Here is a 67,372-nt window from a genome sequence, read left to right on the forward strand (position 1 = left end):
TCCAGATTTTTGCACTTTTTTGTTACCTGTCGATTGCATTTTTTCACGCGAACGATTAATCAATCATTTATTTCATCAATTGAAAGTAAAAAACAGAAAAATTTCTCACTTAAAGTAAATTTTAATAGCGCAAATAATAATATATTATAATTATAATTATGTGTAATATAATTTGTTTGTATGTATAATAAATTTTTAACGTATAATAAATTGGCATAATAGCACAATTTAATAATTGTACTATTATTTCAGTTTTGTTCCTTGTCATTTATTTAACTGAATATCAATCTTTATTAAATAAACATTTCTCAGCGATGGAAGGTGTTTAATGTTTTATTAAGTGTCATTTATTTATCCATAAACCTGGTTTTGGGTTTAAATAAAAGCCTTTTCATTCTTATAATAAAATTCATAGAAAATTATGAAATCGAACTCGAAGGTTATATAACTTTCAATTAAAAAAAAATATTCGACCTCACTGCGATTCGATCTAGCGCTCTTGTAGTGATTGCAATGCCCCTGGTGGTAACATTTGTCTCTAGTTGATTTTAGCTACTAGCGAAGATAGGTAGTCGAAAGACCAGTTAATCTACCGACTCTGGTGGGAGGATGGCCGCTACTGTAATCGACAAAGGCGAATCGAAACCAGATAATATAAGATATATATTTGACACGATGAATTATACATCAGCCTCCGATTCGGATGAAATTGTTAAGGTTTTTGATTCTTTTTTATTATTATTTTAAAATCGAAACTAGGGGGCGTTACCGTTTCGATACACGTGCTATCGATACAGCATGTGATGAATAATTAATTGTAAATAACCAATTTGCATTGAATACAGGAATATAATTTGGTGATAGATATTTTATAAAAGTATATTCAGGATTTGTTAACCAAATGGGTTAATGTTACCTATGGTTCCAAGATGGCGGCTCATCTCTGATTCCAGCAAATAGAAGGGAAACAGTGGGGACACACGTTCTAACCTAACCTAACCTAACCTAATAAATTACCACAATTATTACCAACAAAATTATTAGAATAGGTTAGGTTAGAACGTGCGTCTCCACTGTTTCCTTGCTGGAATCAGACGAGCTGTCATCTTGGAACCATAGGTAACATTAACCAATAAAGGTTCTTTTAAACAAAACCACATATAAAGCAAAATCATATAAACCAATAAATACATTAAAGGATTACGCGAAGAAAAGAACTGGATTCTTGAGACAACTTACATAAAACTCTGTTTGTAAAGAACTCATATCATCTATTATTTCCTATACTGACAAGACAAAGAAACAAAATTTCATATATATACACAGCTTTTTGATTTTTTAATGTAAATTGTAGAATCATAATACTGTATTGTACAAATTGTGCTTGAAAAGTAACTTCATATATCATAGGTAAATAAGTTAAATGAATAAAAACAACAAAACAGATTGTGTGAGCCTTTATTTTTTCTATATTTTCTCTTAAAACTTTAATAAATCCTGTTTAGTTAATGCAATTACAAGCACAATATATTTTAAGAAAAATCTATTTTGTAATGCTTTTTAATTTATATTCTCAGCAAATATTAAGTCTTTAAATGAATAAATATGAAAAAAGTTTTCCTAATAAAAATTTAGTTCCTCATAATTGAACTTTACTGTTGTTTACATGTATTTTTTAAACTTGATCTGTATGTATTAGAAAAGAAATTCATATAGTTTTTAAGAAATTTCATTTATTTTTAAATTCAAACAATTTTTTATTTATAAGAAAATATGAAATATATTCTTTAGTGAAATGTATAAAAATTATTAATATAGTAATGTTGTTAGAATATTATAATATACCAGAATAATTTAAAAAAAAATATAGGCAAATGAATAGAATATTCAGATTTTTATAATAAGGATTGGAGGATTTTGAGTGACAATTAGTTTTTATCAGTTGTAAATGTGAAAGAATTTAATAAGTGTAAAAATATTTTAAATGTTTATGGTATATGTTTGTTTCAATATTATAACTATTCTACTTTCAAAATTCAGTAAATAATGTGAGAAAATTTAGGTGTTGCATGTGTTTTACAAACTGTTTCTCCAAAATTATTGAATTTATGTTAGTGTGAAATTCAAAAACAGTGTTTTATTTCATTGTGATATTGAAAAAAAATTATACAGGCAACATAATAAAAAATATATTTACTTATTTTTATTAATTCATCATACAAATGTGATTTAGTACAAAGTTTGATTATCTTATTTTATACATTTTAATTATTTATTGTTGTGGAAGTTATATATTAAAAGCATCACCAAAATTTGATACATAAATTTGAACAAATTAATTTATTATTCAGTAAAAAAATTGAAAATTTTGGTTTAATTCATAGTTTTTGATGAAAATTATTACTGTTAGTATTAGTAGGCTATTATTATTATTTTAAAATTAATATCTGTTAGTTCTAGTAATTTCTGTTCCAATTGATAAAAATAAGACTATAAAAATGATCATAATGTTAATCATAAAGAAATGATACCATTTCAAAGATTCTGGAAAAAATAAAAGATCAAAATTTAATTATAAAAGATTAAATCTACCTAGTTTTTTATTCCATTGTGTTCAATAATTACTTAATTTTTCTATTAGTATAAAATTAAGCAAATAATAATGTCCATTCTAGAAGTTGTTTTTTTATTTAATGAAGTATTTCATAAGATTTAATAAGAAGTATTCTTATCCATTTAAGAAATGTTTAAGAATTTACTGAAAAAGTGTTTCTTTGAAAAAAAAAGCGATCCATTTTTCAGTGATCTTCAACAGAAGAAATTAATAGCTCTATACTTCAACAATATGATGTTATTTCCTATTGTTGAAAATTACCTTTAGGGCAACCATTAGATCAGCATTAAGGTTTTGCTTGAAGCTGATTTGACTGACTTTGATGATGATGTGGCATTCTACAATGTTTTTATTAGTGAAATTATGATATAATGTATAGGATACTTACGTTTGAGGTTAATAATGCTTCATTAATACTGTTACATTGTATATACATATATACATTGCTGTGCTGCATCATTATATGCATACAGTAATTGGCTCTATAATGATGAAAACTGAATTTTGTTTATTTTTTATTTTTCTACAGGATTGGCTTTCAAGTCACAAAAATACACTTGGATTTTTTATTGATGGCAAGTCACAAGTTCTACATAAACAACAAACTATAAAAATACCACAGCTTTCTGTTAAAGTTCCTGTAAATGTAATCATTCAATGTGAAGAGGATGTTGAAAATGCAATAAACTCATCCCATTTAGCATTTTCTGTATGGAGTAAACTTCCAGGATATACCAGAGCTCATTATCTGAACAAGTATCTATATATTTTCATTTTCATATTAGTTTCATATATTAATTAAGTTTAAATAATAAAATATTAACTTTACAGTTAATAAAATGGTTTATATAACTGTTATTAACTATACATTTAATAAAACAGTTATAAACTTTACAGTTAATAACTTTATTAACACTTATGAATACACTTCTAATAAGGCAACCAAAATATCTATTCTATAAAGGTTTTTTGACTTTCTTGAAGCCGTCCTCAGCTTCTGCAATACATGTTTTAAAATAGAATACAGTAATTTGAAAATTATGACAGTTACACATACTAAATTAGAATACATCTTTGAAATTAAATTTTTAAAATAGAGCCTTAGTTTGGTTCCTTAAATAAACTTTATTTCAGTTGCCTTAAATAAGCAATTTATGAGATTATCAGTAAAACATATGTGAATGAGAGTAAAATGTTGCTATTGGAGGTTGAGTGGGAAAGCAAATGTCAGCTGACATTTGAGTTCTCAAAATAGAAAACTAGTAAAGTTACAGGCGAAAGCCATACATCTATATTCATTACGCCAAATATGTAACACCGAAAAATGAAAAAGCTGACAGATGAGGGGCAAATGCTCAAAATTCATCTCTGCAAATAAAAAAGAAGTTTAAAGAAGGATGTAAAGAAAATCCTTGTGTTTATTATACTACACTTCATTGTGTGATATAAACCAAAGCAGTTCATTAATAAGTGTTGAGATGTTTGTGGTATTGAGTTTAATGGAATTTACAGTCTTTAATAATTTTTTACTTTGAAATTTTTTTGTAGTATGATGTAAGAACTTTATTGAATGTTTTTAGAAGTTATGTCATAATTTCAATAATTTTAAATGAGTCTTTACTCTCTCAAGAAACTTAAAGTGGTTCTCACACTTTGGGATAGGCCTCCTGAATTAGGTTCAAGGCCTTTCTAGAGGGACATGAAAAAATCATTATTATTTGTATTCATTTTTGAGTACAGTTCTTGTAAATGCTCTGTATTTTGTCTAATAGTTTAAATGCAATATAGTATTAAATGTACTCTCAACCTGTGTTTATTTCATTCAATAGCATAACTTTTTTATCAGTTTGTGGCATAACTGTAACTGAGGGTTTTTCTGCATATTATTTTATTAAAGACATTATATTGAATTTTTGGATGGTAAATATACTTGTAAAGGTTTTCAATCTAAACATTGGCTCAAACACATGGTAACAACAAATAGATATGTTCTAATAAGTTTTGGTATTAAAACATGTAAGATATTCTACTAGGAAAATATTGAGTGGATTTGTTGATGATCTTTCTTTAGAATATTTGTCCTCTATTTTGAAATCTTATTTATTAATTTTAAAATCGTATAAATAAAGCTTATTTGCTATATTATTTATAATGTATATATTTTTGAATACAGTCAAACCTGTTTTTATGCGGGGGATAGGGACCGCATTAAAAAAAACGCATTAAAAAAATCTCACGAAATTTTACGAATGGCTGTAAATAATAGTTTTCGCAACACAATTAAAAAAATAATTTTTTTATGCGGTCAACAGGGACCGCATAAAAAAAGTCTCACATAGAAAATAACTCAAAACCGTACGAAATAGAATTTATTGACAACAGACGTCAGCACTTGACTGCATCGTCTGGTCTATCGTCTGTTTTACATATTTTTGTCCAGGTGGTGTTTTGTTGACTTAAAAAGTAAATTATTTCATTTTTCGCATATTCATGCAATAATATTACTATAATAAGTGCATTTATGCTATAATAAGTTTATTTAGCTATAATAAGTCAACGTGAGACATGACGAATCGCACGAGACTAGTCCGCCAACTATACCGCACAAATTAAAAATTCGCATTAAAAAAATCGCACAAATAAAAAATCGCACAATAAAAAGAGCGCATAAAAACAGGTTTGACTGTACTGTGTTATAATGTATATATCAAGTTTAGACTTGTGTTATTCAAAAATTTATTTTATGAGTTTCTTGTTTTTTTTTTCAAGATATCTAATTTATGGTTTACATTGATATTTCAGCATAGCTAAAATAATTCAGGACAGTGTACAGCTAATGACAATTTTAGAATCAATAGAATATGAAAAACCAGTTTATCAGGTGAAAGAACATGGTATCCCTTGCTTGATTCAAAGCTTGCGCTATTTTGCAGGATGGGCTGCTCTGCCAGATGAAATGAAAAGAAAACAAATTGGTAAGAAATTAAGTCATTATTTATTTATTTATTTATTTATATGATTACAATGATTTATATAATTTTTGTGATAATAGGTGTTGTAGCTATAGTGATGGATAAATTTGTTAATCCATTAATGGCTTGTTGGGGAATTGTTCCTGCTTTGGCTATGGGAAATTCTGTTTTGTTAATACCTGACAATATGTATTGTGCAGGATTGTTACTATTTGCTGAAATATGTGCAGCAGCTGGGTAAGTCTTATTTGAAAATACATAGTCATATATTCAGACTCTGATATTAACTTCTAAATCATAGAAGATACAGTTGCAAAATATAAACTTGGAGATTTGTCATTGATTTATCTCCTTTATTTTTTTATGAGCTGACATGACAGCAAACAAGTCAGTTTGAGTACTGATAATCTATGTCTTTGTCTGTTTTTAGAAATTTTAATTGCATTATATTATATTTATATTCACTACTAGGTGTATTAAGAGACACAAGGCTTTTTTACATCTTTATTTCTGGTTCTTCCATATGCCATAACCCAATATGGTTCTTCCATATTGGGTTATGGCATATGGAAGAACCAGAAATAAAGATGTAAAAAGCCTTGTGTCTCTTAATACATAGTAGTGAATATAAATACAAATAAAGAGAAGACATGGTCTCGGAATACATATTTATTGCATTATATTAATGCAGATACCATGTTATTCTGTAATCTGGTTTCTTGAGGAATTTTAATCATTTACTTCAATCTCTGTAATTATCAGATTTTTATTCAACTTGTTTTTGAATCATTGATACTAGTTAGTTACTAAGTGCTCTATACAAGGCAAATTGGCAACATGTGTTACCTTACTCTCATTGTTTACACAAATTACATTGTTTGCTTGTTCTTGATAGATTCCAAGAACTTAGTTCTTGGAATTCATTTGATTCTTGAAAGTTCTGTTCTTAAAATTATTTGATTTAGTCCCAGGTTAATTTGAACAAAGAAAAATATTAACAAAATTGTGTTCATATGTTTACTTCTCATGTGACCTTCATCTGACATGATTTGAAATTGTTCTCAGAATAGTTTGTCATGCTCAGTGATGACAAACTATTCTGAAACAATTTTAATTTTTTGTGTACACAAGCAAAATCATAATTTTATGTTTTATTCAGGTTAAGTTATATTCTTCATACCTGAAAACCTCTTCTGTTTCTGCATTGGACAGATTTTCAGTTTATGGTAAAATTTAACAGAAAATTGCTCATTCCAAAAATTTTTTTTCCTTTAATCAGGTTCCATTTTTTTCAGATTCTGTTTTACTATGATTTGATATATGTGTAATAACATACAATTAATCAAATACTTCATAAAAGTATAAAATATGTACCAGTATAAACAGAATAAAAAGATAGATACATATGTTAGTAAAATAAAAAATAATTAAAAGGAAATGCAGGAGATATGACTAATATTACTGCTGCAGTGCATCTTCTCTATATAACTGTTAATATTTTTTTAAGCATCCAGTATAAACTCTAATCAGAAGAATTTTTACAAACTTATATTTAAGACATTGCTAATACCATGCTTCCATAGAATGAATGATTGTGGTCAATTTAATCATATTAAACTCATTACAATTACTGTTTCATTACTACTTCATTTTAAAAATGAATGCCACAGTGACAAAAATTACATATTTAATATCCTTTGCATGGTTAATATTCGCGTTATTAAAAGTAAATTTTTCATATATTTTTTTTTCATATTTATATAATGTTTAGGCTCACTTCATTATAATTAGACATTGATAAAAATTTTAATTTAGATGGTGTTTATGCAATTCAATTTCCACTGGAGAATAAATTAAATCTATAGGTCCTTGTAAAAGTAATTACATAACTTTTCTTTTGATTATTTATTAATTTCTAGATGCTATCCAGATACTACCTTGGATATTAATATTGAGTGCTTCTAATTGGACTATGCTGATAAAGATTTAAACATTTGGAGTAGTAGTAATAATTAAAAATTATCAATAAAATTCCAAATTTTCAATTGAAAATTGTCTTTAAAATCCAAAAAACATTTTGCAGGTTACCACCTGGTGTAATAAATGTGGTGCCTGGTGATTCGAATGTTTCCAATAAAGTTGCCGCAAACCCAAAAGTCAATAAGATACTCTTTCATGGGTATCCAGATGCAATACAAGACAGAATTGTTAACTTTAGAAATGATTTATCTATTGATATCAGTGGAAGACCAACTGTTATAGTTTTAGATACAGCAGATGTAGATAGTGCTGTGGAAGGAATTATTGAAACAGTTTTATGCAAAGACAGAAAGGTAAATATATTAAATTTTGTAATGAGTAGATTTATAAATTAAATGATATTTATATTTAAAGAGTTATTATGGTGGTGTCAGAGTATTAGTTCAAGAGTCAATTCAAGCTTCTGTAATTGATAAAATAGAAAAACGAAGCAGCAAAGTTAGACTTGGAAATTGTCTTGATAGAACTGTAGATATGTGTGATATTATAAATACATCAACAAATTCTTCTATAATACAATACTTGGATGATGCCAAAAAATATGGAGCTCAAGTAAGTATAAATTTTAAGGTTTTCTGCTAACTGTAATTTTTACGATCTTTTTGTATACTTCCAGATTTTTCAAGCCCCTCCTTCAATTAATAACACAAAGACCATACCATTAACTGTAATCAGCAATATACAAACAGCTACAACTATAGTATCATTACCTGTAAGTATACAGTTAGTCTGAAACTCGTAGTTGTTTATAAATATTATAATAATTTTCTTATAGGATTTTTCAGGACCATTTATTTTAATTTTACCATTTCGTACAGCTTCTGAAGCTGTTATTCTAGCAAATAATAGCAAGTATTTTTCAACAGTCAGTATATGGTCTGAAAAACATAGTTTAGCACTTGAGATTGCTTATCAGTTATCATGTAGTACTGTGTGGATTAATAGTCAGAATTTATTGGATCCTGCAATTAGTTATGGATGCACTATGTATTCTGGATGTAGTCAAGCTGGAGGCAAACAGGTATTTTTATTTTCTAAATTTAATAAATTTAATAAATAAATAACATACTAAGTGTCATTTTTTTAAAAATTTTTAAAAAATTACTATTGAATGATTTCATATAGTATCTGGAATTTCATTTGATAATTTGAATTAGCTGAAATCTGTATATATATATACACACAGTCGACACCCAGATAACTCAACACCGTAGGTTAGTTAGTGAGCTTTCTGTGGGCCCGGCCAACTTACATAGGCAATAATGTTATTAATATTAAAAAACTTGGTTTACTCGACATTGTTTAACTCGTCACCACTGGATAAATCAACATACTTTTTCTGTTTCACACTTTTTAGACGTCTGATAAGTCGACTCCCCCCTGAAAAAATGAATTCACACCACACAGCTTACTGTATGGTGTAAACTCATTTTTTCAGGAGGGAGTTGACTTATCAGAATTCTAAAAAGTGTGAAACAGAAAAAGTATGTTGATTTATCCAGTGGTGACGAGTTAAACGATGTTGAGTAAACCGAGTTTTTTAAGGTTAATAGTATTAATGGCTATGTAAGTCGGCTGGGACCACAAAAAATTGACTACGTAACCGACGAGTGACGAGTTATCCAGGTGTCAACTTATGCAGAGTTGACTGTATACTGTATTACTGTATGTCAAAATATGCATGTTAGGCAAAAGGTATTATATCATTTAACATATCTGCACCAAAAACTCATTGACACCTTGGGGGTTCCTCAATCATCCCTAAAGCTCATCTCTTAAATTAAGCCTGAGCAATTTTTTTGTGTTTTGCAAATAAACCATTTTATTTATTTTTTAATTATAATACTGTATACATATTTATTTAGCTGTCTTTGTTATATTATTTGAAAGAAAACATTAGAATTTACAAAAAAATTTTAGATGTAAAACAAATATCTTTCTTATAAACCTGTATAATTTAAATCTGTTGAAACATTGAAGCTTCTTTGAAAATAATAATAATATTTTTTCAGTTTTATACAGATAACCACAACACTACACTCAGCAAAGACTTAATTAATAAATAAACATTTTTCACCAAGCACCTTAATTTGCTGAGATAATTTATTTCGTTACAAACTAATGTTTTTAACTATTCTATAGGCCATCAAGTTTACATAATTTTTGGAACAACAGTTACAAAATGTTTGAAAATAAACGTCTAAAAATTTAAAATGCAAATAAACACAAAATATAATGGGAAAAATACAAAAGAAAAAAACCACCAAGAAATGTAATACATTAACCTTTCAACAGTGGAACAGTCAGGTGTGGGGAAGAAATGTGGAGAAGAAATGTGGGAAATTTTTAAAGTATATTTTCAAGCGTTTTTTCTCATTACCGTTTCGGAAAAAGATTTTGTAAACAGTTCTGTCTAGTAAAGAAAAGTCTTTTTTTATTGTTACATAATTCATTTTTTATGTGAATTTCTTTTTTGTGGTAGTTTTTGGTGATACCCCCAAAAGAATTTAGCGAGTATAATCATCTCTCACCACTGCCACACGATCGCCTTGGACGATTATAATCGTCCTTCAGTGTTAAGAGGTTAATATAACAAGTAACATAAAAGTATAAAATACAATAATAAAACGTAAGTGAGATAAATTATATAAATATATCAGATAGTGCAAGAAATAATAAATTTAAAATGTTTAACAAATTCCATTAAAATTGTATTTAATATTTGAAACATATTAAATAATAAAATCCATTCTGCAGAAATTTACAAATAAATACAGTTGCAAAAGGGCTTTGTAACTTTTTCTAATAAACTATAAAAAACAAGTTAATAATGATGAAAACTCTGGTTTTGTCAGTAGCTTGCAGGGAAAGGTCTGTCTCAAGTTGTTCCTTCATCAATTGTGGAACTACAGTAGACCCCCCTATAACACGGGTTCATATAACACAGATTCATATAACACAGCAAAAAAATTGCGATTGTGTTCGTATAACACGGTAAAACATCGTCGCCAACTCGTGTCGTGACAGGATTGGTCGAATCTGGACCAATAGCGGACATTGCACAAACCATTGAGTTTAAATGAGCAGCGGACCTACTAAAAACCATTTATTATTTAACAGCCATAAAAATTATATTTATATTAATGATGTCTCCAAAGTTCAGCGAATTTTTCGCAGAAAAATAACTTATCAGGAAACACACGCCCGCCGTTCGACAAGCCGCTCTGCGACGAAAACAAGCTTAAGCAATGGTGTTGTCGAACGGTGCACACTCGGTAAGTAATCCTTCAATTTTTTGCTTATAGCATAGTTTATATGGATTATTCCCAAAAAATTATACGTGATTTGGAAATGTTGAGTCAAATTAGTCTAAAATCGATTAATTTTATGGAAGAAAATCTTTCAAACAGTCGTAGCCCCTAAACTGCACAAGTGCCGGGCTGTGATTGGCTCATGTATTTAAGTGACTCGTACAACACAGAATACATATAACACGGAATGTATCTACCATGTTATAGGGGGTCTACTGTATTTCATTATTACAAACTTTGTTTTTTTTAATAGTTTATTGAAATTTTAGAAAATCCATTCAAATTTTTGGTTTGTATTAACAAAAAATTCAAAATTGATTTCACACAAATAACTTTGTTTGTTCTGTTTAAAGTCTATAATTAATTAAAATTGTAATTTATATAAATTTAGCTCTACATTAATCAAAACATAACACGAAGAAATAAAATATGTTATTAATCGAAAATTTATTCTAGTGAGTAGCATTTTTTCAGTTGAGTACTGAGAAACTTTTTTCCAGAATTTGTGTTCAAATACCAAATTCTTCAAGTACCAAGACACCACTGTATTTTGCTCATCATTTTATGAATGATTGCTTACCTACAGTTAAAAAAAAGTTAATAACACTTAGCTAAAAATGTTTAAATAAATTTTACTAAATACAAAGATCTGTAAAAAGAAAACACAATGACTGTCTTAATGGATAAAGTCTGAAGCAACAATGATGACACCCAGTTAATAGGAAAGCTATCAAGTAAACGTGACAAAAGGCACAAAAGAAATTAAAACATTCAATATTCTAAAATCCACAAACTAATTTTAGACAACATGTAATTACTTGAATAAGAAAAAATATCAAATAACGGAGTTTGCACTTAAAAATTGTGAAATTTTGTACAAACAATTTCCCAAATTCTTGAACTGTGTTAGAATTAAACCAGAAACCGTATTGTATGGGGGATATTTCCAGTTACCAACCGTGTTAGAATGAAACCGTGTTGTGTGAGGGATACCTGTAGTGAAGTTTCTTCCCTAAACTCCATCTCGTCGAGTTGGTTTTCCAGATTAAGCATGACTCAAAATTTTTCTGATGTAGGTTCGGTGAAAGCACACCTCCACACTCAAGATAATCAGTATATATAGTTTATTTACAAAAATGAACATAATCCATTCCTAGACTTTGTTCGCTATCCAAATTGTTTGTTAACCGATTATTGATTTACCATAGGTGTTTATGGGAATTTGATTAATTCGTTCTGGAGACTCCAAAGAATAAAAAATACATACTTTCTTACTATGTTTATTTATATGTAATAATAAAAATACATATATACACAGTCTTGCATTTTTATTAGTCATGTTTTTTCTGTTTGGACAGATTCTTTAACCCCCACAATGTCGATTGCTACTCTCTCTACTTCAGATTTTTCAGAAGTAATTGATAACATTGTAATTGTAGGATCCCCAAGCTTATTAACCTCATTCTCATTTGGATGCCATTTGGATGACTGTTGTTCTGACATCCTCTCACTTCTTCAAAAGATTTTTAACTGCTTGAGTCTTCTTCATTATATCTTTCATAGCTAAGATTGTACGGTAGACCTGTTCAAGCCATACTGCCTAGCACCACCAGACATCACTCTCTACCTTGGCTATTATCTCTTGCTTAGTTTCTAAGGTGAGCATGTTTTTTGACACTCCACTTTTTTTATACTTTATAATATTATCAATGTATTTTTTAAATAAAAAGTTCAGAGAAGCACTTACAAAAATTCAGTGAACAGAAATCTACTAGCATGTGAAAGAATTACGTAAATGTGAGGTCTGAACGAAATTTGAAATTTTGATGTTAAACTGTTAACAAATATCCAATAGGACAGTTGAACTCTCATCTTTAGAAAATAAAAATTGACACAAAACTTAACGAGTGCCCAACAGTCTCGCAAAGACTATAAAAAAATTTTGTCAGAAAGGTAAACAAAAAGCTGGAATTACAATGGAAAGCTTCAAAGTTCAGAGGAATAATATCTGATTGGTATCAGGTTGAGTGTCTTCCGCACTTTGAAAGGTTTTGAATTGTTACCAGGAGACAAGGGAAAACCAATCGGTATTCATTATTTTATGTCGCTTCTTTTGTGTTTGTTCTGTGAAGTGTTTGTTGTCCGAACATAAAAATCTTTTGCAAAAGTGTTCGTTATCCATCCGATTTGTTTGCAGTCCCAACTGTTCGTTAACCGATCACCCATTGTATAAACTATACAAGTTGGAAAACACAGTAAACACAGGATACACAAAGCTCCTCACATACTAGTTTGGCTTTTTGGGAACGATTAAATTCTGGAGAGGCCTCTGTCATCCTGTGGATTGGCTCTACTGCACAGTTTGTCCAGTCTTAGCACTTGCTTGTCCCTGAGATATCTTGCAGAGGACTATACTCCCTTTCTCTCTCTAACCTCAGCGGGCTTTCCAAGTGTCTGAGCTTTCCATGTAAGTAGTCTTGAGTGCTTTTTCTTCTTCTCTCCTGCTTACTCTTCAATTTAAGGACTTTTTGGATGGGAACTCCCGACCAATTACAGATCTTTCCTGTGAACAGCTCTCACTCACTTGGATTGAAGCTTACTTTTGTGTCCACCCATCTCCAATGTGCGTGGTCACCTACTTGTTTACTGCCAGGTGTTTATGACCAGACCACCCTTGAAACCAATTAATGAGGTTGGCACTTCTTTCGTTCCCTTTCCATTTACAAGCCAACACTATACACCTGTATTTGTATTTTTTCAAAAAGAAATTTAAAAATATTTTGTATGAAAAATAGTTTGGAGAAATATTCATTTCAAAATAATAAATGCTATAAATTTATTTTAAGTATTAAAATACAAAGAGTAGAACTGTCTTTATGATATATGTCTTTTATTTTTTTCTAATCAAGTGATTTTATACTTCAATTTAAAATTTTGTATTGTTTTCCAGTTTTTGAGTTTCATTATTCAGTTGTTCTATTTTGGAAATGAGGAGTAAACTTTTTATGAACATTGTTTCTAAACTTTAAAAAATAAATCTGTTGCATTCATTAATATTAATATTAGAAACATTGCATTGATTTCGATATAAGTTCAATTTACTTTTATACTAAATAAAGTATAGAATAATTGATAAGTGCTAATATTTAATTGAAATAATTATTTTAATGTTTTTAAATATGGCAATATTATACTCTACACATTCAAAAATTTCATATTATTTATGAAAAGTTTTTTAATATATAATTGTAAGTTTTGTTTTTGAATTTCTAGGACATATTTCTAGCTTATAGATTTTAATAAATATTTCTTTCATAATTTTAACAGTAACAATAATAAAAATAAAACTTATTTATAAGAGAAACCAAAAAATTCAAATAATAAATGAATTATGTCATTTATTATTTCCTTGATGTATGTAGATTATTAATAAATGAATGTTATGTAGAATTTTTTGCTATTAGTTAAAAATGGTTAAGTATGAAATATATAAACACTGCCCTTCCTATTGACATAAAAAAAGTTAAAATTTGCTCAAACTTCAAAATGTTGTTTTTAAAACATTTGTGATGGCAGTACATTTTATTGGACCATATGCATTACAATTGTCTTGCAAGTATTAATAAAAGACACTTATAATTACTCATGTATTTTTAATTTTTCAGTTAATTCCCTTTGGCTTCTGGATCTGCCACTGCAATCCTTGTCTATTGTAAATAATACTTTAAAGATATGCACAGGGTCTTGTTTTATCATATGCCATGAGCAAATTTTTAAGTTATAAAGTAACTTTTGTCTTTAAATTCATTAATTCTATTACTTTTACCACTAGACACTACAAAATTGTAATTTATTTAAAAATTAAAATTATAATTTATGGTTTGTTTTTTTAAATTAATATTTAACTAATAATAAGTAATGGATCATCAGTGTTGGCGACTTTTTCATTGACCTACTTCAGATAACGTATTTTTGTGAAACGTTGAATTTATTATAATAATTTTAAAAAGTTTTTAATGGTATAATAATGACTTTGCCTATCATTAAAACTAATATTATTGCTGTTAATAATGGCTGGAGTCAAAACTAATCCTGGCCCTCTTCAACATCGCCAGTTGATACAGTTAATATGCAAAGAAGAGGGTGTGGAAGACCTAGGAAGGAATACGCACAGAGTTCTGAAGAAACAAGCCAACTAGTGGATCTTATTAGCAAAGAATATACTTCAGAGGAAGAAATTAGAAATAACAGAAGCATTATGGGTAAATCTAGAATTGAAGATTATTTCGCAACATCGGAGCACCTTGACCAGATAAGTGACAGTGATTCAAGATACTCGTTAAAATCCATCTATAATCTAACTCAGGAGAAGTTTGAATTATTAAATCAAGAAATTCATTCAATTAGACATGATATTAGTTGTGTACAGAGAGATAATATGAAAATTAAAGAAGAAATGGATACGATTGTACAAAAAACTCAGCAATGTGAAGATAAAACAAAGCTTTGCATAAACCTAAAAGGCATGTTTGAGTTTGAGTTGGATAAATTAAACAATGAAAATACCAATAGAAATCTGGTTATTACTAATTTCCCATTTAATACTGATGATTAGCTTCAAGAAATTAAAAAATTTATTAAGGCAGATCTTGACCTAAAGGACATAGAAATAGAAAGCTTAATTCAATTAGGAAAGAGTAGTACGGATTATCAAATGATAAAATTAATAACAGAGTCGGTTAAAGATAGAAACTGAATTCTTAAAAGGTTCTGGACTGTGAGACCAAATATAAGACAAGAGATAAGAAAAACTATCATTAGAACAGATCTATGTTCTAGATCTAGAGCTAGGAGAAAACTACTACTCAATAAAATTAAATTAGAATTCTTATCCAATACCAAAGTGAGAATCAGAGATGACTATTTTATAAATGATGATCTTGTATACACGCTGGATATTAACACAAATGAGTTTATAATAATTAATTTTTTTTTAGGTCAAGCTACCAAATATTCACAAAGAAAGTAATAACAATAACAACAACTGTGCTGCCCGATATTCAGGAAAATAATTTAACTGATAATAATAATTGTAAAAAAATCGAAAAGGAACGGTCCTCGGATAAATATAGTTATATTCAAAATAACAATATTAAGTGTAATATAGAATCAAATTATCTTCAGATTAGTTTTTGGAACTGTCAGGGCCTTAAAGGAAGAATTCAAAAACTATCAACAAAAAATTTCATAAATTCTAATACAATTATTGGTTTGATGGAAAAGTGGATAGAAAACTTAAATTTAATTAATAAAAACTATGTAGAATAAGATAATATCTTGATTTCCAGTGACACTCATCGGTTAAGTAAATTTGGTTGCCCTTCAGGAGGCATACTTCTCATCATAAAGCAAAATTTTGGAGAAATCATATATCAAAATATAATAATGTACTATATACTAGTTATAATAAGAATAAATAATCAACTCAAATCCGCGTGGAACGAATCTTACTTAGGAGTTATTGTAATATATCTCCCTCTTTCGGTTAATAAGAAATCAATATTCATGAAAATCCAACACTGTATTGATAGATGGGCTTTTTCGATACATTTCTGGTTGCTCGGAGGAGACTTCAATTCTCAAATTGGCGAGATGTTGGACACAAAGTTATATTTAAATTATGAAAATATAAACAACATTAGACAGTCTAAAGATAAAATCTTAAACAGTGAAGGCAAAACTCTAGTAGAATTTGTTTACAAAAACCAACTTATTATACTTAATGGTAGAATGAGAGGTGATGTTCCAGCAGAATTGCACATTTGAGATATGGACACATACATATCTCAAAATAGGAAATCAATCGTAGATTTCATTATATGTTCCAAGACGTTAATTGAACATTGTCAGATTTTAACAAAAAAAGAAAGATAATAAGTAATAAACATGTTAAAAGTAATGCATACAAATATGTACTGTAATTGATTTGTATTTAGAATTAATTTATATAGTTTATATTTTAATTTCCAGAGTTTAAAAATTCCTAAATTTGTTTAGATTGGTTTACAGAAAATGAATGTATTTAAAATATTTTTTATATGATATGCATATATGATTTTTACTCTTAGGCAGTCTTAGAATTTACTATACCTACATGGCAGACTGGTAAACCATTTCAGGAAGTCAATTTTAATTTGGATTTTGGAAAGAAATCAAATATCAAATCTGAAATGTTTAGTAAAGATCAAACTTCTTCAACAGTTCAACATTCAAAGTAATTTCATGTTTTTACTTGTTATTGTCTAATTATTATGTATTTATTTATATAATACAGTACTAATTTATATAATAGCTAAATTATCAGAATATTGTACTATAATTTTTTTATTTTTTTAAGTATAATGCTATTTCTTAGCGAGTTATTTTGCCAAAGTAATATTTATGTTGGTTAATATGAAATAATTTCTATAGTTTAGGTCTTGGGCATAAGTACCAGCTGTATTATGATGGAAATCAAAAGAAGCCAGCTAAACAGACATATTATGCAGTTTTGAATAAAGATAAGAATATTATTGCATATCTTGCAGAAGCGAATGCAAGTGATGTATGTAATGCCATTCAATCTGCAAATTCTGCATTGTGTGGGTAAGGTATTTTTAGATTGTTTTTCTTAATTCTTTATATTTTTATAACCTTAAAATTTTATTAGGTGGAAAAGCAAAAGTGGGCAAGATAGAGCACACATTATGTATAATATTGCTAAAAATTTAGAATTAAAAAGTGATGAATTTAGTAAATTGATATCAGAAATGACTAGTGGATCATTTGAAGAAAGTTCAAAGGAAGTGCAATTGGCAATTCAAAGACTATTTAATGCAGCTGCACAATCTGTTAAGCACAAAGGTGTTGTTGGCAGTAAGTAGTTTTAACAGAAAATATATTTTATTACATTGTTGAACAAATATATTTTTTAATGGTTTTTCATTTTAATTTTTTTGTTTGTTTTAATGCAGAACACTTTATTTATGGGTACTGTACTACAAATCGCAGAACCATTGGGTGTGATAGTCATTATATGTCCAGATATAAATTATCAATCATTCCTCTCTTTTATTTCATTAATTTCACTTGCCATTGCCATGGGAAATACAATCGTTGCAATTCCAAGCCAGTCTGGTTCATTATCAGCAATTAAAATGCATCAGGTAATAAAATTTTGACATAATACTTATATTGATTTTGAATAATTGATTCCTTTTCTATTTTAGATTTTTAATAACTCGGAAGTACCAAAAGGAGTAATAAATATTTTAACAGGAGATCAAGATCACTTAACACACTGTCTAATTGAACACCGGAATATTCATTCTATTTGGTATCATTCCAGTTCGGCAGAAGGTGCTGCATTTGTTAAACATATATCAGCTACTAGTAATAGGCCTTTCTGGATAGGATATCATCCGAAACGTGATTGGAATAACAAGGAACAAGGACAAGGAAAAGAATTCTTATATCACTGTTTAAAGTATAAATCAATTTGGTTACCTGTTGGAAACACTTTTGAATAGAAATATAAAATATTTTCCTAGAGTATTAAAACAAATTTAAAAATAATTTGATAGAAATTATATATTTTCTGTGAAAATAGAAGTTTTATAAATAATAATATATATTTTTTAAATTGTCAATTAAAACAATTATGAAATGTAATGTTTTATCATTTTGGAATATGTTCAGAATCATACTATTACAAAACTAATATATCAAAGCTAAAATAATGAAGAAAAATGAAATCCTAGAATGGATGGGCAACCATTGCAAACCTGGGGGGTTGGGAGACAATTTTTGCCTTAGATTTGGCGACTGTGATGTAAAAATTGTTTCAAAAACCAAAATGTTGGCAGAATATTATTTGGTGCTTTTTAAATATTGAGATAACCTTTTCAAAAAAAAATCCATATATATGTACACTTTAGAAACCCAATAAATTCTTTACGTAACAAGAAAAAAAGTACGAAAAGATATTAGATATTTATTAAAGTGGATCCTGGGCTACATGGCTGAAAAGAGGTTGGCGTGCCACGTTTGGCACATATGCCAAGGGTTGCCTACCTGTCCTAGAATACATCATAATTCTCTAAATCATACATATATAGAGCATGACAGGTATTTAAACGATTGTATTATATTACAAAATATTTTAAAAGTATTAAAAAAATTATTTAATTCATTAAGTTTAATTATTTACAGACAAATTCGCCCAAGTAGGGATCACCATCCATTAGTTTGTGTGTTCCAGACGATACATTTCGGCGACCGACCTTTCTTTTTAGGCTACGAGCCGTCGAAAAAAGCTAAAAAGTCCTTTTTAAAACATAAAAAAGTTTCCAATTAAAAATAAAATATTTTCTAAAATGGGCGAATTTGTCTGTAAATAATTAAACTTAAAAATAAACATCGGACGAAAAAATATTTAATTCATATTAATAGTACATAAATATTTTAATCAATGTTCCAAAAGCAGAATGGCATAAGAAATCATCCCGAATCCATGGAGTATTTTCAAGATTCAATGGACCAGAAAAAATGGACTCTATTCAGAGTCGTCAGACCATTTTCTATGTATCGAGTGAGTGAAATCTAAAATCTATTGGGAACAGTTTGAAATATTTAGTGGTTTACAAGAATATGAGATTGAAACCGAAATACGGACAATACATTGAATTTGACCGCAACAAAGTTTATTCAGATCATTTCATCGAAGGAACGTTTTCATAATTAAACTTCAGAAAAAAGAGAAATTGACTAGATCCGTCAATGAAATATTCAGAGTCATATTTTTGGACATTTAAGGAATTGACTTTTCAAATAAATGCAATTCTGCACATCGTTTTAATTTAATTTTGCAGAGCTTATCTCTTCAAAAGGAAAGGAAAAGAACTGGAGGATTTAGGAGGAAATAGGTGAAAATAGAAATTAAAACGTTTTACAATTGATGAAAGGCAGTGGCATAGCTACAGTTTGAACCGTCCGGGCGGTCTGTCAATTGTCGCCCTTCCTTTGGGATAAATACATAATACACATAAAACCTATTTAGACAACATTTTTCAATGACAGTCATATAGTGAGATTTATTTATGAAAAAATAGATATACATAGAAATATAAAAATATATATTAGGAACTGTACTGTAGTGTTCTATACATCCTATTTCAATCCTCTTATTTGAACATAAACATGTCAGAAAGTCAGTCAAAATATTATTGTAACATAGAAATTAACTTTAATGTAAGTTAACAGAAAAATTTTCCTTTGTAATAACTTCATTTATTTTCGACTCATTTCTTCGATAAACTCTTTTTCTATAAACATAATTTCGATTTTTAAAATACAGTATAAACATTTTCGGAATAAAAGATTATCATTAATTTTTACACAATTTTAAAAATATTGTCACAGTTGTTTGAAGTTATAGAAACACTTCATATGTAGAGCATATAAAAATATTTGATTTTTTACAAAAACAATACTTTCTGGAAAATGATAACGTGATATTGAATAAATTATTTTCAATTTTAAGTTTTTTATAAGACAGAATTTTTTGTGCGTGATATGCCTTTCACAGATGTCTTTATACGCTTTTGGCATATTTATATCCTAAAATTGTTTTAAAATGTTAGCATTTTAGTCTGCTGGACTGAAAAGGATTAACTTATGCTTAGAAAACTTGCAATTTCTTTGAAATAAAAATAAATTAGAGTTAGTCGTGTAAAGAATTTTATATTGCATTTTCGAACATGATTTTATTGCGTTTATACCTGATATGGAATTAAAGACATTAGCGAGGTTGAGGCCGAAGTTTTAAACGCGAAAACGTGTACGTCGGACGTTGAGCGCCGCTTTCCTGTAAACCTAGAAGTTTGGCAATGGCGTTTGGAAAGTCAGTGGAATCCATGCTCGACATTTCAAACGCCATTGTCAAACTTCTATGCTTACAGGAAAGCGGCGCTGACGTACACGTTTTCGCGTTTAAGACTTCGGTCTCAACCTCGCTATTACATTCAAATTCGAGTAGAAATAATTAGTAATACGTTTGATTATTTAAATAAAACTCATCAAAATTTCGTTTAATTTGTGTTTTGATGGGTAAAATTTACAGAAATATACAGAAACATGTAAACTTTTATTGAAAGTTATTTCGGATGATCTATAATATGACCTAAATATGTGACTCAGATAGAAAATAATTTTCGAAATACTCTAATATTAGAAACGGAAGTTTTTAACTTTTTATTTCTGCCTGAATTAATCTTCGATTTTTTTTTTAAATAACAATTACACTAAAAGATATTAAAAATCGTTTAAAAGAAAAATCTTATTCGAGAAATATTTCTTTAGTTATTAAATATTTAATTAATAATTTAAATTTGGGAATATATTTTTATACGTAAATTCTTTGGATATGTATAATAAAACCAATTAATTGAGGAAACAGAGGATATCTTTGTCTTCACGGATCAGATTTTGTAGATTGTATTCGTGCATCCGTTTATAGATTGTTCGATAAGGAAGGAAATATATTACGCAAAATGTTTATTTTTATTCGAATAATCGACTAAAATTCTGCATCAAAATTATAATAATCGAGATAAAGACATTATAAATGAATAGTTACAAATTTATTATTAAATTTCCTAAGTTTCAATTTCATATTGCAAAAATAAAAAACGAAACCGATAGTAGATCAAATTACATTAATTAGTACAGAATAAAATCTACATACATATAAAGGAATGAGCATCGAAAAATGTTATGCATGGCCAAATAGAGTCAGAGTTTCATCTATGATTAGTAGAATACACATCGTAATCTGTATTCTGTTAAAGTGTCAGCGAAAATAAACAAAAAAATAAATTATAACACAACATTAAAACAGAGAAAAATTACAAAATAAATGAAAAAGTTAAGTTACAATATATTTTACAATAAAAGGGAGTCTTCAAACAAGAGGAGATTAAATATTTATGAATCAATGAATCGAAAAAATTCTAAAACATTTTGCGTATTATTTTACTTTTTTATGGTTTTTAAAATTTTTATAACTGTTGGTAATGTCGAAATGATTATCTGATTTATTTCAGTTGATAAATCAATTGATTAATTGAAGCAGATCATTGTTACATGCTTAATAGCAAGTAGAAGAAAATTATATGACCGTGTGGTGGTTCGTTGAGAAGGGCTTGTAAATCCGCGAATGCACGTTACAAGTATAAACACAGAGACTGATACACAATTAAAAGTCTTTTTATTTCCCTTCCGGAACAAGGTTCTTTCCTTTTCTAATTTTACAAAGGATCCCAACTGGAACAACTTCACTGAGGGAAGGGGGGCGCCAAGTACCAAGAATCACACCCGCACTGGTAACAAAAACTTTTTTTTTTTTTTTTTTTACACCCGACTTAAAAATAAACTTATATTTACCTTAAAACTAAAAAGGAAAGGGGAAACAGATAGATTTAGGAAAGAACGAAAGTGGATAGAATTAGATGGAAGGTACCCGGGTCTACGATGATCGGTGTTTTCGCTGGAGTGTATTTTCGCAATGGCAGTCGCTTTCCTCTCTTTTTCTTGTTCGGCTGTCTGCCCTCGACGTCTTTCGATTACCTCGGTTTTGTGTCTATTTTCCCTTGGCCTCGACGGTCCTGTAGCCTCCTTTCGACTTTTTTCGTTCCTGGTCGATCGCTGGCTCACACTTCAGTCCTTCTTGAGGTCCAGTAGAAAAGTGTCCCTTGATCACCACTTAGCCTTCAGGGCGTCCTCGCCTTCTTTTGTTCTTACTTAGGAGGGGTAATCCTGCCCTCCAGCAATAACGGTCAGGTTATTTAAACAAAGGAGAAAGGAACGGAAATAAGAGAATAGAATGAAGGAAGAAGGAAGATAGAAAATAAATATATATATATATATGTATTTACAACTTATGAATTAAACAAAAATATACAAGAAAACAATATGGCTGACGGCCACAACCGTTTATAGTTATAATGAAACGTCTATAGTATATTTTTAACATATCATTAATGTAAGAATCGTTTCTGCGACGAATAAATAATTTGTAACTGTGCAGCACTACACGTTTTTTAAACAAACTTCGGATGTTACCAATTTTATCATTCATGTATATGAGAGAGACTGGTTGTGTATATTACAACACATATATCTGCCTTATATAATTATTTTGCATAATCAGAAGTCTATTAATCACCATCTCAGGTCCTGTGCGAGAAAATTATGACGCCATAACTTAAGTTTGTGCCGTCTCACATACTGCTCTAAGAGCCGATTATAAAAATTCTCCAAATACTCAAGTTAATGAAGTATTGAATTTCTGAATATTTAGTCAACCGGAATACTATGTTTATCATCGACAAATACGAAAGTTTCAAAACCCAATAACTAATTTTGATTTAAGTAAATGATAATTTTAATCAACTTTTGTATCTTAAATGTTAGTAATTTCGAAGCATGTCGTGTTAGGTGCGGATTTATCCGTAGTTATTTTCAGTCTCGTTGACATAAATACTGAGAAATCTCTGATAAGGTATGCTTTTCATTTAAGTTTTAGAAAGGTTATAATGCTCCTAAGAAAGACATTTTTAACTATTGTTACTTTTTTCACGATTGTGGATCGTAAAAGGGAGAGCGGTAAAACGTTCGAAGATGAATATGACTATATTATCGGTGAGCATTTTGAACTTTCATTGATTATAATTCATAACATCAACTTTAATAGACATAATTTATACTGCATTAGTCGAGAAAGGGGATATGCGATTTCAGATTTGCAATGAAATCAATAGACTACTAAGGTATTCGACTTTTGTATTTTAAAATTCCATATAATGCACAAAATGTCTTTTTAATCGTACTTGATCAATTAAATATGCAGTAAGTTACAACTTAGTCTATAACATACAGGCATACGGTGTTTTCGTATATCGATTAAGTTTAAAAATAGAGGCAAGAAACAATGGAAACACCTGTATGCATTTTACTGTGTGAATTTCAAAATCAGTTTTGCATTATCAGTTTTTGCTCATACAGAGCATTACAATCTTTGCATCCCCAATTGCTACAGCATTATCAGAATTAAATACGTGAGTCGACTGAAGATGAAGTAAGCAAAATCAGCATATAATCCAATTTAATTTATTTTATCTCACCAACTTTATCATTGCATGTATTTGCTTTGGTAGTAGAATGTAGCTCCCAACCGTGTATACTAACGGCCAAAGCCGACTGTGCTGGCAGAAGAATATTTGGGTAACATTTCTCTAAATAGTGTTATTCTCCAGGGTCATCTTAGATACACATTTTTCACTTCATGCTATCACTGCATTGCTCAGTAAAAACCAGTGGCGTGCCGTGACATTTGATGACAGGGAAGCTGTGTTCCTGTAAGAAGCCGACTTCCAGGGGCAATCAGTTAATTGCGCGTCAGTGATGGTCTAGGGCAGTGGTTCTTAACCTTTTTATACTCGCGGTCCACCAAATATTTCATAATTTTTTGTGACCCCCATTTTTTAATAATAATTTATATTTGATAATTTGATAATTTATCTATAATAAATTGATTTTTTTATTATTGCTTTATTTTTTATATAATAAATGTAAATCATAACTTTATTATTTCATTATCTATTTAAATAACATTCAAACTTCACAATTAAACATGAAAACTCATTAATTTTTAACAGAAAATAAAATAAGAAACATGTCGATAAATCGATCCAATGTCCATGCTAAAACTAAACTAAAACTAAAACGCCCACTTGTGGTAAGGATTTTGCATATCTTTTGCAAAAATATTTAAATTTTCAAAGCCTACTATTTTTCTCTAATTATTTTTAAAATTCCAAGCATTAATAGTTTCTTAAAATTGCTTTGGAATAAAAGAAGTAAATACTGCGGTGTAAGTAGCATATTTACATTTATTTCTTCTGTACTAACAAAGTTGTATGTAGGAAGAAATACAAAATAAATAAATAAAAACTAAATAGGAAAACTTTATCTTTCTTATTTCACTTTTCAATACGATATTCGGATTATACATCAATTTTCTTTTTATTATATTCTGAAGGAAATTTTGCATAATTTGGCGGCCCCGGCAAACTTCTTATGGACCCCCAGGGACCGCGGCCCCCTGTTACGAATCACTGGTCTAGGGTCCATCCGTATTCATTTGTTCGATAAGCCAGTAAAAACTGTAGACTTCTCTAAATGTATTTTTAATATCACAATTACATTCTGAATCGCTAGCCACGATATAAGGGCTAAAATTAAAAATAAATTATAAAAACTTACTCGGTGAAATAAAATGTGCGATGGATATATATACCTGGTATCAATGTATTGTTCGATTGTATTAATATACTTTTAAAGAAAATTATAATTAAAATATAGCTTTGTAAAGAAACGTACATAAAAATAACATAAAATATTCTTTACTTTTTAAATCTTAAAACAATCCACTTAGTCAAATATCTTGATACGAGTAGCTAATGGATGGAACTAGTGACTGTCCAGGTAGGTGTGTAGTGAGTGTGTGCGTGCCAAATCCCGAGGGTGCCGATACCGGTCAATGTCAAATGCCTCTTTTGTCGCATCACTAGTATATCTCAAAGGACGCCACAGGGCTGTTGTAAATTTTAAACGTTTCTCACCGTAGCTGTAAAAATCTAACTATGTTAAACTTAATAGTCATTCGTTTTCTAACTAATTCGTTTTAATACCAGGTGTACACGGAAATCAGTTTCCCACTGTACTGAGCGAGTGATTGGTTCTGTTAAGCTTTTGTTGAAGTAAAATTCTGGCTCTTTCAACAGGGTTTTATTTATGTCCCCATTCCCTAATCTCTTAATTATTTAGTCACTTCTTAAGTAGAAATAAGTCGAAACCAGTTACTTTGTACCTGAATATCTGTAGTCTTGGGAAAACAGTGGAAAGACAAATTTTTATGACAACGGATATATAAATCGTAAATTTAAGGAAAATAAATTCTAGAGCTTTTTTTTTGTACCATTGTATGTACTGTACGTCTCATTCATTAAATTTGGTTGTAAATGATGCTGCCAAAGTAACAGTTAATTTTTAACACTGTACTAGAATTGTACACGTTTTTTCTGCATCTCCTTACAGATGGGACATACTAAATCGTAATATCACCGGTTTAACATTGAAATCCGTAAGTAATATAAGATGGGAGAGCGGAATAAACGCAGAATAAATATATCAAATATTTTAATGGAGTTTTTTTAAACTTCTGTCAACTATACAGAACTATCATAAAAACGTGCCAGTAAACTCCTATCGGTTGGGTTGTTATAAATCTAGTCTAGGGTGGGCAACCCTTTTTATAACATGGGCCAGAATAAATTTTACGTTTTTTTCCGCGCCGTAGTAGTTAATTGACGCCTTCTTGTGACTCGTAATTTTTTTAGTCTGCAAATATGAAATAAATAAATAAAAAGTTAATTACTACATTTATTTCTCTTATCGTTTTCGAAAATTACAAAGAATTGGAAAAATAACTATTAATTAGTTATTTTTCCAATTTAATAATCTATTAAAGATCTCGCGGGCCAGATAGAAACTTTTCGCCAGCCGTAGCTGACCCGCGGGTTGCCCGCCGTTGATCTAGTCTGCTCGTGATTCACATAATCGGGCGAGGGTGGCCAGGGCCGGATTTTAGGCGATTGGAGCGATTGGTGCTAATCGGGCCCCGCGTTTGAAGGGGCCCCGCATCACGTCAAAATTTATATATTTAAAAATAGTACATGTTACAAAAATAAATATCTAGGTATATTATTATTTAAAAAAACCCAACATATTTCAATATGTAAATTAACAGTTAATTAATTTTGTTATCTAAACTTTGAGGGGCCCCGCAAAAAAAATCAATCGGGCCTCGCACCTATTGGATCTGGTGCTGAGGGTGGCCGAATATCTAGCAGGCGGCTAACAGCCCACAACCGCTCCGGGATATAAAGTCGCGTACTCTTTACGCGTGTGTCGCTTCTACCAGCTAAACCGTGACGTTTGTGCTATGTAAAGCGCATGCGCCAATGCCTATAATCTGGCTGCTTGGAAGTTGACAGGCAGGCGGATAACAGCCCACAACCGCTCCGGGATATAAAGTAGGACTCTTTATGTGTGTGTCGCTTCTACCAGCTAAACCGGGTGAGGTTGGTGCTCTGTAAACCGCATGTGACAATGCCTATATAATCTGGCTGATTGGAAACTGACCCGGTTTCGACACTCCTTCCGCCACCGAATTATTCGAATATACAATAGCAATCTTATCGTTTTTTTTACATGTAGTATAGAAATTTGTAAAAGATACATAATGCAGTTATAATAAAATATTAATTTTAATTAATTCAAAGTACGTTAAAATATGAAAATTTATATTTTATAAAATTCAAGGGAAGGTCATTGAAAGGTGGAATCAGGGTCATCTTAGATACACATTTTTCACTTCATGCTATCGCTGCATTGGTCAGTAAAAACATTAACGGATAGGTTAGAAATCAGATACTCAGCAGCCAACAACCTAAGGTTATTCTGTTAAATGTCCCGGGCGACGCTGTCATCAGTGCCTTCATAGAGGAACTCCACATCCAGAACGTTTCAATAAATACTACACACACACTCCAGGAATTTCAAGACTCTTGCCATGTTCTAAACAAAATAAACTGCAACACGACAGTCACTTCTAGATTACACGTTGTCCTTCAGGTAACACCTAGTATCAGGAACGCGATAATTCAACAACAGTTATGTAAGAGTCAGACTTTGACAAAAATTTTGAGAGAAAATTCATTTTTTGTCTTTCAAAGTTCCAGAAAAAAACAAAAAAGAGTTGTCTTTCAATTTTATTACCGGAGGATGATTTCATCTCTCTCCCCGGAGTCGTTTCCTTTCCTAAGGAACTCATCGAATGTGTCACTAAAAACTAATAACAAAAATTCATTATTGGTGCAAAAGGATAACGCGATATGAGGATATAAAAAAAGAGTGACTCAAGGACAAAATCGTCGTCGAGAGTCTATGAGCGCATCAACCTAATACCCTGAACAAAGAGGTGTATCGTCGTCACCCAGGCCACCAAGAATATCACACTCTGTGTTTCTCTAGGACTATCTTCGAACTTCCCGCCAATACGGATTATTATATCCTCCGGTTCTCCACTATTTCGACCGCCATCCAAGGTAAAAGAAAATTCAACGCCTCCCCAATAACTCCTGGATTCCGCTCCGACGAGACGACCGACCGAAGTCCATCCATCAGAAAGTCCGCATACTATTAAGTTCATCAAAGGTATCTATACCAACACGCGGTTTTGTGTAAACTCTCTCCCTCGCGACCGTTATTCGATATATGAAGCTATGTATTCTTTTTAGTTAAATTAAATCGTTTATTATAGTTGTTAACCTTGTATCCGAGTGATTCACTTCCGATCCGACATTTACTCTAAAGTTTTAAAGTATTTTAACATTAATATTCAATTTTACAGTAGGAGGAGGATCAGCAGGAGCAGTCTTAGCTAATCGACTGTCCGCAAATCCTAAGAATAAAGTTATTCTTTTAGAAGCTGGTAATGACGAAAACATTGCCACAGATGTTCCTCTTTTCTCTATTAGTTTTCAGAGAACTTCTGTGGATTGGCAATATCTGACGGAACCGCAGAGATTTTCTTGTTTCGGCATTGATAAAAAAGTATGTAGTTACATATACATAAAAACATATTAATAGTATATTATGCAATTAGTTTATAATATAGGAGATTATGTCATACGGTATTTTGTGGTTAGATTACACCTATAACACTATATTAATGAAAATCAAAATCATCTATAAACATAGTGTTTGCGACACCCGTGCCATAGGCATTTTATGGCACGGGTGTTGCAAACGCTATGTTTAAACATGATTTTGATTTCCTTAAGTATAGTGTTAAAGGTGTTTTTTTTTGTAACTCTTTCCGCCTAGTGGGCACTTAGAGGGCCTCTTATAGCAAGCCCGTTATGGGTTCGGCCAGGCCCATAATGGGGCGGCCGGGTGGTGAGGGACGGGGACCGACATATCCGAACGGACCACCCCCCGAAAAATTCCTGGGGATTTCTCGACCCGTCCGGATTCGATCCCGGGTCCCCCAGGGGGGTAGGCTGCTAACCTTGACCGCTCGGCCATCCGGCCGCTTAGTGTTATAGGTGTAGTCAACCACAAATTAACTTTTTATAGGAAAATATTTCAAGAAATAACTTGTCTTTTATATATTTATGTAATATCATAAAAACTGTTTATATATTTAGAACAGAGAGAGATTTTATAATAAAAATCATAGAAAAAATAAAGTAATTTTTGATAATTATAAGGTTTTCCATTCTGTCACATCATGCTGTCAATTTCCTCTTCATGATTACCTAATAAAGTAGAATTTATAACTAAACTTTACAACATTATTATTATTTTGATACTGTGATCTCCTACATGCATCGAATTAAACATCAATAAATAAACAGTAATTAAGCATTTTAATGAGTGGCGTAGCGTAGTGGGGGCGGCAGTGGCGGCCCGCCCCGGACGGCACTTTTAGGGAGCGGCAAAATTTCACAATAAATGCACAATACACAATACCCCTGTACAATACACAATAATGATAATTGTTCTTGGCCGAAAAGTTCTTTAGAATTACTGTATATTTTAGTCTTTTGAATTGAGATACCTAAATAAGGGGGCGGCGAAATTTTCCTCCGCCTCAGGCGGCTGACACCCACGCTACGCCACTGATTATAATATAGAAATAGATTTAAACTATTATCCTAATCTTCAGAATTTCATAGTAAACAATAATATAGGCACAAAACCACAAATCCTTTGAAATTAATTGAAATTTGTGAAATCATTTTAGATTTAAAAAATAGACGAAGTTATAAGTTTGCTTTGAAAAGGAGTTTGAGAAAAAGTATGAGAAAAAGTTTGCTTTTGTGATTACCCTGTTATGACTATATATGTGGTATACACCCAGTAGTGATATTGAACCAAACAATGTTATATATGTATAATGTATATAAAATAATATATTTTATATAATGTATATAAAATATGTTATAATATATGTAAGATGCCCATTGCATTATTGACTACTAGAGATGACTGACATTCATACGAAATGGCTCCCTAGACCAGCATGCCATCAGTAGAGCAGTGGATCAACATTAGAGATGACTGACATTCATACGAAATGGCTCCCTAGACCAGCATGCCATCAGTAGAGCAGTGGATCAACATTAGAGATGAGATTGAAATGCTCAACAATGGTTCTCAAAACTAGTGGTGGTTCTTACTGTGGTCGTCCGTCCGAAACAGAACCAAATTCTCTTTGCATTAATATAGTATATGATTTGAATATAAACGTTGAACATATTTTGCACACGTATAATAATTTATAATTATAATAAATTTATTTGAGAATAACAGATTTTCAGGAAAGTTATGACTAAAAAATTGGTTTATATTATCTTCAAGCGTTCTAGATGGCCGAGAGGTAAAGTGTTAGGCGGTTCAAGTGTTCTCAATTTCATGCTCTACGCCAGAGGAAATCGCAGAGACTACGACAATTGGGCTCGACAAGGGGCTTATGGTTGGAGTTGGAAAGATGTCTTTCCTTATTTTCTTAAATCTGAAGATAATACTGATATACGCGTACTCAATAATGGTAAATATAAAACTTAATATATTTGCTTTTTTTGTCGGATTACCGGTAATCTCTTTAGATGTTTGCGTCAACGTAATTCAGTACTGATTTTGCATTTAACCGGTTTTTCAAGACTCCTAGACTATCGACTCAACCTTTATTGAACATATTTCAAACAATTCATATACATTTTAAGCCAAGTTTGAGATTTTTTTCTTCTCCATAGTAAATGTAATTATCATAAAACAATTGTATACATTATAAGAGAAGTTTGCAATTGGGTATAAACAATTGGAAAATGTTGATTTCCGATTGTAAAGCTCTCAAATGACTTACTAGTAATATTGGTTAAAACTACCTAAACAAATACACAAATTGATTCCGCAATTCGTAATAGTAAGATCTGGGTCAATTTAGTTTCTTATAATGTATGCAATTGTTTTACGATAATTATATTTACTGAGGAGGAGAATAAAAATCTCAGAGTTGGCTCGAAATGTATATGAATTGTTCGAATTATGTTCAATAAAGGTTGAGTCGAAAATCTGAGTTTTGAAAAATCGGTTAAGTTGAAAAATCAATACTGAATCACGTTAATGCAAACATTTAAACCTAATATATTTCAATATGCAACAAGCTTTAATGATAATTATCGCAATGATTATGTTAATGAATTTAATTGTATAAGCTTATTCTAGTAATTAGGAAACTAACGATTGTCATATTTCAAATCAATATGTTTCGAAATAATAATGAAAAACTTTTAAATTATTATTTATTACACAATTTCTTCAAGGTTTTCATAGTACGGGTGGTCCGCAAACAGTTTCTTCTCCGCGATATGCAACTCCTCTTCGAAATGCATTTTTGGAAGCTGGTCAATTACTGGGGTATCCTATAAGTGATTATAACGATGCCATTCAAACAGGTTTTTATATAATATATTTTTCATATTTTATAATTATTAAGTCATGCAATAATTATATGAGCACTTTTAGTTATTAGACGAAAGTATTTTATCGTTAGTAATGCGTAATAAAATAATGATTATATTATCAATCATTATATTATTAGTAATATTATTACCGTAATATTAAATCATAGTAATATAACAATTTGATTATTACATACACTACTAATAATCCTATCATTAGCATTAAAATAATATCGGATATATTAATGACATACTAATAATACCATTGTATTATTTTATATTTATGATTGTAACAGTTAATCATGAGTAAAGAAATTTTTAAAGCAATGTTGAAAATTTTTTTTTTTCTCTTTTCATGAAAGGGCCTATTTGTTATAATAAGTTTGTAATACGGAAGGAGAATTATCCTGATTCCATTCAATACAAAGGATTCTTTTACTAATTTATTTTAATAACATTTTTGTATAATTTACTGTATACAGTAAGACCCCGCTTAACCCTTTCTATGCGGTTATACGCCTAAAGGCGTATGCCGCATCACGAATTAACGGCAAGTCACGTGACATACGCCTAAAGGTGTATAACCGCATGGAAAGGAAGCTACCTCGATTAACGCTGATTCGATATAACACGGTCTGCTCGAAGCGTAAAAAAAGCTCAAAATTTACGCTGATTCAAATTAGTGCGGTATTTCATTGATTCGTACATAATACCGTTATTTACGAACACGAACCAATCAATAAAAGGTGACAATTCGTCGTAGCGCTGTACTTTTTTAAATCTATGTTTGTTTTGTGCAATTTTCGAAAAAATATAAATATAACATTATGGAAGCCATAGGAAATATCGACTTCGCTTGGCAAGAATTAACTGATAAATGAGTGAACGGAGTGTGGAAGAAGTTATGGCTGAAGGTATCCAAGAATTCTCAACGAGAAGAGCCTATCGCTGTATCGTTTGGTTGACCAAATTGGACTAGGAGATGTATACGAACAGGATATTGAGGAGTTACTGCAGTTTTCTGGTGAGAGCCTTACCAATAAAGACCTTCAAAAACTGACAGAACAAGAAATTCGTGTAGAACTGAAAACTAGTGATTCTGAAAACGAAGAACCCAAAGAATTATTCCACAAATTTCCTTAGTAAAAGTTTTGGTAACGATAACCGAAATCGTTGATCAAATTGTAGCGAATGATTCAGATTTTGAAAGGAGTTCAAAAGCAAGACGAGACGTTTTGGATGAGATCTTCTGCTACCGACATTTGCTTCAGGAAAGAAAAAATGCGACAAATGAAACTACACTACTTCATTGCAAAAACCAAAAATTTCAGAAATGTCAGGACCTTCATCACAAGAAATAAACTACATTTCTGTGTGCCTATGTTTACGTGTTATTTAACATAAGTTATTTTTATATTAATTTGCATAATAATATAAAATTAAAGTAAAATTTCTCGCGTGTTCCCCTTTCCTTATTTACTCTATGTTAAAATGACCTGGTTTAACGCTGTTTTGTTTAGCGCTTTTTCGTCTAGGAACGCATCCCCCGCGTTAAGCGGGGTCTTACTGTATTATACAAAATTATTCTGAAAGCAAGAAAAAAGTTTTTAATATTGTCTATTATTACAGAAGACTTTGTTAAGAAATAGAGATTAGTCAGATTGCGACTTGCTATATTCATGGATGTGTTCGTTTATCGGATTTTATTTCTAAGAATTATTATTTCCAGGCATTTGTAAAAAACGTAATGGAGCTCTGTTTAATTAAATCAAAATTATATTCAGGCATTCCTAATGAAATCATAATACATTTTTGAAAAATAAAATATATTGTATGCTAATTGTTCTTATTATATCAGCTATTTTGAGCGATGGCATTTCAATAAACTTGATTACAACAATTGTAATAATGAAATTATTAAATGAACAAAATACCACAGTTTAAAAATGTGGCAGGTTGTGCAACTGCAATACATACTAAACAAGCGTCTTTTTAAAATATTATTCTTACATTGTAATTAAAAATGCACATATATTTAATAGGTTTCAATTATCCATCATCAACAACAACAACATTTGGAAGGCGATGCAGCACCAATAAAGCATTCTTGAAATCGATATCACATCGTCCTAATTTACATATTTTGCTGTTCTCCTTTGCAACTAAGGTAAGAACACAATATTGAGATATATAATATTTTATCATAAATTCGAAGAGTTTTAAAATAGAACGTTAAAGGTTATTATGAAAATAACTTTCCAGAATATGTTCACATTTTTACTATTTTTAAAATAAATTTTAAATACCGCGATTAATTGTTTGATTAATGAACGTGATATAACTTTCCAGCACACGGAATGACGGTTTATGATGATAGTAATTGAAATCACATTTTTTATAGCAGTAATTTATGTAAAAATGTGATTTAAATGCCATCTGTCCGATTTTACGGATTAAATCTACGTTAACAATTATAATAATGACTAGTAATATTAATGGAGGATGATTGAACAATTCCCAATTGAATTGTTGAAGTGCTGCATTAAACTTCTGAATTGATTGTGGTCAATCGATTTACGAATTCCACTAACAGAAACTCCTTTTCTGTCCTAAAAGACAGATGTTATGACTTGAATTATTACTGTTCAGGAATCGACGAACTGCTCAGTACGATTGTAGTATTCTGTTCGCTGAACGATTATATTGATAGATCAATTGATTCAATAGAACTCAGAACAATATCATGTGCAAATTTTGCTTGAAAGAGTTTTGTTTTATTCTACTTGAAAATGTCGAATGAAAGCTGAAATTTTCCAACGAAAACGTTTTCACGTTTCAATATTAAAGTTTTTCATACTTTTAAACATCGATAAAAGTATTTTTATTTTATTTTTTGTTTAAAGAAATTATCTGTATCTTAGATTCAGTTTTGATTGTACAATTCAATGCTGAAAGAATTTAATGTAATCAACTATTTATGTATGTTAATCAGTTAATGAAATCTAATTATATATTTATGCAGATCTACGTAAACATGATAAATGTAATAAATATTGTATAACGTATTGTAAACAATTTCTTCCATGTTTAAACTTAATAATTTAAATTTTACAATTTAGCATAAAATATTTCATTTCTAGATTATTTTCGATGAATATAAACGAGCTAAAGCAGTTCAGTTCGATCGATTCAAGAGATCTTATACTGTTTACGCAAGAAAAGAGATAATTATATCAGCTGGAGTCATCAACTCGCCTCAGTTATTAATGTTGTCAGGTATCGGCATTAGAGAACACTTAAACAAATTCAAGGTAAGTTTAGAAAAACTCTGAAATAAAATTTAAAACAATAATAATCAGTTCGATTTGCCTCAAAGTTGATAATGGGCAATTAGTCTTTTTTAGGATTACCTCTAAGAGAACCTGCATGATACTCTTAGAGATGATGATTATCTGGTGATAATTGAGTGGGTTTCACTGTCTTTGATGAATGTTCTATTGGAGATTCCCGTTGATTGCTGTTCCCTCATTTCATTTCTCAAATCTATCCGCAGTGAATTATCATATTGCTAGTTTCTTTTTCTCAGAGACAAGTCACGCGAACAAAATACATTATCCTTCCATATATCTGTTCACACCAATTACATTATAATCATACATTACTGAAGAAAACAAACTAAATTACTTTTATGGGTGTGAAGATCGTAGGCTCGATTTTGAGCTAATTTAAGGAAATTCTTAAGCCTATTTCTCTGTCGTGATCATTAAAAGGAAACATCGGATTGAATATCACCTTTTCCTTCAACAAGTGGGAAAGAATTATAGTAATCGAGTGTTAAATTAAACAACCTATTGTTAAAAGAGGAGAAAATCAATCGTCCAGCAAAGTAAATAGAATGAATCGTACAAGTCTCGAGCCAAATAAGTAGTAGTCAAATGAGTAGCACTAATCACAAAAATTCCCATAGGATAACATGTATGAGTAGCACGAATCACAAAATTTTCGAGTAAATAATTTTTCAGATTATTTTGTTAAGTAAGTATATTTATAAGTTAGTTGATATTAATTTTTCAGATTATTTTTGTCAAGTAAGTTGGTCGATATTAATTTATTCTAACCTAAATAATTTTTAGACTTACCTTTTTCAGATCGCCGTTTATAAATATTAAACACCTTTTATAAATAATTTTTCGCACGAATCACATACGATAACATGTAAGTCGGTCGATATTAATTTAAGTGTGTTAAAATTTATTTTATAATTTTTAGACTTACTTTGTCAAGTAAATAATTTTACAGATCGCGGTTTATAACAATGGGAATTTTTATGATTAGTGCTACTCATACATTATATCGAATGGGAATTGTGATTGGTGCTACTCATACATGTTATCCTATGAGAATTTTATGATTTAGTGCTACTCATTTTACTACTACTCAAATATGGTCATGACAGCTCCATATAAGCGACATCTTTGCTTTATTGATAGAAACCTCTGACCTCACACCTGCAGATTCGTCGCTAAACATCCGATCACCTGATGGGTTTTCCCAGGCTAGATCGGATAAAAAGGAGCCAGGAACTCGAGTCAGGGTGGACTTCATTGGACGTCATATACCGGTGAACTTTTCCAGCCACTCTGTTCCCAACGGACATCTCCAGGACGGTGATAACCACTCTGACTTCACGACAGAAGGAGAAGACCAAGTCTCTCGGACCGCCATACAGCGGAAAGTCTCATAGAAGACGACAGATAGACTCGCCTATATCCAGCAGCATCTCTCTCAGAGATATTTAGTTAGAAGTCTTGTAAGCTCTCTCTCTCTCCTTCACACATAGATAGGATGGGAAGAATTTTCCTATATAATCTCGCGAGTGACGTTTGGCCGTGCAGCTTTACTTGTGTGTAATCGATAGCCGTATTGTAACCTTAGATTTAGATCTTTATATTAGTTTATTATATTTGATTATAACCTGGCTACTTGTCGTTACTCGGATAACAGACACTCTATCGATTTACTCATTGCACTCCCCACTCGACTAATAGCCCTCCCATAAAGTGTTAAACTCCATGAACCGACTCGATCGGAACAATCGCGAGTTAGGACGTCTTTATTTGGTCTTTAACTGGTGTCAGCTCCTGACCGGGGACAGAAACTTCTTTGTCTCCAGTAAACTTCTCAGCCATCCAACGACCACGTGAGCGGTTTTCACCAAACCGTGCCGTTAAACCGTGCTTTAGGGAACCTCCTTTTGCCACCGGCTTTTCACATAGAACATAATAAAGTTTTAATATTTATTCATGCAAATTCAATCAAGAATCTCACTCAAAACACAATATTCTAGATGTATAAATGTTTTACACGAAGGAGAGTCAAAAATTATTGTCCAGTATTTTATTAGAGAGGTTGCGGCCGAAGTTTTTATCTCTAAAACGTGAACGTCGAACGTCGAGCGCCTCCATCTTGTAAGTCTAGAAGTTTAACAATGGCGTTTGGAACGTCGAGCGTGGCGGGTAGAAGTTCGGCTTGAACGTCTGCATTTTTCTGTGTTTTGGGTTAAAATTATGACGTATTTTATTAAAATAATGATTATTTAAGCATTTTTGAATAACATTGTAAATAAACAGACGATTTTAATCCAGAAATTATTTAATTATTACTTTTTTTTGCAAGTGATGAAGAATTTTTATATATTTGTGTTCATAATAGCTTACCTTAACACTGTAGAACAGTGGTTCCCAACCGGTGTTCCGCGGAACACTGGTGTTCCGCAGCTTTAGTCGCAAATCGGAAAGTGTACAATCGTATTCGAGCCGCCGAATATCAAAAAATTAAAATCATAAAATTTTTATAAACTTAAATATATATGTACGACTCGTACTTATGGAGTGTACTACTGTTTCGAATAAGATAAAGGCAACGATAAAAACTGAATGAAATATGTAAAAAACATCAGGCACAAGTTTCCCATTAAAGTTATTTAGATATATTTTTTCCTGTCTTAGAATTGGCGTTAATAATATGAGTAGAGATTTTGAATTATAACTGCTCAATTCTAATAAAATAACTGACAAGCTTATGTATTTCATATTAACTTAAGTAAGTGTTCCGCTAAAGAAAATTGCTCACAAAAGTGTTCCGCATCCTAGAAAAGGTTGGGAACCACTGCTGTAGAAGCAGGTTTGTTCTTTCTCGGCATCTTCTACCATCCCATCAACAACATAATTCGTTTGTAAATTTCTGAAAATAGTTTAATTTGTTTATTTACCTTCGCTGGTAACCTTGGTCGCTCTTGAATGTTTCCGCCATTTTTCAAGAATATCCTATGAATTAGTGCACGACGTGAACGAGTGGCGCAACGTGTTTTTCTTGGAGTTCAAACGTCAAACGTGTACTTCTGCTTACCGTACATGTTTAAAGTTTGAACTTCGGCCGCAACCTCTCTATTATATTAGAACTGAAACTGGGTGAATTTGCTATACTTTATAATCTTTCAATGTTTCTCTCTTGCTTGTCAGCATTTTTCATTTGCATTTTGGGAGATCCACTATTCCTGTCAGCTCTCCATTTTTGTCAAATTGTCGGATGTTGTGGATTACCCACAGCATCCGTAATGGCAACAGATAGCGCGGCTACGCTCGAAAAAATAATAATAAAAAAAGACACCTATCAAGACACCATACCTGAAATATTGCCATTTTTATTTGCTCATCGGCCGGACTAACGTCGCCTGCACTATTAAAATCACACAGCTGCACATGTTTTATCCCTCCTTACAACTACTGAAAAAAATGGAAATGATTGTATTCATTTGCCTGTTTTGCCGGATTGTGCACTTCTGTTAAACTGGATTTTGTATATTTTACTTTAACGATTTTTCATCGTTATAATATACAGAAGTCAGCATTAAGTAATTATGATATATAAATTTGATTCAATTTAATTCACATAGTACCAATATACAGTGCGATCGTAAAGTCGCATCGCATTGGATCATACCCATGTGGCTCTGCCGAATGATCCAATTACTTTTTTTCTAGATTCTTACTTTGTAATGCGTTGCAATATTAGTCTCGAAGATTTGTAATGACTCAATTTTCTTTGTATTTTTCATACTCCAAAAGATTTTGTTTTATTGCTTTTTGAAAATTTTTCTCTTCTACATCTGCAAGTCTTTTACGTGTATTTTTTACACTACTTAAATATTTAGGTAAAATTGGAAAAATTGTTGGAATGGCTACTTCTTTTAATTTCGGAAATTTTTCTAAGAAATTCTTTTACCTGACCTTTCACTAAGCATTTTAGTCAGTTCTAGTAATATTTGACTCGCCAAAATGTTTTATACATATTACAGAATTTTTAATCCCGTCAGATCTGTAGGAATTTTTCACAGTCAAATATAATCTCAGTGGCCCTTTTGATAAGGAAGAAAATAGGAAAAGTTTTCTTTTCATTTCTATAATTGATTTTACAGCCACTGACACTACAACACCTTGGAATTTTGAAAAATTTTATATTGTAATTCTGTAATATAATATATATGTATATCAACAATTATTACAGTACCATTAATATATTGATATATTCGTAAATTTCAAAAGAATACTTACTAAAATATTATATAATGTTATAAACTTATAAAATCAGTAAAAACTTTTCTAAAACAAAACTGCTATATACAAACTTGTAGTTATTTCTTTCCTCTAAACCTAAATTAATTTTTTGAAATTCGAGTATGCAAGTAGCGAAAAACACAGCACGAGAGTCACTCTGCACAACACTAAGTTGGTCACGTGATAAAAGCGAGCCCTGCTCTGTCTTTCTCGTTGGTCTTATGCGATCTGCTTATGACATCACTACTTTGTTCCTAATAGCAGCTCCCGTTTCACCGCCCATTGTGAATTGCCTTTAAAATCGCACTGTGTAAGTACTAAGTGTCTGGTCTCAATACTGCGAATTACAAAAGTATTTAGAGAGTAGTGGGATAGGTCACACGCAGTTGTAGAAGACCACGTCCCTGTCTAAATCTATCATAACTTAACAAGTCAGAATCTAATAATTTATGGAATTCCTCACGGCGAAAACACTAATATTTGTAAGCACAGTCATCTGGCTGACTATATATATTTAATAGTAATTTTCGATTTTTAAAAACTTTAGCTAACTCGCAAGCTCTTATCTGTAGGTCTTCTCGAATAATAAATTATCAAGTAATTATTATCATATAGATTCCAGTCGTGTCAGATCTTCCAGTAGGTCTTAATCTTCAAGATCACATTTTCCCTCTTGGAATGGATTTCTTAATTGACAAACCAGTTTCTGTCATCGCCTACCGTGCTCTAACTCCATTCAATGCTCTACGTTATTTCAAATATGGTTCTGGTAAGACTTTTATCGATATGTTTATTTGAACAGACAATAGTGTTTGAATAATATAATAAAGAAACCGCTTTTACAGGACCGTGGACCATACTAGGTGGGGTTGAAGGTTTGGCTTTCATCAATACCCGTTTTGCGAATTCTTCTGATGATTATCCAGATATCGAACTGTATTTTGTAACTGGCAGTCTGACTTCTGATGGAGGAGAACTTTTTATTCCAGCCTTTGGCATAAATAATGAAGTGAAGTATTGAAATTTTATTTTGTATTTATTGATTTATATTTATTGTTAATTTCGTACAATACAGAACTGTTTAAAAGTACTTTTAGAGACGCATTCGTAAAGGCGCATAAGAATCATATGTTTTTTCTCTTAACCAAAAATATATACTTATGTATGTTGGATATATATATATATATATATATATATATACTTATTTAAAAAAATTACACTCAAATCTATTCCCAAATCCTCTAACTATGATACCTAAAAATATTAGTTCTATAATCTGGCGTTTAAGGAACAAGAGTGTGCCAAATTACCGAAAATGGCGGTGTATTGGATGTTTTTGCATTGTCGCAAAATTCGATCAGTAATATATTATCTGAACATTGCAGACCTTGATGTACAGTACGTTTTGTATGCCTACGATTTGTTTGAACAGTCTTCATTCTGTCTGATAATGATACTGTGCATGACTATACTGTGTTAAGATTAAATCGCTCTCGATCCCAAGTAAAGTCGACCTCCTGACATGCAGCAATATACAAGGTCACATCTTTGTCTCGATTTCCGCCCGAGGTCTTAACTCATCTTTAACGTACCATCTATCCGAAGAAATTCCGATTCGCGGAATACGAGAATGGCGCAAAGTATTATTGACAATTTTGGATTATCGGATACTTTTCAGTAGTTGCCAGATTACCGAATATTCCTGTTTATCGGAATCTAGAGTACAGCAGGTAGCAGTAAATATTAAATTATTACATATTTTTTCAATCGCTAAAGTAAAGAATAATTCGTATGCGCAATTACTACCAAACATTAATATTTATCAATCAATAATATTTATGAGATGATAATATTAACGGCCGGATGACAAAAACGATAAAGGCAACAACCAGATACAGTAATAACCGGATTGTACAGTAATAACAGAAAATTGACTGTTGTTTTTCTTTATGTATGGATATTAGTTTGTGTGGGAGCCCGATTTTGTTCACCCAATTTGAAGCTTAATAACTTTTATTGAAAATTTCTGAAATTTTAGAGGTAAGTTTGCTGCAATTTTAGAGGTAGGCTTGAAGCTATTAAATTTTGGTGGTTAAAGGTCAAGGAGGGGTACGAAGACAGAAGGGGTCACTTGCAGACTTTAATGAAGAATTTACACTTTACCGTTACTTTTGGAAATAAAACCCATTCTTCGTTTCAAATTTGAGATTTTGCCATTTTATAGTAATTAATAACATAAAAACTTTTAAAATAAAATCTCATAACATATGGCGTCACAACGATTTCAACATTTATTTCGGGAAAGTTACGCAACTCGTTACTGGAAATTTTTTCATTAAATATAAATGAGTTTTTCCTTAACGTGTTTTATAAAATATTATTTCGGTTTAATTATTAAAGTTTAAGTCACGAGTCTTTCCGAAGTTACGACAGAACTGTATGTAGTGTTCTGACTGGTGTGTGCAATGTATAATGATATCGCCAATACATTTATTCAGTAATAGTGTTTACGAATATTCAGTTATAATTAGTGATATTATTCGTCTTACTACATATTCATTCAGTACCCATACTAATGACGATCAATAATCTATGAACCCCGTATAGATTAAGATGTAGAACGAAGCACGATTCCGGCAAGAAAGAGTGACAGTGAGAAAATAACAGCGACAGAATAATGGTCCTTTCACTATTCTATCGCTATTATTTTAGACCTGATTGGGACTCGGTTTATCTGGTTTAACCTACCCATAAATATTTATGTACTGTTTATTGCGTAAGGTTGTTGTTTTGCAGTTTTCGTCACCCGACCACCGTATGATATTTTTTCAACTGTTACTAACGTTTAAATTATATATATTTTTTCGGATTTAGGTTAAAAAATTATATTATGGGCCTATTTTAAATCGGGATATTTTCACCATATATCCTACTTTAATTCATCCAAAAAGTCGTGGTTATGTAAAACTCAGAAGCACTAATCCCTACGATCATCCTGTTATCCAACCGAATTATTTATCTCATCCACAAGATGTCTTGAGACTTATAGATGGTAAGTAGAGAATTCTTTTTTTTTTTTTTTTTTTTGGTTTCGCAAATTTTCTTTGCGTATTTAAATATATTGTATCTTTCATCCAGTGGAACTAAATTACAATCGTATGTATATAATACTGTATTTAAATACGATAAATTTTCTTCACAATAACAATTGTATTTTATATTGCCTATAGGATGTTTTATATTACATATTCAAGTTAAAACCAAATTATTGTAATATCCTGACAATATATTATAAATCTTTTCAAATATTTACGTGTTTATTTCTGATATGTATTCATATACGCTGTAATTACATCAATTTTTAGTGCCGATTATACAATACAATTATTTTTCTATAACTAAGTTAATATAGAATATTTATAATTCTTTAGCATTAAACTTAATTATTATAACTAACTGATAAATTAAGTTAGTTATAATAATTAGTCTTGTGATACAGGTTTAAATTTTCAGTATAATCACAAAAATGCACATCAGCAGGACTCGTTAAAACATTTTACTATCGAGTTTTAGTTACGAAACTACGTTGTACCACTTAATTTACGAATTATGCTGTAACAACTATCAATACTTGCCTTGTTAAACACTTTTATTTTACATATTGCAGTCTAATAGTCAACAGATAATGGCAATTAGACAGTTGTTTGTGAAATAAAAGTGTTTGTTTGACAAGAAAAGCGTTAATATAGACTAATATTTCTTATTACAAAAAATTGTAAAACTATTTTTTATATTTAAAATTGTACAACGTTATATTAATCTTATAAACTAGAAATGTAATAATAATTTAATGTTACAGCAATGAAAATATCGATACAAATTGGTGAATCGAAACCTTTTAGAAAGTTCGGATCTCGATTATATTCGACTCCTGTTCCAGGATGCGAAAGATTTTTAAGACTCAGCGACGAATATCTCGAATGCGTGCTTAGAACTTTAACTGCCACTATTTATCATCCTGTAGGAACGTGTAAAATGGGTGCTGTAGACGATCCGACAACCGTTGTGGATCCCGAATTGAGGTTTGTATTCTAATTATAAATAATAATGTCATGGACTCAAGTAATTTTCATAGTTTCGGGTCAAATAAGTAGAAGAGACGAAAGTATTGATATTATAAAGATTGCAAATGTTATGAATTGTCACGCAATTAATTGTTTATTATGCTTTGAAACGTTTATCCTGTACAAAAAGCTTCCATTGAATGCTATCCAGATAGATGTCAAGATAAACATAATCTGTTGTTGCAAATTCTGACAGAGTTTTTATATGTGCTTTTGATAAATATTATTGACTATACCGCAAATTTTATTAAATATTTCTTGAAAACATAAATGAATCAACGTTCTGTTTAAATGTGAAACACTGTCATAAGTTTGGCACCCTAAACGGGTTTGTCGAACGTGATAAAAAGACTGAATTAGGATATCAGTTCATAATTATCGATTTCACATTTTATAAATGTTTTATTCTCTTCTAGTACTGAAATGCGAAAATTATAAAAGCATATGGGATTTACTTTAAGCTGGTAAAAAGTTGTATTTCTAATTCTCGGTTTTTACTTTCCAGTGGTTATTAGTAAAAAAGTGATTTGAATGGAAATAATTCCTATTAAATTCTAATTAGTTGAATTATTATTTAAAACAAATCTATTCTTTAGGTTATGAACACAAACATTAAAACTTAGAGACTTTTTACCTTATAAAAGTTTTTAAAGAAAAAAGTAAACTTTTAACCGTAATTACACGAATAAAATTATAAATTGTGGTACATTTTGTTTTAGAATTACTTTTCCAAACATCCTTTATAGTACTGTATTGTTTTTTTCAGTAATATAAATTAACAAATTGATGTTTATAAGATAGAATCGTTCTATCATGTCATTTCACTTCCACGTTAGACGATTTGTTATTTTTGTCCTGATAAAACGATCTTGCGATATTGTTAAGGTATTCACTTTATGAAAAAATTCTGAACATTATATATTTTAATTGTCAATATTGTTTCTTTAAACAACCATAACATTAGAAATTATTACAATAATCATATTTTAATTTGAAGATAATTAATGCATATTCCTAAAAATAAAACTTTAATTTCTCAAAAAAAAAAAAATAAATGATTTTTGAAAATAAACTTTTGTTTTCTATTTTTGAATTTTTTCTGTGTTTTACTGTACTTTTAATTTGAACTTTTGAAAACTGTATTCATGTTATTATATGATTTAATGTTAATATTACAAAATACTAATAATACATAAAAGCCCATACAATAGTAATAACGTTATCACAGTTGTTTAATAATAAATATTCAAAGAGTTTTCATCGTGATTTTAGTTTGAAAAACATTTATATTGACTAAACATAAAGCAAGCAGAAAGTATTATACTGAATTGAATATCAAATTTTGTAATGAAAGGTTAACAATAATTGTTTATTTCAGTAATATCGTCGTTATATATATTTCCTATTTTTGTTTAATAAAGTATATAATGATGTTATACTAACATCTCATAATCAGGTTCTCAGAATATCTTTGTATTATACGTTTAATAACCGTGTATTATAATAATTCAAATTTACTTTAAATATGAATTAATGTTTTTATGTATTTTCTTTTCCGGGTTATATATAACAGAGGGAAAGTATGGCGATCTGCAAAAATTACCCCTTCAGATTTTTACATTTTTGGACCTCGAACACCTTGAAACGTTGAGAAATGCAAAAATAAAAAAAAAAATAAAAATCTGGTGTAATTTTTGTATGTTAGTGTTTGTGGGGGAATGATTTTGTTCACCCTGTTTGAAGCTTAATAACTCCTGTGGGTTTTGTCGAAAATTTCTGAAATGTTGCTTGGAAGTTAGTGGGTTAGGGGATTGATGCTTTTAAATTTTGGTGGTTAAAAGTCGAAAAGATTGGGAGATAATGGGGTCACGCGTGTCTCCAGTAGGGTCGAACTTAATGACAATTTTACTCGTTATTAGCATTTACAATTTTTTATAAAACTTATTCCTACCCTGAAAATTAAACATTTTGACATTCTTTAATAATTAAAAATATAAAAAGTTTTTAAAATAATATATGATAACAGATGATGCCACCAAAATTTTAAATATTGCCGGGAAAGTTGAGCAACTTGTTGTTGGTTTATGTTTTATGTTTTTTGTTTTGGTGGAAGAAGAAATATAATTTTTTCGAATATTTTTATACAAAACATTTTTATTTATAAATATCTAAATTCATTTTGCATTGTATATACACAATAACTGAAATTGAGTGGAAAATCATTCAACCAATTTTGTTTTCTTTTTTGGTGTGGAGAAATAAACAGGAGTAGGAGAGTTTCGTTTTTGCGAAATAAAGCAGACAGTTAGATTTAAACGTTTATCAAACTAAGCGATAATCTGCTTTTGTATCTTGGATTGTAAAATTAAATTATTTTTACCATTGTAAAAAAATACCTTGCATAATAATCTCTGTCGTAACAACATTACAGGATCGATGAACATTTTTTGAGTATTTCGAGAGTTAATGCCAAAATTTAGTTATGAATGTATTTCGGTTGAAATTCATTAAAATACTAATAATTAGAATAATTATTTTCTTAAATTGTGAATTTATGTGACGTAAACAGCATTTTTCTTGTTCTCTCGGTAGTTAGTGTATAGTTTAAATATAGGCTACTTGTCATACTTTCTAGTTGTATATTGTACATTGTAATTTAAAAATATAAATATGAACTTATTCTTTAATGTTTATTTTGCTTTCTGAAATATTATGAAATTGTTTTCAGAGTAAAGGGAGTATCGGGATTAAGAGTAGTCGATGCTTCCGTTATGCCCACCATTACTTCTGGAAATACCAATGCTCCAACGATTATGATTGCGGAAAAAGCTGCTGATATGATTTTGGGCGATGAAAACAATATGTATTTTAAATACCGATAAATAAAAAATTAGTTTCGACTTAGTACGAATTGTTCTTTAATTAATTATTTTATAAAAACTAATTGTTTACATTTACAAAATTATTATAGAATATAAAGCATTGAAACTAATGTTCATAAAAAATTAAGTATTACGAGTTACATGTCATCAGATTTAATACAAGTTTTTTAGTTTTATCTGCCTTCTGGCTGGATATTTTATGAACAAAATCAGCAATTTAATACAAATTATAATGTTTTTAAATTGTATATATGTTTATGAAACATAAAAGATTAAGTACTGTTTTACAGGTACAATATCCTTTAAGGCTTCGGACATGTTTTTAATGTAGACTGTTTAGCCTTGGACAGTATTGAAACCGTAAAAATTAAAAGAAAAAGTTTCTTAAATCAATCGTATTTCAAAGTTAAATGAACCAAGGAACACTGATTCAGGTCGTGAAAATTAACTACACAAATACGAGCACTAGAGCACGTGAATACGATCAAAAATTTTGATTTCATTCTGTATGAAATTTTGATAAACTTTCTTCAATTTTTAAATATTACATGCTTAAAACAAGTCACTTCGTTGCCTTTCCTTGTCAGTCAAGATAAACGAAAATAAATTTAATTTTAAAATTATAATTAAAGTCAGTTTGTTGAAATTGAATAAATCATAACTGCTTAGTTCAGGAATACAACTTTTTACGACTGATCATTCTTTGTAAGCTACTTCGTCGCCAAATAAATAAAAAAAAGCATTTCAAAAACAAAAAATAACTAATTAAAATAACAATTTTTAAAAATATAGCCAGTAACTACACAGATCTGTTCTTTTTCTTTTCCATTTATACCATATCGCGACTGTAGAGGTTTTTTCCCACTAAAAGTAATTTCAAGTACTGTAGATATTCAGCTGTGTTTAGTGATGAATCTTTGAATATTGAAGACATTGAAAATATTCTACAATCTAAGTGAAGACTCCATAATTTCAGAAATCATGGAGTCTTCGCTCGCAAATAAAGAATTACGCAACCAAAATTAATAGAATTTTCAGAATAACTTATTTGTGTATATAAGATAAACTGTATAGTTTTTGGTAGAGATCGATCAGGTGTTAAAATATAAAAAAGGATTAGTTCTTAAACCAACAGATGGCGCTTTTACCATTTTGTTTAAGGCAAAAAAGCATGCGTAAATACATTGTTACCGTTTCCTTTATACGTGCTTCTATTTGTTAGTCCACATTCATTATTACGAATTTTTGGAGAATTTCTTTTGCGACATTTAATAATTTATTTTTATGGGCGAATTTCTTTTACTGGAATTCGGTTTATAAGTTTATTTTTAATTGTCAATTTGGACATTGCTCATTACTAGGACTTTACACTGATGTTTAAAAGTTGACACAAAAATGAGAATTAGATCAGAAAAAACAAAATATTTATTATATCACCTGTAGTAATTTTTTCTGTATACATATTGTACGTGTTTCGGGCTAGCATGCCCCTCATCAGCAGTATTACTACAAACCACTAAAAAACAATAATTAAATAAATAAGACATTGTATATTAAGTATATAATAAATTTCTGACAATAAAATTCATTTTAAAACTTGGTTAAAACGCATCCTAATACAGTGTACAATTGGATTAAATTCCCAAATTTTTTAATTACAAATTTACATAAGTTTATTTTTCTGTATAAATAAAGATTAAATCACTAAAAACATACAATATCAATCGTTAATTGTAATAATTTTTAACTTATTTCAAGATTTTGTTCGCATCAAATTAATAACATTAAGACAAGGCGAGTCTATCAACCATTTATACCCGTTGCTTTTTGTAAACGTCATGAAGTATGGTGTTCCAGGATTGGTGGATTATTCGTCCTAAATTATTATTTGTTCTATTTCTTTTTTTCTTTAGGTGTATATGTTCGTATAATTGTCTTCTATAATTATTAGATTGATTCTTTTTGATTTTTATCGTATTTATATCTATTTGACACCCACAATTATTACAGTGTTCTGCAATTGCAAAATTTGCATAATTACCTTTCTATTGCGCGTATATGTTCTTTTATTCTTATCCCTAATTTCTTTTTTGATTCTCTTCTATATGTTTTGGCTGGATCACAATTACAATTAAATGAATAAACAATTTCTTTTTCTTTTATTAAATTAGTTTTTTTGTCAGACCTATGATATAAATATCTTTTAAATAAATAATTTTTTTCGGGTGTTAGATTAACTTTTCCTTCTAATATATTTAGGTATATATATTAAATTTACGCATTTTTTACCTTTATCAAAATTTCTATTTTTATTAACATTACTATTAATCCAACTTAACTATTTTTCTAGTATATTTTTAGGATAACTATTAAGTAAAAACATTTTTATAACTTGTTTTATTTCTATTTTCTGATCTTGTAATTTACTCGTCCTATTTTTAATTTTATCAATGTACATTTTAAAAATAATAAATTTCATAGCCTGTGGAATATTTGATTTATAATTAAGTACCTTTGGTATTTGCATAGGTTTTACGAATTTTTTATATTCTAAGTTATTATCAGTTCTTTTAATGGTTATATCTAAATAATTAATACAATTGTTAATTTCTTTTTCAACCTCAAACTGTATATTTGTGTCTATTAAATTAGCCTGTTGTAAAATTAAATCTTGACTAGTCTTTCTACTATCAAATAAAATAATGCAATCGTCTACATACTAATTATAAAATATTACTCCTCTGATATCTTTAATTTTTTTTCTATTTCTATCATAAAAATCTCTGCAAGTCTTTGGCCTATGCAAGTTCCCATTGGTTTGACTATAAAAGTTTTCATCATGCTTGAAATAATTATTTTCCATTACTAACAAACACAATTTAATAATCCAATCTGGAGCATGAATTTTCTGTAAAGAATTTTCAATGATATTTTTAGTTATACTAGGGTACATATTTTTAATGTCTAAAGACAAGAAATTTCATATATTTATTAATTGTAATGTTTTCATTAGTTAACCTATTTAATAATTCATCAACATTTTTTAGATTGTAATTGAAAGTTTCTAACATATTTAGATAAATTTTTTAAACATTTTTTTAAAATTATAATAAACATAATTTTTAACATTAATTAATGGTCTATACTTAACTGGATTTTCATGTATTATCACTCTGATGTTAAATTTTGGTATACGATTATTTTCACTTTTAAGTTTTTCAAATTCTTCTTCTATTATTAAATTTCGTTTGTTTAAAATTCCAATTCCTTTTTCAAACTGTTTGATATACGTTTACTTGGGTCATTTTCTAGTAATTTATATCCTCCTTTTTGTATTAAATCCTTAATTATTTCTTTCTTCTTTCCGACTCCATAATTATTGTTTGTTTCGTTTTATCACCTTGGAGAAATTCTAAATTATTTTCTACTAAATTTTTTTAACATTATCTAATTGTTTTTTATAATTTTTTACTTTATCTATAGTTATCTTTTTTAATTTCTGATTTTGTAAAATGGTTTGCATACCTTTTATTGTTATAGATCGTTCCTCCTCTGGGATTCTTCATAATAAGTGTTCAGTAAATACTACAAAATCTTCTTTCTTCATTATCGATGGACCGTTAAAATTGATTCCTAATTCAATTGCTCTTCATATTGAAATTGGTATTTTAATATCCGTTGTATTTATTATTAGTTTTTTCTTCCATTCTTCCCTTTCTTTAAGCGTAGGATAACCTATTTTTTAAATTAGTTTTTTATATTTATCTTCAAAACACTTACCGCTATATTTTATTTTTATGTTGAAATTTCAACCTTACTGAATCTTGAAAAAGGTATTGGGCTGATGTCTCTCCGGTGGACAGTCGACAACTTCCTTGTATCACAAAGCGACCACCTGGATTTGAATTATCTAGAGATCTTTGGAGTGTGTTAAATAGAATTCGGACCAAACATGGGTTATTTAGGGACAGTCTTTTTAGGTGGGGAAAAGTCTCATCCCCACAGTGTGATTGTGGTGCTGAAAAACAGACTATACATCATATCTTGGAAGACAGTCCAATAAGATCTTTTCCGGGACAACAGAGTGACTTCCTGATTGTGACTGAAAGTGCTCTAAACTATATTTCTAACTTAGATTTACATTTATGATTTGTGGTCTTTTTTCTGCTTTCTGTTCTTTTTACTAATTAGATGTATACACTAAATAAATACATTTCTATGTTTTCTTTCTTCTTTTTTCTCAGTAATTTCTTCAGTTTGTAATTCTTAAATTTGATATTAGATGAAAAAATTTTTGTTACATCGTGTCTTTGTAGATTCCTGCTTATACTTACAAGCAAACTTAGTGTTGGTAATCTTATTTGCTCCTTTTTGCAAGTTCTTAAATACCAGATTTCGGTTTTGATTCTTTCTATTTCTTCTGATAACTTTCCACCCTGCATCTTCTCAAACGCCAAAAATATGATTTGTACAAACTTAATATAAAAATTAATTAATTTTTCTGATTATATCTTTCACAATTATAAAACGCGCTCATTGTATATTATATATATTTTGAATAATCAGAAAAGTTAAATTTGTATTTGAGAAACTTTCCATAATGTTTTATTTTGAAAATTTTTCCATTAATTGATTCATTCACCAGCCAAATCGATTAACTCCAAAGTTCGATTTTTAAAAAATTATCAAAGTACTTGATATACTAGTAGCTTTTTATATTTATAATAAGTTTCCTTAATAAAAAGGATTAATTTTTATTGGCCATCGAAAAAAATTTTATTTATTTCAGAAACCAATGTAATTAACTTCATACTGTAACGTAAATCCGCCAGCGCACACTGCAGTATTGTAATCGCAGTGTGCGCTGACCCATGCCTTGTAGATAACGGTAAATTATTTAAAGACGTGTAACCTAAAATTTCGGAATATGAAAATGAAATTTTTCTGAAAGTTCTAGAATTAAAAAATGAACAATACATGTCAAATAAACTAAAACGAACATATTTAAGCAGTAATTTAGTTTAACAAAATCAATGGTCTTTTGCCGTCCAAAGATGCTTAGTTTTATAAAAGTTAGCTATATCTCTACTTATAGTCTATTAACAGAAAATAATATGTACAGTACCTCCTTTTAATTTTCAAATTAATTAAGGATAGTGTTTGCTTGTTTTACCATTGACCATTAAAAAATCAAAATTATTATACTGTAAAATTAACAAAATTATAAATAATGTAGTGCCAAATGTTTACATGTAACTTTGGCTTCTGTTAAACCAGGCACCGTTAGTATTTGGTAAAGCGGCAGAGACGAAATACATAGCGCATAAGACATAGTGACTTATACCAGCTGTTCCCAAAGTGTGAACAGCGGCTACCTCACGGGCGCCATGAAATATTATAAAATATTTACAACTTTAGTTCTATTTTCAATTCAATGTGGTAAGATGCGACATCTGGCAGGCCTGGTGCAAATCATTAACTCAGTAATAACTGTTTGCAGAAGCCTCTACAAATGTTTAAGCGTTGAGATATGAAAGTAAAGAGATTAAAAAAGTGTAAATATCGAAAATATGATGACAGTTATTTGGACTTTGGTTTTACATCGGCAGAAGTCAATGGTGAAGAGAAGCCGCAGTCTATACTGTATATAGAAGTTTTGGCACAGAGTGCTTGCTACTAAGTTAAAACGCCATTTAAAAACCAGTCATCCTAGCATGATTATTAATTCTCGTGACTACTAGGAAGTTAAAAGAGTTAAATCAAGGAAAAGGTAGTTTTTATAAACAGGAATCATTACCAATCAATGCTTTGCTAGCATCTTATAGCGATTCATCTTGGCGATTCTACAATATGAGCCATCTTACACGATGGTACATAGAAACGCAAAATGTAAGAAGTTTCATCCCATCGCAGAAGAACCCATTCTACCGGCTGTTGTAGATATGATGAACATTATGATCGGCGAGTCTGCTGGGAAACAGCTTTCAAAAGTGCCTTTATCCAATAACACTGTTAGTCGCAGAATACAACACATAGCGGAGGACTTCAATGATCAGTTAATTGAAAAAATAAAAGGAAAGGAATTTGGATTGCAGCTGGATGAAGACACAGGTAATAATAATGGTGTTCACTTGATTTGATATGTACGGTTTATAGACAGTAATAATAACATTGTAGAAGACTTTCTCTTTTGTAAAAGTATCACTGCTGGTGCTAAAGCTCAAGACTTGTTCGAGATCTTTGATATTTTTATATTTGAAAATAATTTAGAGTGGACCAAATGCGTTGGTATCTGTACTGATGGTGCTCGTTCTGTGTCTTGGTGTTATGGAGGATTGTAAGCACTTATTCGAAGCAAAGCTCCTGATGCAGTGTGGACTCATTGCGTTATTCACAAGAAAACACTTGCATCAAAATATCCGAGCTCTACATTGAACCAGGCTTTAGAATATTTTGTGAATGTTGTAAACTTTATAAAAAATCGGTCGTTGAAGGCAATATTATTCAAAAACAATGTGAGAATATGGGATTCGAGCACACGTCTTTGTTGTACCACAGCACTTCGAAAGAGTACAAAATATTACCACGAGAGAACCATCGCTCTCTCGTGGTAATGTTTTATCTCGTATGTTTGAATTGTGACAAAAAATTTATATTTTTCTTAGAGAGGAAAACCAAAAGTATGCCGAAAATTTTGTGAACAAAGATTTAATAAAACTAGCATACATATGTGAGAATACGAGCGAAGGTCTGAGCTCTCTAATCGTCAAGTTGGTAAAACTCAACGATTAGAGGGCTCACGGGGACACTGAATGGCTTTAAATATATAAAAGGGCTGAAATCGAATGGGGAGCGTGGCGGGTGTCGATAAGGCATCTTTAGCTCGATCGAGACAGCAGACATGTTTAAACTTAACAAACAAAACTTTAATGGAACTATAACTCTAAGATACATAGAAATACAAATACATGACTAAATATATTGAGTATACATTGATATATACGGATTACAGTTCTTACTATGCGAGCCGATTTTTTTATTACCTATGTTTCGTACACGCGCTACTTTCTCGAACGCGGAGAGAGAGTTTACTTCAATTTTAATTAAAACAGAGAGCAATTGACGATATATATGGCGTTGTCGTGCGGCGGGTCTTGTCCTCGTGGCATTGCTCGATCGTATAGCAGGTGTGTCGTTCCTCCTTACGGTTGCACAGTCTCCTTGGGAGTAGAGGGGCTGATCCTGGTATGGAGAGCAAGTCCTCTCCTCGGACGAACACTATTCCCCTTTTCCAAAACGCACTTCTATATGACAAAACGCCCGGAACTGTCGACGCCTAGTCCTTTTATGCTTTTTTCCTGGGAATCTGATCATGAGATCGGCAGTTGTTTAGAAGCGAAGGTTGCTTTTGCAGGTGCAATTTCGGCGATGACAATCGCTGACGTAATAGAGTCGTGTTACTTTACTCTCCTTTCACAATAGGATGTTATCATTTAGCAATTTATTGTCTAGTTTCTCATTCATTTGTTAACAGAGAATGACACTTGATTCGTATAATGTGCAATGTTTTCCTAACTATCGCGACAAATGTTTACTTAAAAATTTTCTTAAAAATGGGTTAAAATAACCGTAAAATGCGTGGATCTCATATGATATTTTTAAAAAGCTGAATGCTCTGAATCTCTCTCAAAAGAGAAGCAACATGCATTCTTTAAAGTCGATTGATAAACTTTCAGCTTTTGTAAAAAAAAAATTAAAACTATGTAAAAAAGAATTTATGAAAAAGGAGGAAAAGAATGTTTCTCTTTGTTGCAACAGTTTTCGACCTCCGATAAAGTTGATTTCACTCGAGGTATGAAATCTATTTTTGAAGAACATATATCATAGCCTATCCACCTGGTTTGAAAAATATTTTTAAAATGATAATATCGATAAATTTTCATAGATTCAAAATCCATTTAATGTCAGAGTTCCATATGAATTTATTGCTGCAGAAGAACAGAATCTTATTGAGTTGTCTTGCGACAATACATTGAAAACAAAATTTAGCAGCATAAAACTAAGTGAATTTTGGATATCAGTAAAAGATGAATATCCCTTATGAGTGGTAAAGCTCGCAGAATTTTAATTCCATTTGTAATTTGTTATTTGTGCGAAGCTAGGTTTCGGCTGTAGCTATGATAAAAACTAAGTATCTCACGAAAATCAATACGGAGAAGGAAATGAAGGTGTCTGTGTCCAATTTGATCCAAAATTTGAGAAAATATGCGGCGATCAACATGTTCATACATCTCACTAATTATAATTAATTGAATTTGTTCAGTTACATTTTTTTTTTTTTTTTGTTATCTTAAATACGTGTTTTATTTATTTTTCACTTAACGTCCTAACTCTTTAATTTAAATAATGATTGGCCATTTCGCTATTTCGCAAACTCTACTTCTTAGAATTTCACACGGCGCCTTGGGTAAACCTGGATTTAGCAACAGCGCCTAGAATCGAAAAAATTTAGGAACCACTGACTTATACTATCATATCATTAAACAAAAGCCTGTTAACTTTAAATAGGCAAGTTTCACTTTAATCACATTAATAGAATGAAATTGAGTATTAATTACTCTAATGCAGGCATGTCAAACTCATATGATATTGTGGGCCACATGATCTATTTTGTATAAGTCGGGAACCGCATGTTTTCAATGTTCAAAAAATTAATAAAATACGGTTTTTAGAATGATTATATTATGTATTTATTAGACTCAATGTACTGTATATTATACGTACTAGTACATAGACATTTTATATTTCATATTATTTTTTAAACTTAAACTATAAATATTTTATATTTTTTATAAAAAACAAAAATAAAAGTTATAATAAAAAATAAACAAAATCAGTTTAATATTACTTTTTAGAAGATATTTCACAACGTTTTTCACAAAGCGAGTCATCAAAATTTGGTTGAATATATTGAGCCGATGCAATTTTTAAAATTGATGATAAATGTTGATCGGTTAACCTCGACCTTTCTGAATTTTTGTTATTTTTCATTAAAGAAAATAGTTGCTGGCATAAATAAGTGCTTCCGAACATAGCCAGTATACGGGTAACAAACGATAACATTTTAGGAAATCGATCTACAGATAAATATGTATAAAAATCTGGAATTTCGACATCCATATATTTTTGCTTCAGCAAATTATCACATTGGATTTCAATTAATTCCATTTGTAAGTTTTCATCAACAGTTTCAATATCGATAGATAGTGACGAAGTAAGAAGACTAAATTGTAATTCACAGCTTTTAAAATCAGAAAATCTTCGATCGAATTCCATTTCTAACAATTTAATTTGGTGAGCATATTCTATAAATTTTAATTTAGGTGATTTAAGCAATAGATATTGACAGCTTTCAAAGTGAGACAAGCTTTCTTTTTCTATTTGTTTTAGCCAAAGTGATAATTTTTATTTGAAAGCGTTAATATTATCAAATAGCGTTGTAACAACATGATTTTTGCCTCGAAGCTTAAGATTAAGTTGATTAAGATAACTCGTAATATCAACTGAGAAAGCCAGGTCCTTTATCCATTGTCCATCTTTTAATTCAGCGCATTCAGAATTTTTTGTTTCCAAGAAAATTATGATTTCGTCCAGCAATGTGAAGAATCGTTTTAGCACTTTATGACTCGAAAGCCAACGAACTTCCGTATAATACGGTAGATTGGTGTATTCACATTCAATATCTTCCAGAAATGAAGCAAATTGACGATTATTAAGTCCACGTGCTCGAATATAATTTACAATTTTGGTGACTATTTTTAAAACATGTCCGATATTTAAAACTTTGGAGCGCAGTACTTGCTGGTGAATAATACAATGAAAATGTTCAAAATTATTATTACCATGCTGTTTGCATGTTTCTTTTAATCTTGCAACAACTCTTTTAGTAATACCGGTCATGGTAGGTGCACCATCAGTTGCGAGACAAACCAACTTTTCCTATGGTAACTTATACTTCTTCAAAACTTCTATAGGTACATCAAAAATATCAGCTCCAGTGATTGTATTATGCATAGGAATAATTTCCAAAAGTTCTTCACTTATTTTTAAATTAACATCGCATCCGCGAATAAAAACGGCCAGCTGAGCGAATATTTCGAATATCTGTACTTTCATCAATTGCAATAGAGTAGGCTTCAAATGTTAATATTGTTGAATTCTCCTGTGCTGATTTCTCAAATTATCGGCTATTTCATCAACTCTGCTAGCTACAGTATTTCGACTTAAACTTACACTTTAAATTTTATTTTTTTTTTTTGTGCTGGACATAATACTTTCGCCGCTTTAATTAAGCATTTCACTAATAAATTCCCCTTCGGTAAATGGTTTCAATCTGCTCGCGATTGAATGTGATAATATATAACTAACTTTTACAGCAGCTGTATTGTCTTCAACAGATTTAGTGAATACACTTTGTTGTTTTTGAAGGAGTGATTTCAATTCCGACAATTTGTCTTCACGAAGTTTTGCAACGTATTGTTTATAGTTTCTTTTATGATTTCTGTCATAGTGCCTTTTAAGATTATATTCCTTAGGAATTGAAATAGAGTTTTTATTATACATATCAAGCATAATATTTTATTCTTGTTTTGGACACAAAAATATTGCAATTCCCATTTTTCTTGAAAATTACGATGTTCTTCTTCAATTGACCTTTTCTTACTCATTGTTCTTGAAGTTAGTCAAATTTGAAATACCTTTTTTCAAATTAAACAAAACGTTTATGACAACTATTTGACGTTACATGAACTTACAAGGTTTACGAGATTTACAAATCACAAAAATTATGACGTTTACAAAGTAGATTCACACAAACAGTCAAAGTTCCAAAAGTCACTGTTCCTAAACACATCCGTCGAAAAGACACCTTGCGACGTATACTTCGGATACAGTTACTCGGAACACTCCTCCCGTCACTCGTCACGGCAATAATAGACGAAACACCTTACGGTAGAGCACACAAACATCCGCCTTGAAGTTCCAGCAAAAACTTGACTTTGGCGCCAAAACCTTTCCTTTTATACGGATTGTAGTAATCGCTGATGGACCAATCAGCGCGTAGCAGTCTTCAAAGCTTGATATTTAAAAATTTTTAAAAAGTCTCGGCGGGCCGCAACCCATGTGTTGGCGGGCCGCGTGTTTGACATATCTGCTCTAATGCTTTTCTATTCTCAATATTTAAGTAGCCCGTTTCATTCATTCTAAAATTACAGAATAAAGTCATTATATATTATACATGACAAAAATTAAACAGAACGAATTAGTTAAACTTCTCGTGATAATTAAATCAACACAGTAAATATTGTGGAAAATTAATCGGTAATTCTGATTCAAAATCTGGTGTAGTTTATGAAACAAATACTACGACTATCGATTCTTAATAAATATCTATTCAATTAAAAGCAAGGTGTAATGCAACATACACGTTGGTATGTATCATAACTGTCATAATAAATATGACAATTTCGTATTTTATAGATGTTATAAATATTTTAATTTCCCACAAAATTAAAACGTTTCTATTTAAACTTACATTTAATTTTACCTTTAATAATATTTTTCCAATTTCTGTCGAATTTATCAAAATATATTGCCACAATACAAATTAGCATTATTAATAACTTGAAGTTATTTTGTAGATTTAATTTAGACGATATTTGTATATATCTACAAATTCAATATGTTTATGCGTGGTCGCACTAAGTATTGTCACAGAAAGCACACATTTCTAATAATAGCACTATAGAATCGCATTTGTTTCGCAAAACATTTGTCTAGACACCAAGGCCGAAGTTCCTTTGAACATTTCTAATAATAGCATTATAGAATCGCATTTGTTTCGGAAAACATTTGTCTAGACAGCAAGGCCGAAGTTCCTTTGAACGAAATTTGGCGAAAGATTTCTCAGTCATCTAATTTACAGAAATAACTAATTTTTGTTAAATCCCGACAGAAAAAAAAGTAAAGAAAAGAATAAGAGGTAAAGAAAATGGAAGAATTAACTGAAGTGTGCTTGAGATGCTTACTTCAACCGTGTCTATCGATGGCTTTAGTGTTTGGTGTGGATCCTTTCTTTGAATGCAACTGTCAATATCGAAGTAGGTCCACTTTTGAGAATAAGCATTTTAAGACTTTTTATTGTGGATTAGTGGAATACCTTTCCTGGGCATATGTCTCTGCATTGATTATTTCTTTCATCCCGATTCTCAATGAGATTGTTCCTTGCCTTAGTGCATTGAACGCATTAGGAGACGAAGTTATTATTATAAAATTATTTTTCGTTATTTATGCGTTTATGTATGCGATAATGAACAGTTCTATGAAAAGAAATAAACTTAATCCAATAATTAGATTAAGAAATTTTTCTAATTCCGAAAAACAGCATTTCGATCGCATAATAAATATTTATTGCATTTTTGAGATTATTTTGTACTTCTCTGTGATAATAACAATGCAACCTGTTTTAGCTTTTATAACATTTTCTGTATTTGAAAAAGGATATTATTCTTCTTATGAAGTTTCTTATTGCTCCATAACATCAGAAATTTCTGTAAATTATTTAATGGAAGGAATGTATCACAATTGTGTAATTATTGCTATAACCATTTACATTGTAATGACTGCATTTATTAATTTATCAAAGCAACATTTATTACTAGAAAAAAATAATAGACAATTATCTTATGAAATAGACTCTATAATAATTTCTCATCATCAACTTTGGACTTACGTTAGTGATGTGAACAACGCTCATGGTTTGTCGTATATTCTTAATTATTTTTTTCTATTGCTAGATACATGTTTATCAACATACAGTTTATTGTTCATGAAAATGAGCTCTACAACAACAGTTGTTTTCTTATTTACTACCTACATGTTATGTTTGGCTTGCCTCATTACTGCTTATTTATTGTCCCGATTTACTGCTGCTGTAAGTATAAAATCATTACCTTATGCTGGAATTCCTCATTAATTATTTCATTTGTAGATGCAGAACAATTTCCAAGATATACGAAGATTTGCTGATTGTAATTTGACATTAGAACAAAAGCTAAAAGTAAGAATTCGAATTATCATCGAATAAGAAATATTTAGTTCTGTGAAATGCATAAATTAATTAATATTTGCATAATTCATGCAATTAATGACTAAAATACATCTTATTACAGATTTTAAATTTTATGAAGAGATTCGGGAAAGCTTCGTTGCTTATTTCTATGAAGGGCTATTTCTGTATAACTAAGAAATTTCCAATCAAGGTAAAAATGTTGTTCAATTATATTTAAAATAATTAGAAGAGATAATGCGTCAATTTTGCTCTGGGCAATTTAATTCCTGCAGCCATTGGTGCTATTGAATTTATTTCCTTTAGAATCGATTTTTACGATCAGACTCTTCCTTTAATTTTTGATTATTTTTTGATTTTGCGTATTTAACTTAAACGTTATTGTAAATTAGATTTTAGCAAGGAGGACTAACGTAATTTCTTTTCGTTATTTCTTGGCTTAAGACTAAATTACCCCTAAGGAAAGATAAACTCTTATCAAGTGGGCGAAAAAATAACGTGAATGTCGTTTAAACGCTCTATTGAACACCACCAGCTGAAGTTGCATACAAAAGTCGAAAACTGAAACTGTAAATTATTTACAGAAAAATTGTTGCATGCGTAAAATTTTATATCTATAACGTTAATTACTTTTATATGGATAATTGCCTTTTTTCTTTATATTTTTTATTTATTTGTAATTTAACAACAAATATTTTGATGGGTGCAACTAATTTATATAAAAACAAAATTCATAAACATTTTTTCAAAACTTAAATCAATTTAACAATATTGGTGTACAGATGCGTTTTGAAATTTGTAGACATTGTTATTTAGTGCTATTGAAATAAGACAGATAGTGGTATAATTAACTGGAAAATTACTTTAAAATTGAAAGTCTTGGAAACAATAGAAACAACACTGCAAAATTTCGACTATTTGTTGGACTGCAGCAGCCATGTATTCGTTAGACCCTGTAAATATAAAATTTGATATCTGTCGAAAAACACACTCTGGAAATGAAATATAGGTATAATCTAAATAGACATATTCGCGATGTGATAAATACTATTTTTTCTATAGCTTAGTAAACATTGTTTATATATTTCTAATACTCGAAAGAATTAATTATATACTGTATTTAATTAAGCTGCCGATTAATTAATATTGTTATTTCGTTCTACAAAATTTTTCTTGAGTTAGTGGTTCATACAAGTTGACGAATTTCATTTTTATACTTATGTAATTGTCTGTGATGTTTGAAGTGCTACATGAAGTATACGATACACGCTGTTTAAATGCTGTAAAAATTTAGTCGACGACATTTCTTTAATGCAGTCTAAGAATTTGCGTAAAAGCAAATATTTGTGGTTAATTTAAAGTACTTTGAGAAATTCTAAACTCTACCTGAGATTAGAAATCACAAGTCAATAATTTATCATGAATGCTTACCATCCTACAGTAATAGATCGATAACATATACAATATTGTATATAAATAGATTATGCATACAGAAAAGCTGGTGAAATCAATCTGGCTTATTATGTAAAAAAACTTAGTAAGGATTTAATTACAACTTTGAATTTTTTAAAATTTTTCACCTAGGTAAAATAATACATTGTATCTAAAATTATTTGAATAATTTAATTAGTTATTACTAATTTAAATATTTTTGTTTATTTATATATAATTATTTTTAGAGCTGACGTTTTCTAAATCAAACGATTATCTGATAATCAGAGAACGGCAGCTGGTGAGACTCTCATTGAAGGGCTGCCAATGTTTTAGGCCCGTATATTAGAGAGGTTGCGGCCGAAGTTTTCAACGCGGAAACGTGTACGTCGGACGTTCAGCGCTGCCTTCCTGTAAGCCTATTAGTTTGACAATGATGTTTGGAATGTCAGTGGAATAATGCTCGACGTTCCGAACGCCATTGTCAAATTTATAGGTTTACAGGAAAGCAGTGCTGAACGTCCGACGTACACGTTTTTGCGTTGAAAACTTCGGCCGCAAAATCTCTATTAATTCTATCCCGTGAAACCTTAACACAAGCATACAAGCAATACATTAATTAATTTTTTAACTGATGTGAAAATAAAATACGAATTTTACTTACGTTATGCAAAGCTTGAATAAAACATGTGTAAAATAAATGTTATGTCTATTTACAGATGGCCAATTGTATATATTCGATATATTCGAACCTTTTAAATTTGAGAAGCGTGGAACAAAACAAACCAAAATGTGCCTGATGTCTTTGTGATTTGCACATCACAAGAAAGTACATTACAAGATATCCTTTCTAAAGCTTCATGATTATTTTACATATATTTATGAAATAATAAAAGCGTCATTGAATGGGGTTATTCTCAATATTATATATATATATATAATTTCAACGAATAAAAAATTATAGAAACAATTTTAATCAGAGTAGAAATAGGTTATGATACAATACAAGATGAAGAATTTTTTACATTAATAATTATGCGATAAAGTTAGATTTTCGCACATTGCAGTATCTTCAAATTGTAAAATAATTTGTGCTTATTCTAATCTTTGCATGGTTTTGCAGAGTTTTAAGAATTCGGGTTCTCCACTGGTCCAACAATCAACCCGTGGACAAAACATCTTAGCATTAGTAGTTGGTTCCAACGATTAAGGACCAGATTGCGGCTCTTATAACCTGTTCGCAGCGCCATCACCGTAACAGATAGAACTATTAGTTACTTTGCATAATTTATTTATTAAGGATCATAAACGTGTTAATCGGCTATAAATAGACGATATTGTTGATATTGACTTTAACTTTTACAACTTTTTAGAACGACTCAACGATCCATAACAGATAAAATATAAATAACTAATTCGTTTTAAATTTAAATAAATGTATAAAGTTTATTGAAATTTATATCTTACTCGTTATACAGATTTCTGTATTTAAACATATAAAATCTGATAGTAATCAAATTGTATGATTTTATAATCGGATTTCACGTGGTCATTTTCTGGAACATGGCGACTAGTGAAATCCGCCATGCCGATTTTAAAAATAACCTTTTTAAATGCTAATAAACTTTTATTATTAATTACTAAAGCATATATTTAGGATTTCGAAATTAAAAAAAAAATTAAATTACATAATTATAGTTGACATTTTGATAGTTTATTTAATAATAGAAACGGACTAATTACAGTTGCTTAGTATTATAAACGCTAAAGTAAACGTGATTAGTATTAACAATATCTTTTACTTATAGCCTATTAACAGAAAATAATGTGTACGTTACCGCTAAAGCTCGAAAGCCGTTAATGTATAAATTACCTAGCTAATCTCCAGATTAACTAGGTTGATCCGTTAACATGCGGAATCAAGAGTTTTCACATTAACGCCTTCCGTATCATTAAAGTTCAAAAGTTTGTTTCTCTCATTTCCTTTCCCCACTATTTCCCGAAGAAGACAGAGCAAAAACTGATGCACGCTCAATTTTAGCTGTGGTTCTTAATAAAACAGAGGATGTCTTTTACTTAAACGGGTATTTTAAAACAACTGTATGCAAAATCTGAATTCAGTGTTTGTAAAGAGAGATTTTTAACGAAAGAAGATATCCCTGCTGTAGAAATATTTTTTCGTCAAACAGCAATAAAACAATACCTTGGTACTGGGATGGGTTTCAGAAAATGTGACTGCAAATCTAAATGTACCAGAAATAGGTGTGCTTGTCGCAAAAACCAATTGCTATGTAACTCAAAGTGTCACCAATCTTTAGATTGCACTAATAAGTAAGCACAATTTTATCATACTTTTTACAAATTCACTTCTCTAATTATAATAATACTTTAAACCGGTTGATTTTTTGTATTACAGTTTTGTAATTGATTGATAATTGATTCTTCAACTAATTTGTTGATTGTATTAACTTGATTCTTTATATATCAAAAATTAAATAAATAACATTATGTTAATTTAAGCGTACAGAAACGTTGCTGTTGTTCCAGCAAACATCTTATTTTCACTTTACCGAGTGCCTAGTAGGTAATGTGCGAATTAACTACATCATCTGCACATTACCTAGGTAATTTGAGAAATGGAACAATCTTCGAAAATTTAACGGATTACCCTAGTTAATCTGGAGATTAGCTAGGTAATGTACACATTAACGGCTTTCGAGCTTTAGTAAAAGACTATCTTTCTCACAGTATATATTATTTTCAAATTAATTAATGATACTAGTTTGCTTGTTTTATTATTGATTATTACAAAATTAAAGTTATTACATTGTATAAAGATCAATTATATATTACGATATCGTCCCAATACCGGGCTGCAGTCTTTAATCATATTTTAAATTTAATTTAAAAAATATGCTCTCTGTCTCAGGTTAGTAGTGGCTTGCCCCTGTATATCCTGCTTTTCCTTTAACAATAGAATCGTGCCAGTCATCTATCTAACACGTGACACGGGAAAATTTTTGAATTGAAATGACAACACTTCCTGTTTGTACTGGAGGTTCTTCTATATTTTATCGAGGCCTTGTGATCGAAGCTTTCCATACTTGCTGTCGGCTTTCATCTGTATAACACCATTCTCGAAATTAAGGGACGGCAGGAGCACAAACATCAGTCGAAATTTATAGGTGTAAAATTCTTTCAAATTGCAGTCCCCCAAAAAATAATAAAAAAATTGTGAATTATTTAGTGAATTAGCGAATTAATTAAATATGATTACTGTCAGATTTCTGAAAATACATCAGTTTAACTATTAACACTATTAAATATAAAGGCTAATTTAATATTAATTTAATGTTTAAAAAATTAATAAAATTGTTGTTTTGAAGGACGTGAACTCATTTATTAGAATAGACTGATTCCGCCAGATACTGTGAGGGCGCTATGATCCTAAAACCGACTTTCGTAGATTCATACATGACAAGGAGACTACGAATGCCGGCATTACGAAAATTAGTCACTGCATTCAGTTCCAAGCATGTAATACTAAGATATACATAATAAAAATATTTAAAGTATTACGTCTACTTTGGAAGAACTACAAACCAGCGAACCTAGACAGGTGATATATCCAAGTAGCTGAAGTCAAATGTCAATACAACAACAACTACCATAGATTCAATAGGAGTCAGGTTCTTAATCTATGGTTGGTTTGCACTTGACCGACGAGCTGGCCACGTGGAGTTTTCCGGGTTTTCTTCACGTATCTAATACCTAAATAGGGGCCAGTTTCTCATTGAAAGTCCTCCCGGGAGGCACTTTATTTGCAAATGTATTGTATTATACATGTTTTCATCAAAAGTTCAACAATCATTTTCTTTGAAAATCAAAACGTTTTAAAATTAGATACTCTGTATTAGATATAGCCATTGATGTTGTACTTTGATACTAATTGTATTGCATTATTCGATATTATATTTAATTTTATTTAATTAATACATACACCTATATATATTAAATATACAAATCAAACACCCAAACACTTTCTTTACAAAATGTATTGCTCACAAGAAAATAAAATGTAGCGGTTAAATCAATGTATTATTTAGAGGAGATTATGAAATAAATAATAATTAATACAAGAGTTGTTTCTTTTAATTGTATCTGTTTGTGTTTTATTATCAGCTACAGTGTTTTGTTAACAAACACTTTCAATTTCATCAACATGTGACACTGGAAAATGCCAGTGTCACGTGTTAAAGTGTCGATCTCACCGAGCAATTGGTACGATTCAACATGAGGTTGAACATTAGTTTGAATTGCAAATCGAATGCCGTATATCCATCTATCACTTTCTTTTAGTGGGTGTGGAAGGGTATCACAGCCGAGTCTGAAATACTACGACATATAACCTGGAAAGTCATATTGTAAAAAGACATAAAGGATTATTATTATTTATTCATATGTCTATATAAGTCAACTGACCAAACGTATTTTTACTCGCTGGGATATTGTTCATTAAAATTTACACTGCTTCCATTACGTGGAAAAGTGGAAGTATTTGCTTTTTTTATTTTGATGTTTTCAAAATTCGAAACACAAATACTGCAGTTTGCAAATCGTACGTTCAACATCTTCAATAGCTGTCACAAGTAACGAGCGCGTATTGAACGATATTAAAAAACCTAAAAAGTATCTAACTGTTTCATAAAGTCGATTGAAATTTATTTTGGGAAATTAACAAATTATTAAAGAAAGTGTTTATGGAAACACTTTCTTGAAAGTGTGTAAATTTACAAAATTTAATTTATGAAGACACAGATTTGAAAATAAATACAGAACGTTGTTTATATTTACAATTTAATAGATACATAGTACATTAATATAATATGCAATTCATTTCAAGGATATGATGATAGTTGCACATATATCAATCTTGGTACCGCAGTATAACAATTCGTTTTAATAAATTAAGGAATCTATGAAAATTCTAAAACGCGTAAATGTTTACGAGCAGAATAATTCAAACGCGACTAATCAATCATTCAGAATGAAATGATTTCATTCTAAATTAATAAAATATTTGAGTTATTACATCGCAAAGTGTACTTGCTACTCATCTGTAAATGCCAAAGCGGTTAGCTAATGCCAGAAAGAGTATTAATTTTCATATTATAAAAGAAGTCGTGAGAGACATTCCTGAATTTGGTTCAAGAGCGATTGGTGAAACAAATATCAGACAACCTGATAAATGTGGCGTCAATAACTTATTCTAGTCATGGATGAGTTTTATAAAATCGTTAGATAAATTTTTACATCTGGCATCAATGAAAAAAGAAGAAAAATAGACTTTATAGTGTAAATATCAAGTGTGTTTCATGTCATTTTAAATAACAATCCACGACGTAAACTGTTTAGGTTTTCCGCAATTTTCTTACAAAACATCAATGTGAAGAGAAGTTTTTGAAGAAATATTGAAAATTGTTCACCCTCAACTAGAAAATTGTTAGATATATAGTATGACGACCGGGTTTTCGAGTGGTGAAGGTGGCAGATAACTCTGGAGGACTCAGGATCGAATTCGTAGGGGTCAAAAAACCCCGTTTTTAGGCCTCTAGTCTCCGTCCTAATATGTCATGTTAACTGGTCATCCAACTGCTGGCCTAGGCAAACCTAAAAAGGGGTTTTTTTTAAAAATGGTTCTCTTGGTACTCATAGGACGAAAATAGTCCTAAATATCTACATAGTAAAAGTATTAGTTTCATTTCGTCTTTAGAAATCGGCAATGTGACATAAAAATGTTGATAATTTATTTTGCCAGAAGCTTTTGACCAGATGCAAAGTAACCTTTATGGTATCGGGAAAAGTCAAACTCATTGTGTCTTCATAGAAAAGTGTAAGCACTTCTTTGTGAAGACACAATACAAATTAATGGAAAATTCATAATATCGGCCATACTAATCGCAGTTAAGTTCTCGATAAAATTAAGAAAAGCAAATCTCTCTTTACACAAATCTATAGATATTTCTAATTGCGAAAAATTTATATGCTTCATGCGATATGATACACAAAGCACTGCTGAAAAATGGCAATTTAATTTGTAAAATATTTAAAAGTGTTTAGATGTGTTGAGAAAATACAGTACATGTAAGTGTCATTATGACCGGACAAAATGCTTTATTATTTGCTCTGACAGCGGCAAAATAATAAAAAGATGTCTGGATGGTGCGGTGATGGATGTTGCCACATTGCAGATATTTTTTTTTCTTTTGTCGTTTACTTATAGTTAGGTTTTGTAAATTTATTACTGTTTGAATGTTTGATAGTTTAATTTTAACTAGTTTTTTTATACAGTTTATGCAACTGTTACTACTGTGAAATTATTAAAAAATGGGCCTCGTAACTTTCGTGAGGAAATGCAAAAACGAGAACTAGTATGGTGACCGTTAGTTAAAGCAAATTTTGTCGTGTCTTTTTTAGCAGAAACCAGAAGCATAAACACATTTATTACACCACGGATGTCAAGATTATTTGCATTTGCAAAAATACATAAAGAAGGTATGGAAGTT

General features: G+C 30.2%; 3 protein-coding genes across 3 annotated transcripts; 2 read left to right on the plus strand and 1 right to left on the minus strand.

Moving 5' to 3' along the window:
- Positions 1-607: 607 nt before the first annotated feature.
- LOC136972287 (aldehyde dehydrogenase family 16 member A1-like) lies at positions 608-18,647 on the plus strand. The gene is made up of 13 exons (XM_067266843.1): positions 608-717; positions 3,144-3,370; positions 5,417-5,589; positions 5,667-5,823; positions 7,670-7,919; positions 7,981-8,178; positions 8,243-8,338; positions 8,402-8,647; positions 17,066-17,211; positions 17,409-17,582; positions 17,647-17,845; positions 17,951-18,142; positions 18,206-18,647. The coding sequence occupies exons 1-13, from the start codon at positions 610-612 to the stop codon at positions 18,503-18,505; spliced, it is 2,466 nt and encodes an 821-aa protein (XP_067122944.1). The 5' UTR covers positions 608-609; the 3' UTR covers positions 18,506-18,647.
- A 449-nt stretch (positions 18,648-19,096) lies between these two features.
- On the plus strand, positions 19,097-50,398 carry LOC136972288 (glucose dehydrogenase [FAD, quinone]-like). Its single transcript, XM_067266844.1, has 12 exons — positions 19,097-19,103; positions 28,510-28,712; positions 30,525-30,714; positions 31,490-31,621; positions 33,670-33,794; positions 34,768-34,938; positions 39,859-40,012; positions 40,089-40,252; positions 42,118-42,295; positions 43,103-43,325; positions 46,096-46,230; positions 50,083-50,398. Exons 1-12 carry the CDS (start codon positions 19,097-19,099, stop codon positions 50,396-50,398), a joined length of 1,998 nt encoding a protein of 665 aa, XP_067122945.1.
- A 5,316-nt stretch (positions 50,399-55,714) lies between these two features.
- LOC136972289 (general transcription factor II-I repeat domain-containing protein 2-like) lies at positions 55,715-56,209 on the minus strand. Its single transcript, XM_067266845.1, has one exon. It carries the CDS (start codon positions 56,207-56,209, stop codon positions 55,715-55,717), a length of 495 nt encoding a protein of 164 aa, XP_067122946.1.
- Positions 56,210-67,372: the final 11,163 nt, after the last annotated feature.

The sequence above is a fragment of the Centruroides vittatus genome, unplaced genomic scaffold, assembly GCF_030686945.1.
Source record: "Centruroides vittatus isolate TY-2023 unplaced genomic scaffold, ASM3068694v2 contig_2892, whole genome shotgun sequence".
Lineage (NCBI taxonomy): Eukaryota > Metazoa > Arthropoda > Arachnida > Scorpiones > Buthidae > Centruroides > Centruroides vittatus.

Excerpts from the sequence above, each read along its gene's own strand:
- LOC136972289 (XM_067266845.1), bottom strand. The coding sequence starts at position 56,209 with ATGACCGGTATTACTAAAAGAGTTGTTGCAAGATTAAAAGAAACATGC.
- LOC136972288 (XM_067266844.1), top strand. Across the intron at positions 30,715-31,489 it reads TATACGCGTACTCAATAATG|GTTTTCATAGTACGGGTGGT; the intron begins GTAAATATAAAA and ends AATTTCTTCAAG. Across the intron at positions 40,013-40,088 it reads TTATTTCAAATATGGTTCTG|GACCGTGGACCATACTAGGT; the intron begins GTAAGACTTTTA and ends CCGCTTTTACAG.
- LOC136972287 (XM_067266843.1), top strand. The coding sequence starts at position 610 with ATGGCCGCTACTGTAATCGACAAAGGCGAATCGAAACCAGATAATATA. Across the intron at positions 8,339-8,401 it reads CAACTATAGTATCATTACCT|GATTTTTCAGGACCATTTAT; the intron begins GTAAGTATACAG and ends ATTTTCTTATAG. Across the intron at positions 17,846-17,950 it reads CTGTTAAGCACAAAGGTGTT|AACACTTTATTTATGGGTAC; the intron begins GTTGGCAGTAAG and ends GTTTTAATGCAG.